The sequence below is a fragment of the Coptis chinensis genome, unplaced genomic scaffold (assembly GCF_015680905.1).
Source record: "Coptis chinensis isolate HL-2020 unplaced genomic scaffold, ASM1568090v1 utg3087_pilon_pilon, whole genome shotgun sequence".
Classification (NCBI taxonomy): Eukaryota; Viridiplantae; Streptophyta; class Magnoliopsida; order Ranunculales; family Ranunculaceae; genus Coptis; species Coptis chinensis.
The window spans coordinates 28845-100933 of NW_028238143.1; the positions used below are offsets into that span (position 1 = coordinate 28845).

General features: G+C 38.7%; 5 protein-coding genes and 2 long non-coding RNA genes across 7 annotated transcripts; 3 read left to right on the forward strand and 4 right to left on the reverse strand.

The window, feature by feature from the left end:
• Positions 1 to 14598: 14598 nt before the first annotated feature.
• On the forward strand, positions 14599 to 16026 carry LOC147473249 (uncharacterized). The gene is made up of 3 exons (XR_015210513.1): positions 14599 to 14936; positions 15029 to 15133; positions 15238 to 16026. It is a non-coding gene; the product is annotated as an uncharacterized LOC147473249 (long non-coding RNA).
• A 692-nt stretch (positions 16027 to 16718) lies between these two features.
• On the reverse strand, positions 16719 to 17375 carry LOC147473250 (putative protein FAR1-RELATED SEQUENCE 10). Its single transcript, XM_086587679.1, has one exon. It carries the CDS (start codon positions 17373 to 17375, stop codon positions 16719 to 16721), a length of 657 nt encoding a protein of 218 aa, XP_086443805.1.
• A 13531-nt stretch (positions 17376 to 30906) lies between these two features.
• Positions 30907 to 31810, reverse strand: LOC147473251 (uncharacterized). The gene is made up of 3 exons (XR_015210510.1): positions 31622 to 31810; positions 31340 to 31523; positions 30907 to 30964 (listed from the first exon to the last, which is right to left on the reverse strand). It is a non-coding gene; the product is annotated as an uncharacterized LOC147473251 (long non-coding RNA).
• Positions 31811 to 36480: 4670 nt separating this feature from the next.
• LOC147473252 (zinc transporter 8-like) lies at positions 36481 to 38925 on the forward strand. Its single transcript, XM_086587678.1, is given in 4 exon segments — positions 36481 to 36971; positions 36974 to 37228; positions 37521 to 37670; positions 38289 to 38925. Coding segments are annotated over 4 exon segments (1080 nt in total). The 5' UTR covers positions 36481 to 36602; the 3' UTR covers positions 38595 to 38925.
• A 5408-nt stretch (positions 38926 to 44333) lies between these two features.
• LOC147473253 (cis-prenyltransferase 4, chloroplastic-like) lies at positions 44334 to 46950 on the reverse strand. The gene is made up of 3 exons (XM_086587676.1): positions 45930 to 46950; positions 45776 to 45843; positions 44334 to 45201 (listed from the first exon to the last, which is right to left on the reverse strand). The coding sequence occupies exons 1-3, from the start codon at positions 46332 to 46334 to the stop codon at positions 45135 to 45137; spliced, it is 540 nt and encodes a 179-aa protein (XP_086443802.1). The 5' UTR covers positions 46335 to 46950; the 3' UTR covers positions 44334 to 45134.
• A 2633-nt stretch (positions 46951 to 49583) lies between these two features.
• On the reverse strand, positions 49584 to 50684 carry XRCC3 (homolog of X-ray repair cross complementing 3 (XRCC3)). Its single transcript, XM_086587674.1, is given in 3 exon segments — positions 49584 to 49939; positions 49942 to 50039; positions 50042 to 50684. Coding segments are annotated over 3 exon segments (879 nt in total). The 5' UTR covers positions 50547 to 50684; the 3' UTR covers positions 49584 to 49663.
• Positions 50685 to 50989: 305 nt separating this feature from the next.
• On the forward strand, positions 50990 to 53048 carry LOC147473255 (uncharacterized). The gene is made up of 3 exons (XM_086587675.1): positions 50990 to 51942; positions 52078 to 52452; positions 52637 to 53048. The coding sequence occupies exons 1-3, from the start codon at positions 51741 to 51743 to the stop codon at positions 52675 to 52677; spliced, it is 618 nt and encodes a 205-aa protein (XP_086443801.1). The 5' UTR covers positions 50990 to 51740; the 3' UTR covers positions 52678 to 53048.
• Positions 53049 to 72089: the final 19041 nt, after the last annotated feature.

Consider the following 72089-nt stretch of genomic DNA (forward strand, 5'->3'; position numbering starts at 1 on the left):
AGTAAAGTGCTGTTTGGGGGTGGTGTGATAAGCACCCAAAACTGTATTATTAGACCCCGTAGAGATATAATATTTCAGTTAATTTTGTGCTTAATAATTATGAAATAATCGCATTTTGGTTGGAGCAACTAACGCAAAAATAATAATAAAATCAGCATTTAAGCACGGAATAGGGAGTATACATAAGCTTTCCAATCAAGCTCATGTGAAGCCCAACAAATCCGGACTAAAGCCCAAAGACTCAAACAGTACAGAATCAAATCAGAACAGGATCACATGCACAGAAGCATCAAACTTCCGGAGCTCATATATCTTGAACCTGGACTCCGATTTCGACAAATAAGTTGTCCAGATGATCAGCACGACTAGCTCTATCTTATGCCAGAAATTGCAGAAACTGACATCCGAGCCCACCAATGGACACAGCAAATGGACCCACCTTCTGGGCCCACAAGAATAGACGAGTCATCAATCATGAAACATGTCAAGACAAAAATGCCAAATTATTGACACAAATAGACACCTTGCATGTGGTTAAATGATGTTTATCCAAAATAGTGAAATTTTGGCATGATTTGGTTTTTTAGATAGGTTTGTAATAAATGTAATAAATGAGGGGAGGTGATTTCACGTGGGAGGAGAGGAGGGGAAGTGAGAAAAGTTAAGTGAGCTGATTTTGGGGAAAAAAGTCCTTAGTCACATTTGGGAGCATTAACTCCACTTGACTCTTTTTTCATTTGCATTGTCTTGTAATTTAGTTTTTAGTCGGAGTTGGAGGTAAGAAAACTTGTAATAGTTTTAATGGTAACAACTCTTGTTTCTCTAAATAAAACCTCAATTTCTTAAGGCAAGCTAGTTCTTATATTATTCTTCTTCTTTTTCCTCTCTCATTAGTATACATAACACATGATCATTGTAATCCTATGATCATGAGTTAAATCCTTCCTTTGTGGAGGGTTAATGATGCTCATGTGAGGAACCACTTTTGTATGGATTTTCTAGTAAGTTGTTTAGGAAAAACAAACTAGACTTTACATCCTATCCCAAAATGGTAGTTGGTGTAGAGTCTAGTTAGGAATCAAGGTGATAACTTAGAGATAAGTCATTGCTTTTGTTCCACATGCTAACAATATGATGTCAGAGATGAATTATATTGTTAGGGATAAAAAATATAATCTTTGTTAGGATTTGTCTATGAATTCTAGGAAAATTAAGAGACAATAAACTAGAGTCAAACAATAGAGGTTTGTTTTCACATGAGGAAAATTAACTCTCCACACCTTTCTATAAATCAATTTTTACTTTGTTTTAGTGTACATGATTACGTAACCTTAAGAATCTAAAAAACAGCTAAGTAATTTTAGTATAACTAATCATAAAATAAAAACTTACTCACTACTTTTCTAAGGAGCATAACAAGGTTATAAGCTGTTCTAGACTTTAGGTTGGTTCGAATTCCTACTCGATCTAAACGCACGAAAATACGTGAGTAAAGACTTGAGTCTACACCGAACGAAGTAGAGAATCCAAATCTTTAGACCACAAAGTGTGGATATCACTTGATAACCAAGAAAGAAAAATAATTTGTTTAGATTCAATCAATAAACCAATTATCAATTATTAAATCTTCGAAACCCTATTATATTTTTCCCCCTAACTTTTACAATTCTTCAAACTTCAATTCTTCTTCTTGATTCCATTATCTCTTTTAAGGATCTTCGCATCCTTTCATCTCTTTCTAGACCCTTGTTCTCCATCAATTGGTATCAGAGCCTCAATTTATAGATTCTTATTTAGAAATCAATCCACCATCCACCATTAAAAATAAATAAAAACGCTTCCACACAACACCAACACAAACAAAAAAAAATGTCATCTTAAAAAATTCACCCAAACCAGTATATTTAGAGTTAGTCATCGTGCCATATATCATTGGAAAACAATCAAAGTTCTTCTATCAAGGATTCTCTGCATGTTAGCCTCATTGCAATAATTTGGTGGGATGCAGGAGGAACATACACGTTATCATGCTTTGCCGCTACTTTCGCTGTAGGGTCCCAGTGATCCATGACACCTCTCGAAAATCCCAAAATTTTCAAAGGGCCTTGTTGGAATTAACGGAGTAGCATACTAGAACCCTAAATGAATCATAATCTGTGTAACAAGAACAGCAAAAGGGGCTGACCTGTTAGTACCATGAGTAATGATTTCACCGAGGAAATGCGTCATGCAGAAATTTTCCTTCCTCTCCTGTAGGATCCATAGCAGGTGCAGGAACATCTTGTTAACGTCTGATGTCTTTGAGGTGTCAATTACATTGTAGGCCACCTATTGAGTGACTGCTAGTTGGTTCTGTCGCAGCGAGTGTTGGTACGCGTATCTCAAGCCATCATTGTATTCTCCCTCTATTAGCATGTTGAGCATTAAATCCAAAGTGGTTGGGTACTCCGATGTCTGCAGTGTCGGAGTATAGTAGTTGATTGGAATACATGTGATATCAGACATCAATTCCAACATGAGTTCACGTTCTAACCCATCCACCGTAATCCAACATAGAGTTAGTAAGTCCAACAATCAATCAGAGCTGCCGGGCTCAGCGAATGCAGCCTTCACTCATTCTTGGGCCTTCGGGCCCTTAGGGATGACTCCAGTCAAGCAATACAAAGAATGACATTGACCAGCCAGTTGAAAGTAAAGCGAAAATTCACTTAATTCCTTGGATAGGAGCAACTACTCAACCATAGCATAGGGCAGAGGTAATATGTCGCGTTATCTATCTGTCATCGGGAATGGGTCTTCTGTCCTCTGGTATCGGGCATCCGGAATCAGTATCGAACATTGGCAATTTCTCTCTTGCCATTAGCGAATCCCCTCTTTCTTTAGAAGAGTCGCCCGGTCATCCCTTGTTGCTTGCTTTGGGCTCATCCCGTGCTTGGTCTCTTTGATATGCGATATCACGTTCGATATGCTCTTTCTTTATGAAAGATCTCTCCTCCCGTTAAGCACTCGGGTACAGGTAGACAGAGGAGTTGAGGTTATGAAATTCGCTATGTGGAATTCCTTTTCTATCAGTACGATTCCCGTCCTTTGTCGTAAGGGGTATCCACTCTTGCAACAGTCGTAATCGGTCTTTCCTGTATTCAGGACTCGGGCTATATGCCCTCTTTTCGATAGTCAAAAGCTTTTGAGAGCTCTCGAATAGGCCGGTACTAAACATGCGGTAAAATGCTCTCTTTGTTGGCCTAGGAGCGAATTCGGTAAGAGCAGCTTGCCCAGTCAGAAAGCTAGGCTCCGTCGAAGGAGAAAGATCGAATCTCAGGCCAATAAGCTACGAAACGAATTAGACAATGGGTGATGCAATTGCGAATCCTTCTCAATAGAAATTCTATATGAATTGGTCCGGTCAAGTAAAGAAATGAAATGCTCAAGTCAAGCGGGAAAGGGAATGCTTTAGTTAAGGAAAGCTTCTACGCCAGAAATGCATTCTTCATCGACAGTGGAGTGGGCACGAGTCTAGTCAGCGAAGGAGAAGGGGAGGAACGCGACAAAGCAGATCTGGACTTGAGTTCAGAAGTTCCGTCGATGTAGGCGGCAAAGAGCAAGAAAGAAAAACACATTTCTAATAAAATACGTAATTAGAAAGGTGAAGCCGCTAAAGGGGTGTGAAAAGGAATGAGAGATGTTAGGCGGGGCGAGAAAGATAGATTATCCATCGATGAGTCAAGCTCAAGATCTCATTAAGGGGGTGGAGGGGGGAGGAGGAAGACTTACATGCTGTCGTCGACACACGCTCCAACATCAGTCAAGACGATATCGTCCACGTATAAGAGGAGAATAAGGCAACCACGTGAGTCACGTCGGATGAACATAGAGGAGTCTGCCCAACTGCACCGAAAGCCGGACTGCAAAAGGAAGTTGCTGAAGGGGTTCACCTTATCGACGCTCTTGGGGCTTGCTTGAGCTTAAGCTTGAGTGTCTATAAAGATAAAGATAAAGCTTTGTGAAGTTTACAAACATGGTTTGGGAATCGAGGATCCTGAAAACCAGGCGGCTGACGCATGAAAAGCGTCTCAGAAAGGGTACCCTGAAGAAATGCGTTCTTGACGTCAAGTTGACGGATCGGCCAAGAACGAGTAACGGCAACGGCGAGGATCGTTCGAATGGTAGTGGGCTTCACGACTGGGCTAAATGTATCATCAAAGTCCTCTCCAGCCTTGCAGATGAAAGCCCTTCGCTACGAGCTTTATAGCGAAAGATTGAGCCGTCAGACTTCTCCTTAACCTTGAACACCCATTTACAACCAATGATGTTCATGGATGGAGAAGAAGGAAGAAGAGACCACGTGCCGTTCTTTAGGAGAGCATTTAATTCGTCGTCCATGGCAGCACGCCTGTGAGGATGCTTTACAGCTTCCGTGTAAAAAAAAAAAGAAGAAAAAAAAGGGACCTTTCCTCCGATATGGGAGATTAGTCACCGGAAGACTTGCTCCTTCAAAAGAAGGTGGCTAAGACGAGTGGCCTATTCCAATAGCTGGTAGACGGGCTATTATGCCTATTCAACATATTCCGATTGTGATACAATTCCATTGCCAAAAGGAATGATATGATTCGGAAGCAGGGGAGAGAGCGAAATATGAGTTAGTTATTTTAAACAATAACCAACCGAATGGAAAATACATAGATAAAAGCTCATAGGGTAGGAGGCTATTCAACCAACTAGAAGTAAGAGCTTTAGTTGCCTCACCAAACACAAGCCCTGCTAAGAAGCAACAAGGCTCAGCTAGGGCACAGGAGAACTAAGCAATGGAACCTGTTTGAGCGGAAATAACCTTGTCGAAAGATGTCTATCCTTCCTTGCGGATTCCCGGTTTCTTTTGGTGTGTCTCCGGCTATGGGAGAACTTGACCTATAGCTAACCTAGAGAGCAAAGAGTTGGGTATCGAAGGCTCTCGAGCAAAGTCTAGGAAGAACAAAGAAGAAAGCGGCGATAGCAATTGCCTCATATTGTGCCTTGTGGTTTTCAGATTTGAAGTTCTCCTGTTTATGTAGTTTCTTACTTGATTTAAGATTTTTCGTTGTCCTGTTTATGTAGTTTCTTACTTTCTAAGGTCAGTTATGAATTCTAGTTCTCTCCGGATTGCCCTAATGACATGGCATCTTATCGAGAGAGGTGCCCTTCAAAAAGGGTACCGAACGGGGAGTCATTAGTCAATCTATTGTTAGAGAGTGAGTGAACAGACTCCAAGTATACCCTGCCATAGCCCCAAAAAGGCGAAGGCAGGAGTATACATTGAGAGGAAGTGAGCGAGGGAAACAATGTCCGTAGCTTCGAAGGAACAGGTCACGGTTGTAGCTCAAAGGTTAAGAAGTCCGCTCTTCCTGATTCCAGTCTTTCGCAATACTTCCGGTTTACTTCTTTTCTTAGGTCTCGACTTTTACGCTATGATCTTCCCAGGAGTGAGGTAGCCTTGCGACTAAGGCAACCGAACGCTCTCGATAGGTTCAGTCACAAACAAGGATAGGAAGGATAGAGCTCAGAGTTCAAAAGGGTGCAACGTTGTCTTTTTGGGGAGTATTACGTATCTTGTGAGAACATTATTATATAGGGCAAAAATGGGGGTAAAATACTTAGGAGTGAATTGAAATGAAATTGGAATTCAAATTGAATGTTCTAAGGGATAGTCTTCGAGCTAACAGGTTAATGGATTTCGTCAGAATGCAGTGGCATGCCAAGAAGTGGCACAATACTTTGCTTGATAGGGAGCAGGGTGTTAACAAGGGTAAGAAATTGTTACGAAGGTATTCTATTCTACCAAAGAGGTGGAAACCTGGTAATATAATGAGTAGCTTAATAATTCCCAGGTTACGTAAATCGAGGTACTGTCAGAGGGATCCAAACGGGGGTCTATCGGATATTATTTACTTTCATGTAATAGATATCATGAACTCAAACCCCAAGTACTCTTTCGAAGTGTTTCTTAATCTATCATTTGTGATGGGTTTCATTGCTTTCTGGGAAATAGCCCCGACGATTCTCCTAGAAGTTGACCCCACTCTGATCTTACAACCTGAGAAAATCAAAATACTCAAGATGGTGATAGAGCATTATGGGATGAATCCGCTAAATACGATGGATGGTATCATATGTAATGAAAATCCGGTGCATAATCAAATCTTTGAGGATTTCCAGCAAAAAAGCTTGGAGTTGGGGGGATCAGAAGAAGCTAAAGTCAAGGGGAGATCCAAGGCTTTAGCCATAGCAATGATAGCTACCCTGATTGTTATTATGATGAATTCGGTTGTCACACATCAAATAGATATATAAGGGGTGGATGAGGTATGAGACTACTTGTCCGCCGGTCGTTCGATCCCGTGTATATGTCTGAGGTCAGGTTATAAGGTAATTCCCAGCAAGAATGTGAGGCTTGCGTGTTAGCAATCTTAAGATCTTATTCAACACTACTACATCTTTGAAAATACAATCATGAATTGTTAGAAATACAACCTAACGCAAAGGAGAGAAGAAAAAGATATGATGGAAGGGTAAGTGGGTTGGCATAAAAAAGGGCTAATCTAAAGGAAAGGAAAGGAATGAGTAGATTTGGGATTCGGGATTCGGAAGCAAAGGTATCGTAATAGAACATCGCTTCTTTCTAGAAGTCCTAACATCATTCCTGTAGCTAAGCTTGAAGTCATACATTGAGAGGAAGTGAGCGAGGGAAACAACCAATGTGTAGCTTCTGGAGTGAGGTAGCCTTGCGACTAAGGCAACCGAACGATCTCGATAGGTGAAAGAAAAAATAAGGATAGGAAGGATCCTTTGCAGAAACCTCCACAACGTTGTCTTTGATGGGAGTCTCACGTATCTTGTAAGAACATTATTATATAGGGCATAAAATGGGGGTAAAATACTTAGGAGTTCATTATGATATACATTTTTCTAAGAGTACGAAAAGAAGTGAAATTAATGCTTTGGATATATGGAATTCTGAAAACTGCTATTGGTAACTATGATAATAGTGCCTCTACTCTTTTGAGAGTGAAGTATTCGTTCAAAGCATGCAAGGCAGCTTTTCACCTTTATCTCTTTTTTAGGAAAATGCAGCAATGGTGAAGAGAAAAGCAAAAGTAGAATTCGTTGATTTCATAGGATTTGTTTCTAACATCATATCGCATTAGTTGATTTCATAGGATTTGTTTCTAACATCATATCGCATTAGTTTCTTGAATCATATCGCATTAGTTTCTAGTTGAATTAGTTGATTTAATCATAAGTAGCCGATAAGCTTTTGTTTTCTTTTATCGTATATAAAGTGATAGTAAAAATCTCTTTTTCTTTCTTTTTTGTTTCACGAATAGGATCGAACAATCTCGCCCAAAGTGCCTTACGTGGGCCGGTCACCGATTTCTAGTAGAGCCGTTCTGTAACTCATATTGAAATATTGAAATTTTGATTCCCCAATTCTTTCTCGGGAAAACCTCGAGCATAATTAGAATAGTGCTATATGTTGACAACGTTCTTAATAAGCCGGTTCATGACTTCAAACTATTCATTATCTATTATCATGTCTCTTTCTTTATTCAAAGCTCGTATGTCTCCACTGCTAGGTTCGCGTCGTCCACAGTCTCCATCTTCTAGCGTCTCACCCTCGTCTCTTTCTTACAACCCACAAAGGTCTACCTTACCTTTTAATTCCAACCCTGTTATAGCTTGGTTAAAAACAAATAAGACTCAGCCAATAGATGCGGCGTTAAAGGCACCCCAACTACCTTTCGGCTTGCAAGGTATAAAGCTTGACGTGGGGCATCCAACCCTACAACCACCAGCCCATCGGCAAAGCCCTATCCCTATTGATGCACCTATCGGATCCCATCACTTAAGTGAGATGATAAATGTAATGTTTAATAAAATACAGCAAGAAGGTTATAAAGAATTTGATCCTCTAAATAGACCGAGTTATAGCACAAAAATACCATTAGTCCATGCACCCACCACAATTCCTCTTCTGAATTATACCACCTTTCAACAGGCTCTTTTACTATCTCTGTTAACTGGGTTTTCAGTATGGTGGATGTTAGTACCAGAGATACAACTTGCAATTCCTAGGAATTCATTCAATCCGGAATATGCTCGTCTGTTCAAGGACGCTGCAGAGGGGAGGGTAAGAACATTCGGCTTTCCTTATAACAATGGAGGGTTTCACGACAGACTTAAACAAACCTTTGACAGAGAGAAGCATCTAACGGAGCTGATCCGCGAGTTAACTATAATTATGAACGATGCTCGCGTTGAAATGGGGGAAGAACCTGATCCTGTTCCTCCTACTGTAAGAACTCTCGCATTGGCTACTATGGTAGGTGCATTCATTATTGCTGTTTTATTGTGTAACAATGTACTATCCGATGGTAATTAAAGAATTCTAGGATAATGCTATCAAATATGATATTGAGAAACTAGTGGTGATAATGAGTGGAAGACAGATAGATTACGTATGTTATCGTTGTATTATCGCTGCATCTTTGTTGTTGCTTTTCGACTATTACAAAATTGGGTGCTGTTATGTCGGCGTAGTTGAGGGCTTATAGAGATATAAATGTAATGAACCTATCATGAGGCCCCGGTTAACACTATGGTTATGGTACTGGGGGAGAGGAAAGTGGGAAAGTGGGTTCCTCTCTCAATTTTCTAGTAAGGCCTTTATTTACGCTCTAAAGAGTGATTAGTAATCAAAGTTCTTAGTAATCAAAGAGTGATTAGTTCAACGTTGAAATCTTGCTTCATTGTCCTTATGCTTAAAACAATTCCACGAATGATTGATTGAAAGAAAGACGAAGAGTTAATCCCATAAAGAGACAATTCATACCTATCGGAAATAGTGCCTATATTGCTATCACCGGACGAGAGGAAAGAACAAAGAAGAAAGAGGCCATAGCAATTGCCTCAATATCGAGAGAGGGAATAAGGCGAATAAGGTAACCGAACGAGCTCTGCGCCTGCCGGAGAATATTGACCTTCCGGAACTAACAACAACAGCTAAGCGAGTGAAGGTGACCTTGCGAATAAGGTCACCGAAACGGGTAGCTAACCAACGGAGAATCATTCCGAATTCCTCTTTTTAGTGAGGAAAGATCGGGTTCTAATGACAGCCTTAATTAGCACAGGGAAGAGATGCTAGAAATCGCGGATTTGGTTGTTTTATCGGTAAAGCAGTTGTAAGACTGCTGAGAGTGCATCGGTTAGTAACATCCGATGGAAACTAACCTACTTTTTAAGAGGCCTTCGGGGAAAAATGGCCATTGAATTGAGAGCCTCCCACTCATAACATCAGAGCTGACTTGATTTCTCGTAAATAAAGTGAATTCAGTAAGTTCTGGGACTGGCGTTAGTTAAACAAGGTAGCCGTGGGGAGATAACCTATGGGCTGGATTGAATCTTTCTTTTGGAGAGCTAATGCTTGAAAGGAGAGTTCATTCTATCACTCAAAAGTGAAAGACTGCTTTGAATTCACGCTAGTGGAATTTGAGAAAGGAAGGAAACTCGTACTTGTGGGGAGAAGGTGGTGGGCACGGCTGCCCTCGTAGTCACACGCAGGAGATTCCGTTTCTGTTCCGTGGGTGGGGGCTGGCTATGCATAATAAATAGCAGAGCTCTAAGAGTGACAATCCAGTAGAGCCCAAAGAAAGGCTTTTCTCGAAGGTTATAAGCTCATAAAGTAGTTTACTACTATATGTATGTTGAAATAAGAAACTGTTTCACTCAGAAAGTCAGGATGGTTAACTATGACTTCTTTCCTGCCTTGGATGAGTGTAGTAAGGGTATCTTAGAGTGTCGAGGAAAGCACTAACCATCTCCTTTTCAAGCATTGGGGTTTCACCTGTGCCGCCAATTCTTTCCATCGCTGGGCGTAGGCTCTTTAATTAGAAATTCTTCCTTTTTTGCATTCGCTGAAGTTCGCAGCGATCTGATGCCATTTCAGTGTTGAACTTATATTGCGCAAGGAAAGCGTTGGCCAAATCCGACCAGGTGCGGATTTTGTGAGGGTCTAACTGCACAAACCAAGACAGAGCGCGGGGTGAGGCTTTTCTGGAATTACTGAATCAGTAGCCGCTCATTGTTACCATATAAGCACAGTCAATCTTCGAGTGAAAGGACAGAACCATCATATCAAGCGTTCGGAAGAGATTGAACAGCAGCCACGGTGTGGAACCAGTGATCGACTTAGCGAACCAACCTTGCTATAGCGATGCGGGAGTTATGCTTTAAAGGGCATAGGCCGCGTTTGAACTCTAAAAGCTCAGATAGCAAGAACTCCCTTCAGATAAGGAGAGAGAGTTCCCTAACCCAATTTCAAAAGAAAGACTGGACAGTCCTCGGGGTAATTCCCACATTGCCCTTATACGACGAACCCGTTTAGACTCACTATGATTTAAGCGAGCAATCACCTTATATCCCATTCCACCTATTCTCAAAAGAGTTTATAACCGACGGGTAGGATACTAGGCCTAGGGAGAGCATTCTTATCTGTCTTTGCCTTGCCTCAATATCGAGAGAGGGAATAAGGCGAATAAGGTAACCGAACGGGCTAACAACCATGATAGCCGGCTTGAAAGTAAGGAATAAGAGCCGAATTCAAGGTAAGCCTCCTAGGGCTCTGTGCTAGGACTAGTGTTGCGGGCTAGAATTCCTTACTTTCCGGCTTCCATGCTTCCGGGGCTAAAGAGGCGAGTAGCCGAACGAGCTCTGCGCCTGCCGGAGAAAACCTATTACCCTTATTTGATGCCATCACTCTATTTAGTAATTTGTAGAAACAGATTCTGAAAGCCAAGGCTTCAAGCCGTTATTCACTATCCTATGCTCTCAATCAAGGAACTAACGAGCGAAAGCTGCGACAGAGTTAGGAATCAATCCTATTAGGACGTTGAGCTATAGGCCAAAAGAAAGTAGCGACCGTCGGGCTAATGAGCCCCATCTTCCTCGTGTAGCAGCATCCTGAAATCGGAAGTGCACGCTCCGCCTGAAGGAGCGCACTTCGACTCTATATCTATAAGATCAGAGCCCTCCATACTTTGGCGCATCACCAGCCTTGGTTCTCTTCCGTCAGCCAATACTTTCACAACTTCCTCTATCCCGGGACTTGTTCTCTCTAGTAAACTTTCACCAGTGGTTTTCTTTCTTATTTTCTCTTCTTCTTAGGATTATGATTCATTCATAGTGTGTAGTGGTTCATTCAATATCTCATATTCACCCTCTAGCTGGGCATGCATCTATACGATACGATGGGTTGCGACGGTACTTCTTTCTCTCTAGTCTAGTCTTAAGAACGCTTCTTATCCATCTAACTGAGACTCATGGACCACTCTTTCTGAATCCCCGCTCTCACTGTCCCTATTTACGAAAAAGCTAGCGGAACAGCTCGGCACTCAAGATCTGATATCGAGAAAGGAATTGGATCGGTTTCACGTCTCACCTAAGTGAGTGCACCAAGAGATAACCAGCAAACGTAGGTAGGACAGGGGACATAAGACAAGATAGATGGAGGTCTAGTCCGGGAATGGGAAGTGAGATGGGCCAAGGCTGGTCGATCAATGGGCGGGTCAGAGAAAGGATACTTATTCTACGATGCAACTAGATCTGACTATCTATAATAAGAGCTTCGAGAGACTACTCCATATAAGATGCTAGTTCTAGCTGACCTTTTTTCGTGCCCAATCGTAGCTTGTCTTATGGGAAACTACCATGGCATTGATAACCCCTCCTACACTTGCATTTCAAGAGGACAGAACAAAGAGTATTGCTTATTCTCGATCAATAGTTCGCGGGACGGCGCTAGTCTCGATGCGGATGCCACCAAACCTCATGCCCCGAGAGCTTTCTAAGTCTGCCTCTCTGTATCTCTTTCTTTCCCTATGGACCAAGAGTCTCCGTCCCGTCTAGCCCATGCCCCGCCGAACCTACCTCTGAAGCTGGTATCCTCCAATTCCTACGAGTAGCGGCCTGCTTCCTGCCTCCAACTCCCAGTGTTATCAAACCGACGACCTATAGGTTAGGTTTTTGACATGAACAAGGGGTCCTATTCATTCCCCGCTTTCTGTTATATCATATGGGTAGGTGGTTCGTCTTGCTTAATCGATATGTGGTTGCTGTGAAGTGATTTGAAGTGAGGGCTACTGTACGTAGCCCGATCAGTAGAGGTGATAAGGCTACTTTTTTCCATTGCAAAGAGCCCGAAGGAGGGCCTCTTATAATGTTAATGTGGATGAAGCGCTTTTTCCGCTGTGGAGCAGGCTGCTCTACTAAAGGAATTTCGCTTTCTATGTTTTTTTCCACATCAAATCAAAGAGATGGACTATTTTCCAATCTACCTGGGTGGCAAGTTGGATGCCTGAAGCGGATAGCTCAATTGCTTCAGATCCGGAAAAGACGACTTGGCCTTAACCGCCCCCTATTGGCAGTGAGGGTGACCTTATTCGCAAGGTCACCGAAACGGGTAGCTAACCAACGGAGAATCATTCCTTTAGCTCGGAGTAAAGCGTAGCCGAACGGGCTAACTCTGCAGCTGACTCGAACTCAAAAAGTAACAGCCCCTGGATTTCCCCCTGCACCTGGAGCTAAAACCGCTACAAGGCCGGTAGAGCGCGTTTTAACAGCAGTTTCGCATCCCTACGCAACAATCGTATAAAGAGTCTTCAAACGTAAGATTTCTCGTTGTATAAATTCTAGCTCGTTTCATGGGCAAGTTAGAAGTCTTATCCTCTACCTTCTTTCAGGCTATCCAATCTATCAAGAAGTGCATCTTTTCTTCTTTTAGACAAGTCTAGTAGGTAAGGGTATTATTATAGCAAGCATAGGCTAGCAAGCATGAGCGGGAATGAGCAATGACTTGAGTTTAGTTCTGGAGTTCGAGCGGGGGTAGCATTCCGGTCTTAAGCAAAGCCGTCCTGCCCGGCCATATATCCTGTTTAGTCAGTTGCATATCGGTAAGCATAATTGTAGCAATACAAATAGGCGCGGTAGACGAAGGAGCTGTTTTCAACAAATCAATATATGGGTGCCTGGCTGATGAAATACATCCTCAGAATGCCTAAAAGGTTAGTTCAAGGGCTTTGATAGGGAAATGCTCTTTTGAACGAATCCTAAGAACAATTAGAATGCTTTCGCGGATCATCAACCGAATCCACTGCTTCATCGACTGGATCTTTTATGCAATTTCATCTGGGTGGAGGTCATCACTGATGAACCTTTCGAAAGAGTGTTGCAACGGCCTTTTATCCCTTAAATAACGAGGGGATAGTTGCTAGTTGATACATTAGCCGCTTTCTACGGCGAGCAACAGGAAGGCGTGCTGGAAGGTGAGCGTGCGATCCTTTTTATCTTTCTTTCTATGAAATTAGAATATGGGAATGGGTGTAGGTCATGACCGATGAACCTTTCAGAACGAATTGTCTTGCGGGATGGTCGATAGGTTTGAGAAGGCTTTTTCCCTCACTCTGACAGAATTCACCGAACTCTGACAGAATTTAGAACTCTGACAGAATTCACCGAACTCTGACAGAGTTCAAAACTCTGACAGAATTAACCGAACTCTGACAGAGTTCATCAAATATGCTAACACCTAATTAAACACATTTAGCTCCTTGAACTGGACTTGCACCAACACCTAATTAAACACATTTAGCTCCTTGAACTGCTAAGCATAAGAGTAGCTGCACAGTTGCAGCAGTTAAAACGACTCTAAAGCTAATACAAATAGGGGTGGTGTCGAGTATTCAAGGATATTGGATAGGTTAGTTGTTGCTTCTAGTCATATTGCATTTGGATCTTCCAAATAATACAGTAAGCAAAATGCTCGAATCCAATATTTCTATCAGTTATTAGTTGTTGCTTCTAGTCATATGACATAGATGCAAGTTAAATCACATCCACTTCATAAGCAAATTTACATTCTTAAAACAAAAAAGAATATTACTGGTTTAATTTTATTACGAATAAGGTTCAGTTTAATATAAGTTAAAGATATATGAAATGCTATCGAAAAAGAAGTATCGATCGCTTCTATCCTTTTTGATTTCAACGCTGAAATTAACCGAGCCACCAAATATACCGCTGCAACAAAAAATAACCTTTTTAGAACCTAACAACATAAACGGAAAACATTTCTTAAATTAGATGTGGTGAATTAGACCAGTAAGTTCACATACCGCAGCAAAAGAAGAGTCGCACGAGATGGAAATCAAATCTGACAAAGCAATATATGGTTGTTTTTGTAGATCCCTCAGATTAGTCGATCCCTCTCTTTTTTTGGTTAGATCGGTCTCTTTTTTTGGTGAAGATCGGTTTTTTTTTTTCTTTTTTATAGAGAAGATGATGAGGAAAATACATATTTACCCTCATTGAGATCTTCAGATCTAGAGGTCGGATCCGACGGCTCAAGAGGAGAGTGAGATAAGGGTGGCACTCTAAGAGTGGCACCCTATATATATATATATATATATATAGACAGCAACATTTCGGACAGCATCTAAACAGCAAAAACTCGTCCGTTGGATCATAATCAGATCAATATCAAGATGGAAATGTGATCTTTCAAAATTTTGGTGAAAACAGCGATATTTCGAAATTTGGGTGGTTTCGAAATTCTCCCCCTACGAAGGGTTTGGGTTTCCAATTTCTAAACAACAAAATCAAACCCAAAATCATCAACAACAAAATCATCAACAACAAAATCAGACTACCAAAATCATCATCAACAAAATCAAACCACCGAAAAACCCAAAATCAATACCCAAAAATCCAAAATTCAAAACCCCTTATTTTTTAAGTTCATGGGCGAAGTAGTATATGGTATTTTTTGCTCGATTGGAAGTGCTTAACATCTCTGGAAACCGTCTTACTGACGCATGTGGATCTTATTTCTACTATTTTGGTAAATTGCAAAGGTACAGTACTATTATTATATAACAAGAAAAAAATACTTGTTTTTAAGTTTCTTATAAAATCCTCTGTGTTCATATACTGTTTCCATCATCAGCCCTTTATAGCTTGAACATAGAACGTTGTTCTATTACATCCAGAACAATTCAAAAGATTGCTGACGCCATGGATCCCGGGTTTGTACTTGCACAACTTTGTTTAGGTACTTAGTCTCTAATCGCTGATTTAAGCATGCTTTATAGAAATTTGGGCTTTTAGGTTTTCTAAAATGTTTATGAAACATGACATAACAAGTCTATGTCTCAGATGTGGTAGGGCGGGACACCTCAAGGAAGACTGCCCCCAAGAAGAAAGACGGAGTGAAGGTATCTCAATCAGAGAAAACAGTGACAGTGCCAGGCCAGAGCAGCAGAAAGTAGAAGACAAAGGCAAAGGAAAAAAAATTCTAGTAGAGGTCGATTCCGGTGGTGAGACTGTTGCACATGTTGTAAAATTTGGAAATGAGTGTAGTCAATTTGTTTGTAGTGTGTTACTTGGTTTCTATGTTGGGTGTAGATGTGTGAACTGATTTTGTGGACTTCGATGATACGTGCTTATGTTTGCGCAAATTGTCCAAGAGAAGGTTTGGGTGTTTTTAGGAAAACGAGGGAAGCGGGTATAATGCCTGACTCAGTAGCATTGGCAACTATTGCTTCTGCTTGTGCACAGTTAGGGAATTTGGACATTGCAAAGACAATGCATGGATTTATTAGCAAGGCAGATATTAGCAAGGCAGGTATTTTGTGGACTCTGGTAGTTTTGATTGTGCGCGACGTCTGTTTTTGAGGTGTCTCCCAGAAATGTTGTAGTCTGGAACACCATGATTCATCAGTGTGTCAAGCATGAGAACTTGGGTGAGGCCCAAAACTTATTCAAGACGATGCCAGATAAAGATGTGGTATCATGGAATATGATGATTGGAGGATTGTCTCAAATGGGTCAAAGTAAGGAAGTGATAGTGTTTCTTTTCTGTTTCTGGAATGACTCTGACATTTCTGTTTTTGTAAAGTTGTGGTATCATGGAATAAGATAAAATGACTCTGACATTTCTGTTTCTTTTCTTGCTTTAGTGTACCATTTTGGATTACTAGATTTGAGACAAACTTAAACTCAACAATGTCAGGCATGAGAAATAGGTGCTTCTAGCCATCACAGATTCATTGAAGTTCAAAATAAACTCTGACAGGAATAACCAAAATTCGATATACACCAAAAACCAATATGGGCAGTTCGAAACATCTGACAGAAATTGCTTCTCATATGTCCAGTTCGAAACTCAACTCTGACAGAAGTTGTTAAGGAACTTAAGGCTGCTCTGACAGAACTAAAGGCTACTCTAACTTGTTATGATCAGTTCAAAATAAACTCTGACAGAACTAAACCAATATCAATCAATATGCAATATCAATTTTCTCTGACAGAACTAATCAATATGCAATATCAGTTTTAGCTAATCAATATTCTAAACCAATATTCGAAACCAATATTCTAAACCAACAGCCAAAACTTGCACCAAAACTTTGACAGCCAATACAAAATACAAAATACCAAATTCAATAGTATGGTCATCAATACAAAATTCGAAATTAGATTAGCTATTACACACCCCTAACTCTGACAGAACTGAAACTAAAAACTCTGACAGAACACACCCTAACTCTGACAGAACTGAAAACTCTGACAGAATACACCCTAACTCTGACAGAACTGAAAACTTTGATAGAACACACCCTTAACTTTGACAGAACTCAGCTTGCATCAATAACCAATCTTTCACAACACCAGCTACATTCATTGTAAGTGCCGAAGTCTTCCCAACAAGTCAAAACACCGCGTAGTAAAACTGGGGATCCGCGTGCACTCTTCTCCTCGCGATAAAAATATTTAAGCACGGCAATTGCATCACCTTCTTTAGGCATCTTCCTAGTCAAACCATAATAGTGGTTCCAACAATCCTTCTTTGTAAACCCAACTTCTTCCCCACTAAAAACAGTTGCAACTTTACCGACAGGTAAACCACTTTCACCAAAAATCTCAGTCAACTTCTTCGCTGCTTCAGGCATATTTTTATTCGATCTCATGAGAATTCTCTTTGCTGGACTAACCAAACCGTGGCTATGGTCATTTTCAACGCAGCTTACATAGTATATATCATCGTGTTTTCTTTTTGTAACACGCATTCTAGCGGGGCAACTACACTTGACAGTGCTAGTATTTCTAGAAACACTCACTTCGCCCACTTCTTTCTTGTTATGGATCCCTTCACGTGAACAAACTATTAAACAACCCCTAGCCAAATCCACACCGGTTTTCCAATCTGTCGACCGAACACGAATCTCAAATCCCTCTTGTTGACCATATTGTCTGTAGTATGTCTTTGCGTTGTCAACACTACTAAAAACCATACCTTCAAACGGAGCAACTATTCTATCCGGAGATTTATTCGACGAAGACCCAACAACTTACGTCATTGTCGATACCGGTTGTTACATTATCTCCCATTGACTCCATTTATAAATTTTGGGTTTGAAATACTAGCTAACAAGTTAAAAAACAAAGCTAACAACTGAAATTCAACATACCATATACTACTTCGCCCATGAACTTCGAAAATAAGGGGTTTTGAATTTTGGATTTTTGGGTATTGATTTTGGGTTTTTCTGTGGTTTGATTTTGTTGATGATGATTTCGGTAGTTTGATTTTGTTGTTGATGATTTCGTTGTTGATGATTTTGGGTTTGATTTTGTTGTTTAGAAATTGGAAACCCAAACCCTTCGTAGGGGGAGAATTTCGAAACCACCCAAATTTCGAAATATCGCTGTTTTCACCAAAATTTTGAAAGATCGCATTTCCATCTTGATATTGATCTGATTATGATCCAACGGACGAGTTTTTGCTGTTTAGATGCTGTCCGAAATGTTGCTGTCTCTCTAGCCTGCCCGATATATATATATATATATATATATATATATATATATATATATATATATATATATATATATATATATATATATATATATATCGGGTTTGTCTAGGGTGCCACTCTTAGAGTGCCACCCTTATCTCACTCTTCATTTGAGCCGTCCGATCGAGCCCTCTCTAGATCTTGGATCTAATTCACCAAATTCTTCGATATTTACCGATATTTCGATATTTCATCATCTTCTCTTAAAAAAAAAAAAACCGATCTTCTCTTAAAAAAAAAAAAAATCTTCACCAAAGAGTTCAAACCGATCTAACAAAAACCGAAATTCAAAACCGATCTAACCAAAAATTAAGACCAAGAGACCGATCTAACCAAAAAGAGACCGATCTAACCAAAAAGAGAGGGATCGACTAATCCGGCGATCTACAAAAACAACCATATATTGCTTTGTCGATTTGATTTCCATCTCTTCTTTTCTTTGCGGTATGTGAACTTCTTGGTCTAATTCACCACATCTAATTTAGATCTGTTTTCCGTTTATGTTGTTAGGTTCTAAAAAGGTTATTTTTTGTTGTATGGTATATTTTTGGTGGCTCGATGCGCTTCGCGTTGAAATCAAAAAGGTTAGAAGCGGCATGATACTTCCTTTTTCTCGATAGCATTTCATATATCTTTAACTTATATTAAACTGAACCTTATTAAGTAATAAAATTAAACCCGGTAATATTCTTTTTGTTTTAAGAATGTAAATTTACTTATGAAGTGGATGTGATTTAACTTGCATCTATGTCACATGACTAGAAGCAACAACTAATAACTGATAGAAATATTGGATTCGAGCATTTTGCTTACTGTATTATTTGGAAGATCCAAATGCAATATGACTAGAAGCAACAACTAACCTATCCAATATCCTTGAATACTCGACACCACCCCTATTTGTATTAGCTTTAGAGTCGTTTTAAGCTGCTTTGAATCGTGTCTTACTCTCATGCTTAGCAGTTCAAGGAGCTAAATGTGTTTAATTAGGTGTTAGCATATTTGATGAACTCTGTCAGAGTTCGGTGAATTCTGTCAGAGTTCTAAATTCTGTCAGAGTTCGGTGAATTCTGTCAGAGTTTTGAATTCTGTCAGAGTTTTGAACTCTGTCAGAGTTCTAAATTCTGTCAGAGTTCGGTGAACTCTGTCAGAGTTTTGAACTCTGTCAGAGTTCTAAATTCTGTCAGAGTTCGGTGAACTCTGTCAGAGTTTTGAACTCTGTCAGAGTTTTGAACTCTGTCAGAGTTTTGAACTCTGTCAGAGTTCTAAATTCTAAGTTCGATGAATTACATCGTCGAGTTTTGAACTTTGAACTCTGTCAGAGTTCGGTGAATTCTGTCAGAGTTCTAAATTCTGTCAGAGTTTGGTGAATTCTGTCAGAGTTTTGAATTATGTCAGAGTTTTGAACTCTATCAGAGTTCTGAATTCTGTCAGAGTTTTGAATTCTGTCAGAGTTTTGAACTCTGACAGAGTTCGGTGAAGTAGCATATTTGGTTAACTCTGTCAGAGTTTCGATGTTTAAGTTATTTACACTGTTTATGTACATTGGGATTTTTGACTGTTTAAGTTATTTATATTTTTAATTTTTTCGATTTATAGAAATGGAGACATAGACATCAATGTTATGTTTATCCAAGTTCAAAATAAATAAATCATTAAATCAAACAATGAAGTTATGAACTTATTGTCTCTCCTGTTGATATCACTAGATTTTTATTTGAGGCCATATCGACCGGAGATCTTGCTTGATTCAAAATAAATATATAGCTCTGTTTCGAATAAAGGTTACTGTTCTATCTTTCTATCTTTTTTTTTATATATATATAATGTTATGTTTGATTCAATTCTTTTGAATTCTAGACACCCATTTTGTACTTTCCCTGTTGATGAATTACATGACAAGATACAAAAGAGTAAACACACGGTTTAGCTAAAATAGATGTTGAGTTAAGTTACTATTAGAGAGAATAAATCATGCTTATTTTCATTATTGATTTTGAATTAATAATTTAGCGTAACGGAAGAAGTTATGCGAGAGGATTTTGCATTGTAAACTCCTCGGCTACTAAGACAAATTTTAAAATGAAAGTATATTATGAATGCATTTTTATTTTCTTCCTTTGCTTTTGGATTTTTTGTTTTGTTCGGTGAAAGAGAAAGAAAAAATGTTAAGGTTTGTACGTTTCATCACTCGTCACTAATGCTATACTCATCTTCACATTATCTATTATAAATTGATAATTATGGCTAAGCCTTAACTCTGCCATCCAACAGACATTTCTGTTTCAATATTAAGAATACATCCTCCAATCGAATTCCATACATAGGACCTACAGTTAGTAGTTGGTACTACTCAACAAACTACACAATCCTACTGTGGAAGAATTCGGGAAAACAATGATTAGTTAAAATCAAGGTATTAAGATGATTGATATTTTTTTGGTAAAGAAGTAGATGGATAAGTTTAACTGCATGTTTAAGCCCATACAATTAATAATAATACAATTCTTAGGACTTTGTTGAGGTTTCTGTCAGAGTTCGGTGAACTCTGTCAGAGTTCGGTGAACTCTGTCAGAGTTTTGAACTCTGTCAGAGTTTTAAATTCTGTCAGAGTTCTAAATTCTGTCAGAGTTCCAATGCCTTTCCTTTAGCGTCCGCGGTTCGCTGTTGGACAGAAGAGTATAATTCATTCTTTAATCTTTTCTATGATTCATTCATTATATTACTGATCATGTAAACGGAGACCTTTCTAAGGTTCCCTAGATCTTATCCCACCAAGGTAAAGGTGTTGGATCAATGCCATCGCCGGTTCGATCGATGGTAGTCTGGGGTCATTTATCCTATATATGCAAATGGAGGGAGGATCTTTACCCTTCCCGCCCGGCCGACCCATTCCTTCCTAAAGTCGAGGAATAGCGGGATGAGGAAATAGTATGTAAATATAGCAACAGAAGACTAAGGGTGGTAGAACCTACTCCTTTCTTTCTTCTCTTATGATATAATGATCTTGCACGATCTCACCGGGGGGTTTAAAAAACGCTTGAATTGACTCAAGTAAAAATAGCAATCGCTATACAAGAATCTGTTTCTACTTTAGGAGTCTTTGTGGCATAAAAAGAAGCTTGGGAAGAGGGGAAGGGACTCGATACCGTGCAATAGGCAAAGAAGGCATAAGAGGGAAGCAAACAGGGCTTTGAAGCCGCCCTACACCTAGAAAACTACTGGATGGGATCTTTGACCTGCATCGCAAACCAACCTAATATAGATTCGAGAAAAGAAACTACACTAGCCCAAACAAACGAGGCTTAGAAAACAATAGGGGCGAGTAAGGGGGCCATTACAAACAAACGGAGTCGGTGTGGAACCTATTAAGAAGCTAATGGCGTCTTGAGTTTACTAGGTTCGGGGAGATAAATAAGTAGGCTTCAAAGCCATAGTTGGCCAAGAGCCGACCAAAAAAGCTAGAGGGAGCTAAAGGAAGCGGTACTTTTGAGTCTTGACCAGTCCACCTGTCTGAGAGGGAATGAACCTTTAGGGGGTCGAGGGGGTAGGAAGGATATCGTGTTTTGATGCGGGATGTTTTCTAGTTGAATATGCATTTCATTCCGTAGAGGACTAGACTATCGATTCCGTTGAGCCGACTTTAGAGAAGGGGGCCTAGTGGTGTGAGCTTGGCTGTGAGCTTGAAGTAGGCGGGGTCCCTTCCATTGCTTCTTCAGTAGTGCACTTTCTCATTTCGAAGGCTTGAAGTGGCCTCTACTAGTCTGAAGGAGGAAACTACGGATCTTTGCCGAACGGAATGATAATGATAATGGTCAGAAAGAAGCATGAGCCACGAGCTATCGGCTTAGGCTTGCTCACAATCCGTTAGTTTTGAGGAGTAGTTTTACTTCTAGTTTTGAGATACCTTGGCACGAAGCATAGGACTTGTGAAGCTCATGGCTGGCTTCCCGCATCCGATTGTACTCACTCGAGTCTTCCCGCCATGTAGTACCGTCAACCGGACTGGACTTCATTTCCTTGGGCAGTCTAGTTCCCAACCCGAATCTGAAAGTGCCAAGTCGACTCCCTCATCTGCAAGTCAAAGTGTCTAATTCAATTGCAAACCGGAGTACTAAAAGGAAGGACCTACCGCTTGAAGGCTGCTATAGGATAGGTCGCTAGCTCAAGAAAGCAAAGTGGTGACCTTAAGCTTAGCCGGATAGGCAAAAGGACTTACTATGTGTGAGGCTACTTTGAGATCTTAAGCGAGGAGCTAGTTCAATAGTTTGAATAGCTTCTAATCACGCTTTGAGAAGTAGTGGAGTGGCAAACAACAAATGAGAATGAGGGCGGTGAGTGGGGTCGGTTAAAGTAAGCAACAAGGCATGATGAGATCTGAACCCTACCTTGGCGTGCACGAGAATGGGCTTTTGCATTTTGTCTTCGGTTGAGGCCTATCCATCCTATGCCCCGTATGTTTTATCAATCGAACTTCAAACTCAACCTCGGATCGAGGCCTTCTTCGCCGGAAATTTGTTTGATTCATTCCCTTTGCTATTCATTCTAAACCCAACCCAGCTACAAATCGTAAAACACGGCATAGCAACAATGACTAGCTACTCCTTCCGCTAGGAAGCAGAGCTCGACATTACCTCCCACCCGGGCGTGGGGACCAAGCAAGCGATAAGGCCCGATAGCTCATTCGAAGCAAGCCCTAATTAATTGAATTATTTGATTAATTCAATCAATCGATCTCACCTTTGTTGATATCGTCTTTCTTAGGGATACCCGAAGCAAGCAAGGCAAGGACTCTACTAAGCACTTTATGCAAGTAGATCTGAGTTGAGTTCGTTGAATTTGTCCGAGTTTTGAATTCTTCTAAATCACCATGCAAAAAGGTTCTAAATTCTAAGTCCCAATCAAATCATTCCAATTGATCGCACCCTTTATTAGAATTAAAGTGCTTAATTGCACTAAGCTTTTCAGAATATCTTCCGATGACCGGGTGTATTGATCCTAATTTCTTCCATACATAATGCTCCCCTTTCGTCATAAAAGGCGTGGTTTCTCCGCGCTATAATGATGATCAAATCACGATCATGGGATAGCCCGGTTCTAATTCTATATCGCGGATTAGAATTGAAATTAAGACCCGAAGCTTATTTAGTTCCGGATGATGTAGAGCCAATTGAATTTATTTCCTTAGGTTCCTAGCTCTCCTCTCGGGTGGGTTGGAAAACTTTCATATCAAAGGGGTTAGCTCTATCGAGCGAAGGTTAGGTTTTCAAAGTGGTAGGCTTAGAGCCCGACAATAAAGCTAGAAAAGTCTACCCGCGGCGAGTAGTCTTTGCCAAAGCAAAAAAGTAAATGCTTATTTCATCTTTCTTGAGATGAAATGCAAACGGCGGTGGTCTTTGGGGTCCAACTTCTTTCTTTTTGTCTGCGTATTGGACTTGCCGACATATCCAAAACGTAAGTGAGTCGAATCAAGCTCTTGTCGTTACGTCCATTCAAACGATGCTATAACTTAAGAAAGAGGCGGCCCCTCTTATAATAATAGTAGATCATTTTTCGGCATGCTATCCATTTGAATTGTTTTCTCCTCCCTTTCCAGCCATCATTTCGATCATTTTTGCATTATAGTCCTCCTCAACTAAACAAAAAACACCTAAGATTAACAGAAGAAGGTCTATCCCTTCAATCCATTTTGAAAGCCAAGCAAGCTCGGGTAAATGGCCTAGAAATACATGCACACCTTAGATATAGATTGGCATGCACACCGCCTTATTTCGTTATTTGTTTTTTCACGTTGGTATTGCAACAATTTGAATTAGTTGAATGTCTTATTTTTAACTCCTATTTATTTTGTAGCAATGCCTCGAACAAAGAATCTGAATGTGAAGAATGCAGCAAAAAGTGTTTTCACGGGTGCTAAGAAGTTGTTAGGTGGGGGGAGTAGTAGTTCGGGTCGCGAGGAGCCTGAGAAAAAGAGAGAAAGGGCAACAACTACCTCGGCATCAGTCCGTAGAGGGGATCGGAAAGCGGATGATCCCAGTAATGTAGTAAGTGGTGTAGAGTTAGGAAATCAAAAGAGAAGAAAGCAAACAATTATGAGTGATGTAGATTTAGATGTAGATGTAGATGTAGATTTAGATTTAGATTTAGATGAAGATGAAGATGTAGATGTAGATGATGTAAATATGGATCGTGGGAAGAGTGTAGCTGTAGGTGATGATGAAGAAGATGACGAAGAGGGTGTTGATGACGCTGAGGAGGAGGGGACGGAGGAGGATGAGGAGGAGGAGGAGGAGGAGGAGGAGGGAGGAGGAGGAGGAGGGAAGTCCACGAGTCCACATGCACAGCACCTCCGGTGAATATTGTGAGAAAGTCCAACAATGACTTGGAGTTCGAGAGAGGTGTTTATGGAGGTGGCCCTCGTGTGTCACATCTATTGTATGACTATCTATCAGTGCACGTGGCTCGCGATGTTTGGGAGGGGCAGGTAATATTATCATATAGTGTCTATTAGTATTTAAATTTTGTATTCTGAAACTTGTGCATACATTAATACTAAGTTTTTGTTGTTTTAAGGGGGCGAGGGGTGTTGAAGTGCCATGGGCACCTCAACAAGTTAGTCTGATGGGATATCGAGGAGAGTGTTGGTTGTTCTACTTTTCACGTGGAGCTTCAAAGGACCGGCTTATGTGCTCTCGGTCTTAGGTGTATCTGAGGCATCGGGATCTGTGTTGGTCTCTGCGTTTGTGGAGAGGTGGCATCGAGAGACCAACCGTTTCATATCTTGTGGGGGCGAGATGACAATCCGTTGGGCGATGTTTCCCAACTCTTAGGAGTTCGATCGAGAGGCAAAGCGGTGGTAGGGACACGATTTGACCTTGAAACAGAACAAAAAGACTTCTCCACAAAAATCTTGGCATACCCATGGATAAGATAGATCTGGAGATGAAATCCAATAAGTTCACTTCAAAGTTAGGATGGATTTCTTGATGAAGCGGTTTCTTTGGGAAGGTAAGAGATGAAGATTTCACGTGATGAAAATGGGGTTGTTGTGAAGAAGCGTCAACCCAAAAAAGAGGTCTGCGGTTTCTTTGTGAGAGCTTATCATTATTTTTCTTTGGATGTACCGCCTTTACCGACACCGTCACGGAACTAGGTTCCCGTTTGTTATCTGAGGCTGCTTTGAAATTTGCGAGATCGAGAGACTACGGCGTGGGGTGCGACCTTCTTGGCTTACTTATGCGAGGGTCTTGGGACTGCCACAAGTGCCAAGGTGAAGGGTGTTTCGGGCTATTTCACTCTCCTACGGTATTAGTTTTTTGTTTTTCTTTTCAATGTCAATTTTATCTATCTATTACAATATTAACTTCGGTGTCTATATTAATGTAGGCATGGATTTATGAGTACTTCCGGTGTTAGGGCCATACCCAAATGAGGGACTATCATTTGAGCATGTCCCGTGCTAATAGGTACTTTCGATTACTCAATCTTTTATGCTAGCACAACAATTTTGCATTGAAGTATACCGAGCCACCATTGATAATATGACTTGTACCGATGTAAGTATTTTTGTATGTAAATAGTTTTATTTATTAATTAATATTATTAGTATGTGATTAATGATTAATTTCCTCGATCATATGCTATTTGGCGGGTTGAATGGTATCCACATGTTGAAGTCCGAGCTACGGCGGTGGATGAAATAGCATTTTTCGAGGGATTTATATGCTTTCTTGATAATGTCGAAGCGATTACAATGTTCTGCGAGGGTTGTCGTCGTCGGTTAGGTCATATGCAGTTTGTACCCTCGGATCCCCAAAACCAAAAGAGCTCGGCGAACTACTTCGGACCTTGGGTATGATGTAAAATTTAATATTCGTCTTCTTCTTTGGAGTAATTGGCGAGAATCACTTGATTCAACTTGAACAATCGCGGACCCATTCCGTCTTATCCATGGGAGTGTGTTAGTAGATACATGAGTTGATGCGAAAACAATAGTCATATGAGAATGATAAACCACGATCATCTTAGTCACTACTCCCTACAGAGTCTTCCATATCATAATCTGGTGAGTTAATATCTTACAACGTTAATTTTTGTTTTGTTTTGTTTTGTTTTGGTATTTTATAAATGTAAATGTATATACTAATGTAGTTTTGTGTTTTAATTTTGACAGCACCCCGTCGTCGATGAAATTTCTAAACTTTTCAATCAAGGCCTGCAATTGGGTGGGACTGCGATTCGAGAGGATGCACAAAACGAGTTCATGGAGGCATACAATTTGACCCGGTGCAAGTTCATTGGCGGACGATATCGTGAAGGAGCATAGGATTTAGGTATGTTGAGTTTGGTTAGTTTAGGGTTTAGGGTTTAGTGGCCATATATCTTGTTTTGGTGTGTTGAGCATAGGATTGCGGCTTGTGGCCATATATCTTGTTTTGGTGTGTCCACCACCACTTTTGAGTTTGAAATAGACACCCGGCTGTTCAATGGCATCAACAATAGTGTTTTATGCTTAAAAAAGGAGGAACTTAGCACCTTTTCACATTAGTTGGATCTTTTCTTAGTAGACATATAACGACAAAGTTTGAGGACTTGCTAGGGTCTTAGAAAACATAGCTAGTTTGGCAAATTGTCCATTCTGATCCACTTAAATATGATAGTGTTAAGTCTTGATTAGGTCATGTAGCGATTGGTGTTTCTCATGATCACGGCAATTACTTAATGTATTTACGGGGTCTAGAGTGTAGTTAGTCTACTCGATGTGAAACTGCCACTTCTCATGGCGATAATTTCCCAAACTATGAGTTTGATATTTTTGGACAATGGCATATATATGAAAATCTTAGAAATCATGATTTTGCATTTGAAATTTGAATTTTATGTTATCTTTGTTTGTAGCTTTCGAAATGGAGGGCGGTGATGAAATTGATCGCGATGTTGCACCCGTTTGGGGGTGCTCTCGGCGGTATAATAATAGCATGATGAAAGCCGTAAAATTTGGTAGGGAAAAGGTTATTAATGATAGAGTCTTTGTCGAAGTCTGTTATTTTCGGTTTTGTCAAAGATTATCTTTAGGTGTAAAATTACCAAAGAAAGGGTTAAGACATTTGTAACCGATACCTCCATATGGTTTTATGTTCTTGATCAATATGTAAAAATATGATAATCCGGCTTTTACTTGGTTTGTGGACTCATGTTTTACTTTGAAATAATGGAAGTACAATTCTTCCTTACGTTTTGTAATCACAATCGGATTCGATGGTCTTATAACTGAATTATTTCTCGTGGATGTATGTTTCCATATATGCTTTCTGCCCCCAATCTACGGGTGATTAAACCCCGTAGTGGCGGTGATGTATAGGGATTACGGGGCATTATCAACCTTGTTCATGTGATGAATTCATTAATAAGATTGGCAAGGAATAAGAGTAAGACCTTGATAGTATACGATCACCATCTTGAAATTATGATCCGGAAAGCTTGGCATTCTCACTCGGGCTTATTTAGTATATTGAAGAGGTAATTTTCAAAGAGAAAATGTGTCCTATCTGCTATCTGGCTATACGAGTAAATTAGCTACAATTATATTAAATGTTCTAGCCATCTGATTGGTTGTATACAAGCATTATAACAAAGTAATGCTTGTATACAAATTGGTTGTCTAATTTCGTATCTTAGCGAGCATGAGCCATACATTGCTTGATCGGTTGAAATGCTTACATTGCTTGATCGGTTGAACTTGCGTCATGGCGTGTCGTGTCTGTTTGGACTTCGAACTTGCATTAGAAAACGGCATGGCGTGTCTGTTTGGACTTCGAACTTGCGTAAAAAATGGCGTGTCTGTTTGGACTTCGAACTTGCGTCAAAAATGGCGTGTCTGTTTGGACTTTGTCCCAAACGGCATGGCCAGACCGTTTGGACTTTGTCCAAAACGGCATGGCCACACCGTTTGGCCTTAGTTCCAAACGGTGTGGCCAGCCGTTTTGGACAAAGTCAAAACGATGCAGCCATGCCGTTTAATACAAAGTCAAAACGGACACCATTTTTTTTGCAGTTCAAAGTCAAAGCGGCATGGCCACACCGTTTGTCCTTAGTACCAAAGCGGTGTGGCCATGCCGTTTGAGACTAAAACCAAACGGTGCCCATGTCGTTTGGACTTTGAACTTGCAAAAAAAAGGCGTGTCTGTTTGGACTTTGTCCCCAAAAGGCATGGCCACCGTTTGGACTTTGTCCCCAAAACGGCATAGCCACCCGTTTGGTACTAAGGACAAAGCGGTGTGGCCATTACCGTTTGGGACAAAGTCAAAACGGTGTGGCCATGCCGTTTGGACTTTGAACTTGCAAAAAATGGTTTTTGGACTTGAACTTGGAAAAATGGCTTTTGGACTTGCGTCAAAATGGCGTTAATGCGTTTGGACTTGAACTTGCGTCAAAATGGCGTGTTCGTTTGGACTTTGAACTTGCGTCAAAAATGGCGTGTCTGTTTGGACTTGAACTTGCGTCAAAAATGGCGTGTTAATGTTTGGACTTGAACTTGCGTCAAAAATGGCGGCGTGGCGTGTTTGGACTTGAACTTGCGTCATGGCGTTGGACTTGAACTTGTCATGCCGTTTTTGGACTTGAACTTGCATTAAAATGGCATGGCCATGTTTTTGGACTTGAACTTGCGTCAAAAATGGTTTTGGACTTGAACTTGCGTCAAAATGGCGTGTTTGGACTTGAACTTGCGTCAAAAATGAACTTTGGACTTGAACTTGCGTCAAAATGGCGTGTCTGTTTGGACTTGAACTTGCGTCAAAATGGCGTGTTTGGACTGTTTGGACTTTGTCCCCGGCGGCATGGCGAACCGTTTGGACTTTGTCCAAAAGCGGCATAATTTGGACCGTTTGGACTTTAGTTCAAAGCGGTGTGGCGGCCGTTTTGGACAAAGTCCAAAACGGTGTGCAGCCATGCCGTTTGGTACAAAGTCAAAAGTCGGACACAACCATTTTTTTGCAAGTTCAAAGTCAACGGCATAAATTTACCACCGTTTGTCCTTAGTACCAAAGCGGTGTGGCCATGCCGTTTGAGACTAAGGCCAAACGGTGCAGGCCATGTCGTTTGGACTTTGAACTTGCAAAAAAAGCGTGTCGTTTTGGACTTTGTCCCCAAAAGCGGCATGGCCACACCGTTTGGACTTTGTGTGGCCATGCCGGCAAAAAAATCAAACGGCAATACCCGTTTGGACTTTGAACTTGCAAAAAAATGGTTTGTGCGTTTGGACTTGAACTTGCGTCAAAAATGGCGTTAATTTGGGACTTTGAACTTGCGTCAAAAATGGCGTGTCTGTTTGGACTTGAACTTGCGTCATGGCGTGTACGGCTTTTGGACTTTGAACTTGCATTAAAATTTGCAAACTAATGGCGGTTTTTGGACTTTGTCCGAACTTGCGTCAAAATGGACGGTGTAACCATGTTTTGACTTTGAACTTGCGTCATGGCGTGTTTTTGTGGTTTGGACTTGAACTTGCATTAAAAATGGGTAAAAATGTCTGTTTGGACTTGAACTTGCGTCAAAAATGGCGTGTGTCTGTTTGGACTTGAACTTGCGTCATGGCGTGTAGTAATGCGTGTTTGGACTTGAACTTGCAAAAAACTTGCATTAATGCGGACTTGAACTTGCGTCAAAAAAAATAGCGTGTCTGTTTGGACTTGAACTTGCGTCAAAAATGGCGTGTCTGTTTGGACTTGAACTTGCGTCAAAAAAAATGCGTTAATGCTGTTTGGACTTGAACTTGCGTCATGGCGTGTCGTGTAATGCGTTTGGACTTGAACTTGCATTAAAAACGGCATGGCGTGTCGTTTGGACTTGAACTTGCGTCAAAAATGGCGTGTAATGTTTGGACTTGAACTTGCGTTAAAAATGGTGTGTCTTTTGGACTTTGTCCCCAAAAGCGGCATGGCGAAACGTTTGGACTTTGTCCAAAACGCGGCATAACCACCGTTTAACCTTAGTTCCAAGCGGTGTGGCGGGCCGTTTTGGACAAAGTCCAAACGGTTCAGCCATGCCGTTTGGGTAAAAAGTCAAACGATTACACCATTTTTTTTTGCAGTTCAAAGTCAACGGCATCCACACCGTTTGGCCTTAATTCCAAACGGTGTGGCCATGCCGTTGAACTAAGGCCAACGGTGCGGCCATGTCGTTTGGACTTTGAACTTGCAAAAATAGAGTAATCTGTTTGGACTTTGTCCAAAGCGGCATAACCACACCGTTTGGTACTAAGGCCAAGCGGTGTGGCCATACCGTTTGGGACAAAGTCAAAACAGATTCTGCTCATTTTTTATCAAATTCAAATCAAAACGATATCGCCGTACTAAGTCCATATCGTTGATGTTGATGTTTTGGCAATTTATCGGTTTGGTTTGTTTGTGTTGATGTTCATTGATGATCATATGAGTTGAGGTAAAATTTGTTGTTGACAAGCGTTGGCATTATCTTGGTGGTATAGTATGCGCATCAATACATCATATCAACTTACGGAACAAAATTGCAAGTGGAGCGCCAGTGTAACAACAAGTAACATTTATAATAAGCACATCAAAATGCTTTATGCAATCCCAAATATTATTGTTACGTATTACAACATTTAAGCACATCGAGAATGAATTAGCAACAAGTATAGCTGCTGCACCTAGCTTTGGCTTGTTCAAGCCTTTCACTCCAAGTTTCAGCTCTCTTCAACTTCTCCACCTTCTTTCAACATTCGCTTCTTCTCTGCAAAGCTCTTTTCGACAATTTCTCCGTTATAGCTAATAACTCAATTTTGGCACTTTCTTGAATGGTGCATAGTCAAGGTGGCGGTGATCTTGTGGCATCTTGTGGAACTATAGCGATGAAAAACATAACCCATGAGAATGATGAAAAGGCTGAAGATCGATTGATGCAAAGTCGAGGGGCTGGAAGCGAGCGGATGAGAAGGCGATATTTTTACCTAAAAGCAAAGCTTTGCCTCCAGTTCTCCATTTCTCCTTGAGCCATACTTCTCTTTTCTACAATATCAATGAGATTAGAACTCAGTCTAATTAAACTCCCCAAATGTAACCTAAACCAGCAATATTAAAATTTGAAAATAAAAAAGGAGAAAGAAGTTATCAAAAAAAGCACCGGTCTATCATTATGATGTTTCATATCTAGAGCCTAACAGACAACATTAGATACTATCCAATGGACATAATGATGCAATAGAACACAACCCTCGACACAGTTCAACTTAACAACACTTGATAAAACTCTAACAAGGCTGCCATATCTAAACCACTATTAACAAGTCCAGACATCAATGAAGTCCATGACGCGCAGATAAAAATATCATTAGAACTAGTGAACATTTAGAATCAAAGAGTTTTGAATAAATCTATACTTACAATCGACAGATTACGTATTATTTTTCTCCGGACAATTTCTCGAGTCATGGTTAGCAATCTGTCCACATCTGTGACACTTTCTTCCTGAATTGTTTAGGGCTATCTCTTTGGGGGATTTCCATCTATCCGCTTTCTTCTTCCCCCTCCCTTTTGTTTGAGAAATGTTGGGATTCAAAATCAATAGCTGAAATAAAGACCGAATTAAAATAAATATTTATATCAAATTAAACACCGAATTAAACACTAAATTTATATCAAATTAAACATTCAAATAAAAAAAACCTGTGATGTATTAACCGAAGGTATCGAAGGCTCTGCAACTGGAGGCTCTGCAACTGGAGGCTTTGCAACTGGAGGCTCTGCAACTGGAGGCTCTGCAACTTCTGCGTCTCCTTTGTAGGAAGTCTCATTAAACTTTGAAATTTCAATAGCCATTTCACCAATCTTTTCAATAAAATATGAATAACCCTCAAAAGTATCGGCGCGAGCGTAGAAGCCACTTGAGAAGCAACCTTGATAGAATGAGCCACTCTCAAAGGTTCATTTGAGACATTCCCGACCACAAATCCAGTATCAAACTCCGCTCTATAAGTGTTAGACTTTTGCATCCACCGCGTCAATCTAAAATGGTTTGGAATCTCTTCAATCTCGTATCGCATAAAAACCTTTAAGATATGACCACAAAGCAAACCCATAAACTGAAAGTACTTGCATTCGCAGTCTCCCTCTAAGGTTCCTCTATCGAAACTCACTCTCCAAACTGAATTCTTGAGCGGGTCTCTCCATTTCACCATGTAGCTTCGGTTCCATACACATCAATTTGTTCCCCATCAATTTTGTACTCCATCTTTGCCTTTTCTAGTTGCTCTTTAAATTTATTGAATATTGAGATCATTATAGACCTTGGCGGCATGCATAAGGATGAAAGCATCGTTAGGCACAATCCGTGAACTATGCTTTCGTCTTGATGTCGGAATCTCTTTCTTTCCTAGCAAGCAAAGTCAAAGACTTCTCATTACCATGTACAAACTGCATAAAAGCGTGGTCGTCGAATTGACAAACCGGTCATAATGAGCATTCATCGATTCACGACCCCGGTCGTGTGCATACCGACAAAAAGGTGCCAGCGATAACAAGGAACCCATTTCTCCGCGTTGAATATATCTCTGTCAACCAAGGATTTTCAGACAACTCATACTTCTCAATGATTGTACACCATCTTCTCTCAAAATCAACAATCCTATCTGAAAAAAAAATAGTGTTCTTCAACTCGGTTTACCAATGTCTCAAATTTGGTAAATGACATCTTCTCTTGGAATTTCTGCATAATATGCCAAAGGCGATGCGATGGCGAGTATTAGGAAACACTTTGGCAATGGCTGCTGTCATCATCGCTCTATCACAGTGGGTGATGATTGCGGTTGGCGCCGACCACCCATGGCTGCAAGCCGGGCTTTAAATAGCCATATGAATGTATCTTACGTCTCATCAAGCAACAATCGCCAACCAAACTGAATCGTGATAATGATGGTTGACTCGATAAAAGGGGCAAAAGGCATGGAATATGCATTGAGTGCGATATGTGGTATCAAAAGACCACAACATCTCCGAAATATTCATCGCGGCATCGAGACCTCCCATGAACCCGAGAAAAAGTTCACCGATCCCATTTTCATCTAAATCAATAAGCGTAATAGAGGCAGGGATCCTCGGCCTCTCTTACGCATAAAATATTGCGGCCGGCGGGTTGCATCACCTTCTTTAGGCATCTTTACGGTCAAACCATAATAATGGTTCCAACAATCTTTACGTGTAAACCCACTTCCTCTCCATGGAAAACGGATGCCACTTTCCCAATGAGGATAAAGCTGTTATCACTAAATATCTCGGTCAAGCGCCCGGCGCCCGGGCATATGTTTGTTAGTTTTCATGCAAATTCTCTTCGATGGGGTCACCGGACCGTGACTATGGTCATTATGAGCAACCTGACCTCATATATCTCTTCATGCATTCTTTTCTTATCTGAAATTCTAGCTTGGCAACCACACGGATAGTTGATGTATTTCTTGATCGGACTTCATCTCTCTTAGGAGTCTTAACCCCTTCCGTGAGCAAACCGGTAAACAACCACTAACCAAATCCACCTGATTTTGTTGCTTAGAAGTCGTCGAACCACGAGTCTCAAATCCCTCTTGTTGACCATACTCTTTGTAATAAGTCTTTGCCTCGTCAATACTTGTAAAAGTCATTCCTATATAAGGAGCGACTAATGTTTGCGTGCCTTGAGCGGGGGCTTTAGTAGGCGAAGACCCAACTCGTCTTCTTCGATATTGATTGATGTCTCTGTCTCCATTTCTATAAATCGAAAAAATAAAAATATAAATAACTTAAAATATCAAAATCCCAATGTACATAAGCGGTGTAAATAACTTAAACATCGAAACTTCGGCGAGTTAACCAAATATGCTACTTCACGAACTTCTGTCGAGTTCAAAACTCTGACGAGTTCACCGAATATGCTAGTTCACGAACTCGGAGTTCAAAACTTCGACAAAGTTCACGAATATGTTAGTTCACGAACTCGGCGAGAATCTGGCATGAAGAATATGGCGAGTTCAAAACTTCGGCGGCGTCAAAGTTCACGAATATGATACTTCACGAACTCGGCGAGTTCAAAACTCTGACGAATCGACATGAAGAATACGGCGGCGTTCACGAACTCGGCGGCGACGAGTTCAAAACTTTGATAGAGTTCACGAACTCGGCGAGTTCAAAACTCGATAGAATTTTGAAGAATACGGCTTCACGAACTCGAAAGAGTTTTGAACTCGGCGAATCGACGAGTTCAAAACTCGGCGAGTTCACGAATATGCTACTTCAACGAACTCGGCGAGTTCAAAACTCTGAAAAAGAGTTCAAAACTTCGATAGAGTTCACGAACTCGGCGAGTTCAAAACTCGATAGAATACGGCATGAAGAATCGGCGAGTTCACGAACTCTGAAAGAGTTTTGAACTCGGCCGAATCGACGAGTTCAAAACTTCGGCGAGTTCACCGAATATGCTACTTCAACGAACTCGGCCGAGTTCAAAACTTCTGAAAAGAGTTCAAAACTTTGATAGAGTTCACGAACTTCGGCCGTTCAAAACTCGATAGAATCACGGCATGAAGAATAATCTGGCGAGTTCACGAACTTCGAAAAGAGTTTTGAACTTCGGCGAATCTGACGAGTTCAAAACTTCGGCGAGTTCACCGAATATGCTACTTCACTCGAACTCGGCGAGTTCAAAACTTCTGAAAGAGTTCAAAACTTCGATAGAGTTCACGAACTTCGGCGAGTTCAAAACTCGATAGAATACGGCATGAAGAATCTGACGAGTTCACGAACTTCGAAAGAGTTTTGAACTCGGCGAAATCGACGAGTTCAAAACTTCGGCGGCGAGTTCACCGAATATGCTACTTCAGCGAACTCGGCGAGTTCAAAACTCTGAAAGAGTTCAAAACTTTGATAGAGTTCACGAACTCGGCGAGTTCAAAACTCGATAGAATACGGCATGAAGAATCGGCGAGTTCACGAACTCGAAAAGTTTTGAACTCGGGCCAGAATCTGACGAGTTCAAAACTTCGGCGAGTTCACCGAATATGCTACTTCAACGAACTTCGGCGAGTTCAAAACTTCTGAAAGAGTTCAAAACTTTGATAGAGTTCACGAACTCGGCGAGTTCAAAACTCGACGAATCGGCATGAAGAATCACGACGAGTTCACGAACTCGAAGAGTTCAAAACTTCGAATCTTCGCATGAAGAATCGACGCCGAGTTCACGAACTCGAAAGAGTTCAAAACTCGGCGAATCAGAGTTCAAAACACGAATATGCTACTTCAACGAACTCGGCGAGTTCAAAACTCGAAAAGAGTTCAAAACTTCGATAGAGTTCAAACTCGGCGAGTTCAAAACTCGGCGAGAATTCGACATGAAGAATCTGACTTCACGAACTCGGCGAGTTCAAAACTTCGAAATGAAGAATCAAAACCCGAGTTCACCGAACTCGAAGAGAGTTTTCGAACTCGAATCTGAAAAACCACGGCGAGTTCACGAATATATTCAAAACTCGACTTCGAGTTCAAAAACTCACGAAAGAGTTCAAAACTCGAAAGAGTTCAAAACTTCGATAGAGTTCACGAACTTCGGCGAGTTCAAAACTCTGGCGAGAATCGACATGAAGAATACGACGAGTTCACGAACTCGGCGAGTTCAAAACTCGGCGAATCATCGGCATGAAGAATTCAACTTCGAGTTCGAATCGGCGAGTTCAAAACTTCGACGAGTTCACCGAACTCGGCGAGTTTCATCGACGAAATCGGCGAGTTCAAAACTTCGGCGAGTTCACCGAACTTCGACGCGAGTTTCATCCGCGAATCGACGAGTTCAAAACTCGGCGGAGTTCACCGAACTCGGCGAGTTTCATCCTGAAATCTGACGAGTTCAAAACTTCGGCGAGTTCACCGAACTCGGCGAGTTCAAAACTCGACGAATAATCTGGCATGAAGAATACGGCGAGTTCACGAACTCGGCCGGCGACGAGTCCAGTCCACGAAATTATGCGTCTCTTTAAACGAGGGTATTAATCATAACTATAATCATAGCAACCTAAATTAAATCAAAATTCAAGGTTTTATGGTATAATGACAATCCAAGTGTCAATTAAAGCATTATTAATAGGCAAGCACCATAACCAAATGTGGACTATAGTTGAAGTGCCAAATGATACCTGTCAGAGAAGAAGAAACCAAGTGAAGAAACCTAATTGCCAAATGATGAGAAGAAGAAGCCGAGAGAGCCGAGCCGTCGAGAGAGAGAAATTTAATTTCGGTTTTTTTTTTTGGTTAGATCGGTTTGAACTCTTTGGTGAAGATCGGTTTGAACTCTTTGGTGAAGATCGGTTTTTTTTTTTTTTTTTAGAGAAGAGGATGAAATATCAAAATATCGGTAAATATCGGTAAATTTGGTGAATTAGATCTTGAGATCTAGAGGGCTCGATCGGACGGCTCAAATGAAGAGTGAGATAAGGGTGGCACTCTAAGAGTGGCATTTATTTGAAAGTGATGACAAGAATTCTGTTATTTTATATTTTATAGACCACTCAGCCATTGATGATTCTCTATTTATAACTCACAAATTGAACACTGATAGTGTATACAGATATTTGCTTCATTGATTCACAATATCCTGTCCTTACTTTTGTTCCAAGCTTTTTCTAGCACCATGAACAAGCTATTTCAGCCTCATTCATCTAAGCTCTTTGTAACATTCTCTTTGTTGTTGCTTCTAATACTTCCTCTACTAGCCCATGGGGATTGTACATGTGATCCTAAAGAGAGTGATGGAGCAGGCAAAACGAAGGCGCTTAAGTTTAAGGTTGGCGCAATTGCTTCAATCTTAATTTTTGGTTCTATAGGAGTGTGCATCCCTGCATTATCAAAAATCTTTCCTGCCTGTCAACCAGGAACTGATTTATTTTTCATGATCAAAGCCTTCGCTGCTGGTGTGATTTTAGCGACCGGATTCATTCACGTATTACCAGATGCGTTCGACCATTTATCATCGCCGTGTTTGAAGGAAAATCCATGGGGATTTTTCCTTTTACTGGATTTATAGCGATGACTGCTGCGATAGGAACTTTGATGGTAGATACTGTTGCAACAAGTTATTATCAAAGGTTACATTTTAGTAAAACTAAACCAGTGAGTATAGATGTAGAAAAGAGTGGAGAACATGCTAGTCATGTTCATGTACATAGTCATGCCACACATGGTCATTCTCATGGGTCTGCAGTTGAATCTAGTGAATTGGATGGAGGTGATCTTATTCGATACCGTGTAATATCACAGGTAATTATGTTAATTGAGTTTACTTTGTCTTTCTTGTTATTTTATTTCTGTATTTCTTTAGAGTTTTAAGATTTTCAGCATTTCCTTACTGGCATCTCATATAATTTTGCTTATTTTATTTAAGATCTTTTTCCTTTTCATTCTTATAAAAAAAAAAAAAAAAACTCTCACAGTAGTTCCTTTTCTAGGAATTTGGTGGTTGCCAAGGGATTTTCATTTTGAATACTATAAGAACATTGTTTTCTAATTTAGTCTTCTGAAATGGGATCTATTATATTGTACGTTGAGGCAGGTTTTGGAGTTGGGAATTGTAGTACATTCAGTGATTATTGGAGTTTCTCTGGGTGCATCTGGAAACCCTTCTACAATAAAGACTCTGCTTATAGCCTTGAGTTTTCATCAGTTTTTTGAAGGAATGGGACTCGGTGGATGCATATCTCAGGTATAAAAGCCACATAATCCTTTGTTTTTTTTTTTGCCTTTTTCAAAGCCTTTAGATTCAAACTAGTAATGCCCCCTATATACACATTACTTCTGAAACTCCTGAGTATACAATCAACAAACGAAATCTTGCTGTGGGTTAAGTAGTACGTTAACGCAGCATCTTTTGTTGACTTTGTTTGGTGGGTTTATATCAACTTCTGAATTCTGATCACTGTTTGGACCATCTAGTGGGTCCAATAGCCAAATTCATAGCAACATAAGTGAAAAACAGTGAAAGTATCATCTCTCCCAAAGTCTGTGTAGAGTGTTACACTGTAGTAGCATGTCAAGGCATTTATATAGAAGTATAATAATATATAGATAGAACAGACAATTGTAGACTTGTAGTTATGGTCCCTGACTTAACTGGTGGACTTTCCCAATGTATATATGTGTAGTGGAGTAATTAGTCCTTCAAAGTTACCATTGCTTGTTTACTACTAAATCAAATTTTGGCTGCATAGATGATAGATTAAACCAAAAAGAAAATGTTTTATTGAATTTGAGGTTTAAATGAATCCTTAAACTCATCATTGATTAGGTAATTATTTACATTTTTTTTATATTAATTTTGCAGGCAAAGTTTAATACTCGAGCGGTTATTGTTATGGCACTTTTTTTTGCCTTCACAACTCCGGTTGGAATTGCAATTGGTATTGGTATTTCAAATGTTTATCAAGAAAATAGCCCAAGCGCTCTTATTGTTGAAGGTGTTCTAAATTCTGCTTCAGCTGGCATACTAATATATATGGCATTAGTAGATCTATTGGCAGCTGATTTCATGAGTGCCAAAATTCAAAATAGCGGAAAACTTCAGCTGCAAGTAAATGTTTGTCTATTAGTTGGGGCAGGCTTGATGTCCCTTTTAGCAAAGTGGGCTTGAAGCTATTTAAAATAGATCAGTCATCAATATATAGTTCGTCAACGATGCTATAAAAATATAGTAATTACAATGAGTACATCAGTGAGCTCGAACACATTTGTTTTCCTCATGAGATCAAGCTTTTTCAGAGATGAACAGGTGTGGATATGGAATAAATTTACAAATCGATTTTCTTTAGAAATGTTCTATTAAGTTTACAACATGATACGGTCTTCAGAATGTAATATGTAATGTAAGTTAAGAAAATGTAATGGTTGCTCTGTTCCTACATTAGTACATATTTGTATATATATGTACTCAATATCAAACAGAAGCAGAATTTGGTTTACTACTACAGGAGTACAGGTTCTTTTACAAAAGTTTTTAGCAGATAAGTACACTACTTACAAAGTTACAAGTCTGTAAATCTTTTATTTTTATATCATTGTCACCAAGCATGCACGGTGCGGGTTTAAAATGGTGTCTTGAAAAAAAAAAAAGTTTGTGTTTTAAACGGAACGCCTTGGGAAAAAAAAAAAGCGGAAAAAAAAATAATATAAAAAAGTGGGGCATAAAAAATGCGGGTTTAAAATTTCATAAAATAAAGTTTAAAACGAGTCATAATAATATTTATATAATATGTAAAAAAAGCGGTAAAACCGATGATAAATAATATAATAGATAAGGAGTTTGATTTTTATAAGAGTGGAAAAAAGAATACACACATAAAATAAAAATAAAAATAATACAAAATGAAAATAAAATTCAAATAATACGAAAGTATCGATTATCATTACTCATCCAAATACTATAAGTTTTAGATTCAGTGCCAAAACACGACTCAAAATAAGATACTACTAATTACCAACCATAATGGCATAATTAAGTACTACAAATAAATTAATAACTTTAAAATTTTCAATTAATTATTAATAGTCCAAAGCAAAATAGAACGGTCTCAATAAGTCAATCTAACGCCCACTCTTCAAAAAACTCCAAAACTCTTTTCTTTTCTAGCGTTTTCTTTTAAAAAAAAAAAACGGGAGATTTTCAAAATCTCGAATTTGAAACGTTTTTTAAGTTTAAAACGCGTTTTTTTTTAAAACTTGGATTTTAAACTGGAACCAGACGTCTTGCCAATATCTCGGGTTTTAAATGAGTTTTTTTCAAAAAAACGCCGTATTTGATCACAATGTTTTATATATGTTTAGATAAAATCTCCCATTTTAATGCTTGTTTTTCGTGTTGGATGACCTAATCTTCTTTGTTTATTCTAGATTTGACAAACTTTAAAGTATATATGGCGCGCAATAAAAAAACAAATTATTTATCTACAAGTCAAATAATTCATTATTTCAGCCCTTCAAAGTTGTGTAGTTCAAAATTAAAACTCTGTACTTATGTGGAGCTGCTCTTATAAGTGCATTTGTCCGCTTTTAAAACATAGATAAGGACTACATTGGTTGAAATTGCTGTTCTCCGGTTCTCACTGAGTACTCTCTAAGTCTCAACATAATATTGTTTTTTTCGCTACAATCAACATAATATTGTTTGACTTCTAGGTAAAATAAATAAATGTTTACTTATATGATGTCCAACCAATGTGGGGAACCTTGAATATGATATCTTTAAATATCAACCCCTAATCCAAAGGTATATGAAATTGTGAATGACCAATATCATATATGGAACTCTCTCTCTCTCGTCACTAAACACGAGGAAAGCGTATAGGCATCTTCATCACCAATGAGATAGGCGATTAGCTCCATGTTGTAGTTTGTTCTAAAGAATTCAGGACAGCATCAGAAGGCTTCAGACATTACTTTTACATTTTTTAGAAGACATCATATACTCATTTTTTTTCATATACTCATTGACTGATCCAGGTAGGGAACGGGAAAAGCAATGGTAGTTTGAGACTTATTCCCTTTCTTGTAGTTGGAAAGATCGTGCCATGCAGTAGTCATTCTTATAGATAGCTAGGTACAAAATGCGATATTCTTATATATGCAAAGAACTGTTATACAAAATTGTTCCTATTGAAAAAATATAGGACCGTGCCTAGTATTTTTGTGAAAGATTATCTGTATATAGTAGTTAAAAATGAACAAGAAAGCACCCATTTGGAAAGGGTTGACGGAACTATGTAAAACTCAGCAACTTCACAAAAGCATGGGACAACAGAATAATTTTGTACCTTCGTTGTACCTTGCGCTTAATTATAAATGAAAATTGAAGTTCTCTTATTTCCCCATCCATTGATCCATGTAGACATGTAGTGATTGTCTCGGAATGAGAGTAGTATGAGACAGCAAATCAATTTCGTATAATTATGTATCTTAGTTAAAAGTAAACAAACTTAGACGTTATATCAATTTTTCCAGTTAATTTTTCGATCTACAGAGTTAACTTAAACACTTAAATATTAGGTTATTGCAATTTCTGTTCATTATGTATTTATGCTGTGTAAAATTTCAAAGTGAAGTAATTCTATTTTATCTGTAGAATATGTGCAAGGATCTGTGCAGACTGGACTTTTCACAAAAAACAAAATTATACCCCAATTCAGATCCAAACACCCGCATGGAGTGATATCTTCACCGCATGCGTCTGCATATATTTTTTCATGTTTTCATGTTTTCATTCACAAATTTTACAGAGAATTCCTACATAAGTAAAAGACCTTACTTCTCCCTCCAAACCCAGTACGTTCAGACAGGAACTTCTGTACAAGTTCTTCAAGGATTCCCAATAAAAACTACATCCTACTCTATTGTATGCACTTCCTTCCACATCTCTCTATGCTTTCAACCCGAGCTTACCGTATACTCTTCTCCCAACTCACAAACATCTCTCCACAATTCTAAGTACCAAACCGACTTAGTTGATTTTTGCCAGGGACCAACGACCGTTGTTACTTTTCAATACACCAATATGTTTAAAACTGTGAAGATGAGCCTCTGAAATTCAAATAGTCCTACCTAAGTTTCACTCTCAACTCTGAACTTGTTTGCCTCAAAGTTTCTTACTCTAAGGAGCATAAAACATCAATTAGAACTTACAAAACATATAAACAGGCAGACCAAACTTGATGTGTATCAAATACTTGTCATAAATGTAAACAAACCCGCAAATAGTTCTTGGGTTGATGCCATAATTTCTTCTGAAGGGAACATCCAGCTTTTCCACCTGTAAATTTACTGTCACAAACTCGATATGGTTTGCTACTTTTGATGGGAAAATATTGCTCTAGAAACGTTGACAGGTTACCTGCAAGACTGCGAACAATATTATTCTTCAGGAAAATGCACTAACATGAATCCTTGGTGTTCTGCAAGTCATAGCATCTACCTATCACTACATCAATTTCTCCTGCAGTTCTTTCTCTTGTATCTTTTCCCAAGAGACTTTGTTGTCAGCCAATTCCTTCTTTTGGAACCCTGGTTGACAATTCCAAAATAACTCTTCCTGTTTTCCTCTGCGTCAGTTTTCCAGAGCTCATCTCATCATCTCAGGTTTCCTCCTGCTTGCTCCCAAATTCTTTTCAAAACTAACAAATGATGTTCAATTTATTTTCAATGACTACAAATGTACATATTTCTTGAAAAGACAAATATCCTGACCAATGAATGCCACTGTTTTATTGGATCAAACATTCAGACAGTCAATTTTCTTTGACTACCTGGATTAAGGAGCTCTTGCTTTAGGTACCCAACTTCCTGCCAACAGCAACTCCAAATCTACTAACCTTGCCAATATGTCAGTTTGTTATGTGTTTGAGTCCTTTTTAAGGAATGTGCTCCACCGATTGGCCTTTTCAAGTTTTCATTACAATCATGGGTAAGTAGAACAACTGCTTATCAAGACTGGAGAGACACAGAACAGGTGCACTTCAGCATTGATATATTCATCCATTCAAGATGTGCATGAACTCATGAACAACAGATATTCTTGTTGAACGTAACAAGAGACAAGTTTCTGAATCCCAATTGCTCATCATCCATTTTAACATTTTACCCATATTTCACTCTGTAAAGTTGAAAAATAATAACGACCAATAATGAGTGCACAAAATCAACTAAGTAGGACTCCTAACGATACAACTTTAGTCTTGTTGGAAAATCACCACCACAGCCACCTCCACTAACAACAAAGGATCAGATAAAGGAATTAGAAGATAATTCTAAATGAAAGAGATGGAGCAATGGGAATATGGCAGTTTATATGGATGTGTTGAATAGACCAAAGGGAGCAGTGGAGAATGAACTACGGAACAGTGTAAGTTGACAAGCAACTGCAGAAATGTTTCCGAGAGTTCACTTTGGAGAGGAGTTAAGCAACAGAGTTCTTATACCGCTGAAGACTATTAAGTCTTTGGTGTGAAGACCAAGGAGCTACGACTACTGACCATTTCTCCACACCAATGTATAGCGGGTATACTATTATCCGATGAACTTTGCAAGAAGAAATCTAAGATGGAAAATGAAGGGAACAGAGCACCTATTTAGGCCACCATGGTTTGGTTTGAGGTCTCTCTCTTTTGTTATGACCCTCTAAAACCAGCATAGGTTCAGTGAAATACTCGCGACATACCATATTTCATCTTGCTGCCAAAGTACACTGGAATCTCATTGATGTTCAGTTTTGCGGACACAATAAAAATAGGGGTTTAAAATTTTAGATTACACCTCATTCTCTAGTAGTCATTTAGATGAAGACTTTGGGAGAGATTAGTTCCTGAAGACAGATCAACTGCACCACAGAGGCGGATTTGGAACCCTCTAGCAAAGCATTCTCATGTCTCCATGAGATTTCAGTTTAGTTTGGCAGCAACATGAAACATGGTATGTGGCAAGTATTCCAGTGAAGCTAAACTGACTTAAATGGGTGGGGGAAAGGGAAATCTTAAACCAAACCATCCTGCCCTATAAAAAGATGCTCTGTTCTCCTCAGTCTCCATCTTAGATCCCTTCTTGCAAAGCTGACATCTGATAATTGGTAAACCCATAATACATTGGCGTGGAGCGCAATATCTTCTTTGCATCTCTCCACATTACATAAGAAAGGGAAATGCAACAGAGCTACTCACTTAAAGATGTAGCACCATATTTTTCCTTAACATGAAAGCCCCGCAGCTTCCTCAAGAAAAAGAAAGGAAAATAGAAAAGAAAAAGAAAACATGAAACATGGAACAAAACAATTGATAATATTGATAGTTACAATTAAGAACATGATTTACTTTTATTGACCAGTCAGCAAAAGCCTAGTCAGCATAATCAGTTATGTAACTGTGTATAGTTAAATCTGTTTAGAAACAACTACAGTTAGGGAGTTATAAGTTATAACTGACTCTGTTCTACAGCTGTCAGAGAGTATGAGATTCTATAAGTAGGATACATGTAATATCTTCTACAAGCAATGAAATTATTCCTAAGTTTTTATGCTGTCTCATTTCTCCATTTCATCTTTAGCAAAAGTCTAGTCAGCATAATCAGTTATGCAACTGTATTTAGTTATATCTGTTTTGTAATTACTTCAGTTAGTGAGTTATAACCGACTCTGTTGTACAACTGTAAGAGAGTCTGGGATTCTATAATTTTATAAATAGGGCACAAGTTTTATGATATACAAGAAACCCAATTATTCTAAAGTTTTTCTGTTGTCTCATTTCTCCATTTCATATTTAGTTAAGTTTTCAGTTTAAAGCTTATTACTCAAAAACAATCTTCTAGTTCAACTCTTCAACTATGCAAAACAGACTAATGGAGTAAAATCTTTCAACCTAATATTAGCAAGTAGCCTGAGAGCAGAAAATCTCATGCTGCTAAAACATGTATGACAAACTAACTTCTGGTACAACATATGATCATTTAAGAGTGAAATAAATAATTACAAGAACAAGGTTAATCAGATCAGAGATTGATCATGAATATAAAGAAAATGTACACCATTACCAGGCACAGATGCAACGAATGTCACTGAAGCAACTCTTTTGGTGTGACCTGACCATAAGACATCTTTATTGACAAAGCCAAGCAACTCGAGCTGCAAAAATTTGCCAAATAAGAATAGCTCCAATCAAACCACGGATGCTATGTCAGGGTGCGCGTGATGACTAAGAAAATACTATCTTGGTTGGTTGAAACTATTTTCTGGCTCCGATTCAAACCTATTATCTGTTACAGTCTCGCCTACCATAGCGTCTTTGCCTTCGTTGAAAAGATTGTAGAGCCTCTATGAATTCAGCCTCTCCAAAATCTGGCCAAAGCGATTGTACAAAGCATAGTTCCGTGTAGGCCAACTGCCACAGTAAAAAGTTGCTCACCCTCAGCTCACCACTGGTGCGGATAAGCAAATCTGGGTATGGGAACTTTGTACAGTTTGTTTCTAGTTCCTGTTCAATGAGACACTCATTAATTGATTCTGGTTCGATTGAACCTTCTTTTACTTTATAAGCAATGTTTTGGCATGCTTGTACTATGTCAGATTGCCCACTGTAGCTAACTGCAACGATTAGTTGGAGTCCCAAGTTATTCTTGGTAACTTCTTCTGTGTTAGCTATCAGTTTCTTTTAAGGAGTTTGGGAGCTTTGAGGAATCTCCAATAACAGAAACTTCGTATGTCTTCCCTGATCCAAACAAACAAATGAGACATGTTCTCAATCATAGCTAAACATCCTCCCGAGTTCAGTTAAAAATCTAGAGGATATATCATATATAAAACCACGCAACAAGGATGACATATTCTCATGTTACGCTTTTTTTTTTTTTCGATAATATATTCTCATGCTACGTTTTATGTTTGAAGGACTGGCATGTTCCAATGTTGAACAAGGAAACACATAGATATCTTTTATTTGTTACAACGAAAGCTTCAAATGGAAAGACAGAAAACCGTAATAACATATGATAATGGAAATAATATCTCACAAAGAAGAAAAGAACAAAACTAAAAATTCAGTAATTATCAAAGAACTCATAAATTACACGAAATGACAAATTATTAACACAGCTATGTCAGTCTACTGGAAGAGTATATACAACATGCATTACCAATGATCCTTATAAACTGACAATTTCGTATACATCATGGATTTAAATCACAAATGCCATGTCAATGCTGTATTAATTGTGCAGCAAACACCAACACTTCTCCAATTTTCACAAATGGCAGTATAACTACGATAATTTCAAAAAAGTTACCTCATGAAATTATCCACTTCTGCCTGTATCCCTCTTTCAAACAAGCTCATCAAGAACTCAACCTCCATCTGCAACACATAAATCAAACTCAATACTCAACAACCAAAACCACTAAAAAAAAACAACAAAGAACAAAACAGATAAGCGAACTAACTTTGGGCCGGTTCCAATTATCACAAGAGAAGGCGAAAACACTAAGAACTTTAATTCCCCATCTACAACAAAGCTCAATAAGGTTTCTCAAAGCGCGAACACCCGCTTCGTGGCCCGAACTGAAAGCCAAACCATTCTTCCTTGCCCACCTAACATTTCCATCCATTATAACTGCCACATGTTTCGGCATAAACTTTCGTTCAAGACCCACTGGTAATAACTCTTCACTTCTCTCTACTTGTTCATGTTCTAGCTCTTCAATGCCTGAAATCACAGCAGAAATGGGTTTTGGAAGAATGGCTGAAGGGAAAACGCGGGGAAGTTTGTAAGAAATGAGGAATGGTTTGTGAGAGGAGAATTTGAGGATGTGTGGTGTTGGTGATGGGGTTTGTAATAAAGAGAGCATTTCTGCTGTGGGTTTAACAAGTGTGGGTTTAAGACTTCAAAAATAATAAATTGGGTGGATATGATTTATGAACGGGTTAATATTTTGGTCGTTTGTCTTGTCACATTATTGATTATTCGACGTGGAATTTCTTGAATCACAAATATGATTGTGTACAACACATGCCTCTCACTCTCTCACTGTAAACCTCAACTACGGACAAGTCATTTCCTCTGTACAGAATGGAAAATTTTAGTATACATTTTACGCAAACTACCACAGATTGCTCACCCTAAGGTTAGTACTGCTGTTGGTGAGGACATCTACTTACTGGCTTACTGCTTCTGGAAAACACAACAAGTGAAGAGAAAATTATTGTGACACACTGTTGCGACCGCCTGCTTTGTTCAATTCTGGTACAAGTGTGTTTATAATGTACGGACTAATAGCAAGCAGTGATTTATATTCACTTATAGTTAGTTCCCTGTGGACTAAAGCTCGATCCGTTGCTGTTTTCTTCATGGATCAGACCATCTTTTACTTTCTGAGCTATACTTGGCAAACTTGAACAATGTTGAATTGTCCAATATTGCTTAAATCAATCAGTTGGAGGAAGGACTAGTACTTGGTAGCTTCTTCTGTCTTAGGTATCGGTTCTTTTAAAGGATTTTGCAAGCTTTGAGCAGCTCACGTCAGAGATACTCGAATGCCTACTAGATATCAAATCAAAACAAACCAATTATGTCCAGAAACAGCAAAGTTAGATAAAAATACCCTGGTAGACATGAATGCATGGTTACCAATTAATGAAAAAATAACAAAGGAAAAAATTCGAGACCGTTTTCTAGTATATAATATATATTTCAATTGGTAAAACAGAACTTATGTGTGTCATTAGAAATGTGTCGAAGACATAGTCACACTATCACCGGAGTTCAGCGTGTGAAAGCTAAGTTCTGGCAAGTTCAAAGCACATGGTACGCCTCGTCAAATGGCAACAGAGCATACTTAAAGATGAAATAGAAGTAAACGCAATTGAAGAATTTGAAGGAAGAATGACATTGTCGCACCAATCTACTATAAATAAAAAAATGATATGCATTCATTATGCTGTAGAGATGATTCACTCGAAAATTCTACACTGATCTCATATTACTGCATCTTGAAATACTCAATGTATAACCACACACCAAATATAGAGTCTCTTATATAGAATATGTACTCTGATACACCCAGATTCTATAGTATACATCGATTTTTAATTCCTGATTCTAGAAGAAAACAGATGCAAGAAACAGGAGCAGGAAATTATCTCTAAAAGTTCTGAACACTTGGAAATCATCAAGACTAAATAAAAAGGTAACTATGAAAATGCAGCAATATTAGTGTTGGCTTGGAATGTCATTCCATTGGAGTCCTAAAATTACTAGAATTTTCTTGTAGTCTTTAAGATATACAGTGTGTTTACCTAAAAATCCTTTATCTAGTTGCCTTCTATTCAGAATATTCATGTTCCCTTGCCTACTTATCCCTATCATTCTCATATGCCCTTCTTCTTTGCTTTCTTCCCGGACAATTACTTTCACCAAACAATAGACACTAATAGTATAACATACTAGTTTACCTTCATACACGTAGACATAATTGACCCATTCAGAATTTACTCATGTACTTAGTAAAACCATCTGTAATATGTCATAAACTTGTATAGAAATGGTCATAACAAAATAAAAATCAATTAGTCTGATCAAGACTAGGAATCGGAGCAGGGTAAGTGACTAAGTTAAAACTTATTTTTGGTCAACACTAAGACACTAAGTTTCAAAGAGAAAAATTGAAGTTTTGCTTCAGAGATGGACTTGCACGAAAACAGTCCCACGAGCTAACACCTCCAAATGATAATCCCAAAAGCCAAAAAGAACAGTGGCTCAACTTGTAGCCATTATCCACTGTTGCAATCTCAAGATCAGAACACACTCAAATCCGAGGATTAGCAACTCAGTGTTTAACATCTGACAAGATGAACGGTCAAAGTAGCAATAATTCAGTTATTAACATTAAAATGCAAGACAAGCCTAACAATAACTAAGAGATAGGGACTTATGGCGGACAAGAACTCCTGGAAACCAATTTTAGTTATTTTGGTTTATAGCCTTTGCAAGCATGAGTGAAGGATGCAAGGTTTAAATAACCATATTCATTACATGCAAGAGACTAAGATCATAGATTTTACACCAACCTAATGTGAGCTAAACCCGCCTGACTGAGATTAGTACAAATCACTTAAATCAATTCATCTATAATAACATTTATGTTTAACCATTACATGTAAGAGACTAAGATCATAGATTTTAGACCAACCTAATGTGAGCTAAACCCATCTGACTGAGATTAGTACAAATCACTTAAATCAATTCATCCATAATAACATTTATGTTTAACATAACACTTACAGTGTCATGTATTAAAGAAAAGACTTTAATAATGACTTCAGCATAAGAAAATGTTTCTCAAGTATACGCAAGATAAGAATGAAATGAAAAAAATAAAATAAAAATGTTAACCTTCTTCAACGAGAAGTGAAATGTCATATTGAAAGCATATATTTCTCCAGCTGCAAATCTGAAACCACATCCTTCCAATGGTACAATCAGTACATTTTTGTCTTGGAAAACCAAAACCAAATGTTTGAGTTCCAAAATTCTTTGAAGTAATAATAAGCTGCTAAAAGTCATACCATACCAAACAAGCAAACAAACAGCAGAAGTCCTTATTTAGCTCTCAAGCGCTTAAAACTGACAAGAATTTTATACTTACATATGTACAGGACAATCAAGTTGTAAACTTCTACGGACGAAAGTTGCATAGAATAAGGGTGCAGAACTTAACTCTCACTCTTACTTCTACATTACATGAACTCTCATCACCAATCATAAGTTTGAGTGCCAATATGAATATTCCGTAATTCCAATCTATATTATTCACAATTACAAACTTTTCCTTCCTTCCTTTTCTTTTTCTAAAAATGTAAGCTATTTTCCGGATCTAAAGAATTAGTGGCATTTATAACACTACAGCACTGAAAACAAAGTACAATGTTAAGCTTATAAAAGCTTTTTTTTATTGGAATCTATACTTCATAAAGCAATAAACTGAAATTTCAGATCACCGTAAGCATGTTCTTCCATTGAAACAATTTTAGCATATGAGTGATAAATAAAATTCTAGTCCCCAGTCACGTAAAAAAATACATGTGAAAATGCAACTCACCAGTCACGACTATCATCTTTCAAATACAAACAAATGTCCAAACCCAAGTCCCCCATTTCAATCTCGTCTTGTGGAAACAATCACAACGGGGTCAGCCCAAACACCCCTTCTCTCAAAACCACATACTCACAAGATGATTCCGGCAAATGAGGCGCAAAAACAACTTGCAACTTCCTCCTAGTCCTCACAACACCATTATCACCCTCGGAACCCGTCCCTCCACCAACCACCTCCTCATTTCTCGACAAAAACAATCTGGTATTAACACAATTAGCCCAAGACAGACCCAAAGCAGGACAAACCCTTCTCCCAGAACTAAACAAAGACCCGAAATTCCCAATCCTTATTCCATTCCCCCACTCCCAATAACATCCACCACCTGATTGGTAACCAACACGGCCAAATCAAATTTAGTCGCATACATCTTCAACTTGGCCGCAATCCTAAAAAGTACAAGGACCGCCTCTTCAAATCCTTTGAAGTATTATCAAACTCAGAACGAAACAATGCAGCAATAGAATCAATAACAATCAATCTGACCGGTGAAGTTTGAAGAAACGCGTCGAGTCCATCAAGCAATGCAAGTAATTCCTCCACAGAACGTACGCCGCGAACGAATATATGATCAAGTGGATTATAAGAGGAGGAAGAAGAAGGGAAAATGTTTGAATGAGAGGAGAGAAAGAAATGAGAAAGTTGATGAAGACGGCGAAGGGGGAAAGGGAATTCAGTGTGGATGTAGAGTGAAGATGAGGAGAGACCGCCACGTGTAAGTGGGAGTTGTGAAGAGAGTAGTAGTTGGAGAGATAATTGTGTTTTCCCACAGCTACTTTCGGAGACGAGTTCGGTTATTGACTTAGTTGGGATTCCACCGGATAGAATTTTGTCTAGGGCTGGACAATTTGTTGTGCATTTTGACGTCGATAGGTTTACTGGATTTATTGGCTTCATTCTTTTTTTCATCTCATTTGGGGGTGGGTTTTCTTTTTAAGGAAGATTACAGTCGAACCAATTCAAGACAAAACAAGTCAACACAGCGTAACAAACTTGTAACTGTTCATGTTTTAGTATATAAACATGTAAGAACATCAGTTTTTACTTTCAATCATTCTTATATTCAGTTTATTTTAGTAACAGAGCGAGAAAATGGCCCTGCACACATCAATTTCAATTATCAAATTACTAATCCTCATTCTTCATTTTCAATCAATCAATCAAAACCCTGCTTTACCATCAAACACTAATTCAATCACAAATGAAATTGAAAATCAAGCAATTCCTCAAATCAATGGGAACAACGCCTCTGTTGTTCTTCCGGCAATCTCTATTCAGAATCATGATTTTGTCAATAATTTCAGTGTTGTTGCTCAAAATCCAGCACTAGCTTATCAACATCAACAACAAGATCAGAATTTTCAATCCTTCTTTATGCAAAATCAGCATTATCAACAAAGAAAATCAAGATTCTCATAAGTTCAATCAACAGAATCAAGGTTCTTATAATTCAATTCCGATTTTTACAAGTTATAATGCTCCAATGGCTGATCCACCTTCAACTACATCGTATTCTTTTCAAAATATCTCAAATATGGTTCCTCTGAAACTCAAACGTGAGAATTATTTGATGTGGAAGCAGTTATTTCTACCATTATTGATTACTCGTGATCTAATGGGACTCATTGAAGGTACTTTATGTCCTTCTAAATTTCTTATAAATAATAATGGAGTTGTTACAAATATTGTTAATCCGGGTTATATTGCTTGGATCAAAAGAGATCAAATGCTATTAGTATGGATGAATGCTACTTTGTCTGAAGAAATTTTATCTTATGTTGTGGGATTGCCAACTGCAAGAGATTTATGGATTATATTAGAAATTAAAGGAGATTAAGTACTATTTCTGTAGCACATGTTATGCAATGAAAGAATCAATTGCAAGATTTGAAGAAAGGAGAATTGTCTATGGATGATATTTGAAGAAGATCAAGATCATAGCTGACAGTCTTGCAGCATAATGTTCAACTATTATAGATTCTGATTTGATATATCACACATTAAGATGATTACCTGAAGAATACAATTCATTTATAACATCTGTTAGAACTAGATCTAATAATGATCTTGTGCATCCTGAGGAGTTACATGGCTTACTATTGAATGAAGAAATTACTCTTATTCAATGAAATAGAGGAGTTTTCAATTATGAGCAGATTCGATCATCAAGCATTTGCAGCATTTAATCTTGCTGGCAGAGGTTATTCTTATAATTACAACAGAGGAAATGGTAGAAATTTTGGCAGAGGCAATGATAATAGTAGAGGAAACTGGAATAATGGTCGAGGAAATGAATCTTATAGAGGTAGAGGATTTCATAATGGTCGTGGTACTTATTATAATGGTTAAGGATTTTACAATAATAGTGGTGGATACAATCAAGGATATAATAATGGTGGCAGTTATAATCAGAATAACAATTCATTTGGGTCAATTTCAGGATCATCAAGACCACAATGCCAAATTTGTAACAAATTTGGCCATATTGCCTTGGATTGTCATAACAGGATGAATCATAGTTTCATTGGTAGGCTACCACTTGCAAAACTTGCTATGCTGGCAAGTTTCAATGATACAGATCCTCAGTCCAATGATTCTCAGTTTCATGCTCAGCAGAACAATTCTTATCAGTTTCAGGACTCTCATCAAAATGACTTCACACCTTCCTATCAGGTTCTATTTCTCAGCAAAATGACTCTAGCTTGTTGGTATGCTGATACTGGAGCATCAAATCATCTTACTACTGATCTCAACAACTTAGCATCTCATTCAGAATATAAAATAAAGGACACAGTACTTGTTGGCAATGGCCAAGGTTTGCACATTCTTAATACTAGTTCTACTTCTTTTCATATTCCTAATACTAATCATGCTCTACATCTGAAAAATATTTTACATGTTCCTACTATAAAGCATAATCTTCTCAATGTACATAAGTTTGTCTCTGACAATCATTGTATGCTAATTTTCACTTCATTCCTATGCCTTTTTTTGTCAAGGACATGGCATTGAAGAGGATTCTTTTCCAAAGACAAACTAAGAATGGTCTCTATCCTTTGCATCTTTTATCACAATCTAATGAGTTCATTCAATCCCCAACTGCATTCATATCTAATAAAGTACCAAGTGCAACTTGGCACAACAAACTTGGACATCCTGCAACTCCTATCTTTCACAAGCTTCTTCAAACAGGATGCATTTATGTTCAAAGTCAGTCAAAGAAACTTTCTTTTTGTAATGATTGTGTTGTAGGAAAGATTACAAAACTTCCATTTGTCTCTTCAGTTTGTAAATCCACTACACTCTTACAATTGTTACATTTGGATCTTTGTGGTCCATCTCCTGTTGTTTCAATTGGTGGAAATAAATTCTTTGCTACAATTGTGGATGATTTTTCAAAGTATTGTTGGTTTTTCCCATTACAATTTAAATCTCAGTCCTGTTTTGTATTTAAATCCTTTAAATATTTCATTGAGAATTTTTTGTCTCATAAAATCAAAATAGTAAGGTTTGACAATGGTGGTGAGTTTATCAGTGGCACTCTTGAAACTTTTTTGTATACATCTGGTATAGCTCATCAATTCACTTGTCCATACACTCCAAAGCAAAATAGAGTTCTGGAAAGAAAACATCGACACATTTTGGATTTGTCTAGGACTCTCATTTCTCAGTCTTGTATTCCTTCAAAATACTGGGGAGACCTTTTTTCTACTTTAGTATATCTTATAAATAGATTACCATCTTAATCTCTGTTTTTCATCTCACCTTAGGAAAAGCTTTTCAAGAGAAAACCTAACTACTTAACACTCAAAACTTTTGGTTGCACATGTTATCCATGGTTGAAACCTTATACAACAAGTTAGAATGAAGGTCTAAACCTTGTGTCTTTATTGGCTATTCTTTAAATCATAAACGTTATAGATTCCTTCACATTGAGTCTGGTAAAGTTTTCATTTCAAGACATGTCATTTTCAATGAAAATTGTTTTCCCTTCAAAGATTCTAGTTCTAAACCATTTTACAATCTTGATCTTCCTAAACAATTTCTAAAACAAACTTCTACTTCAAATCCGCCTACATCTTCTCAAACTCAATCCAATACAACTCAACCTTCTACCAATCTTGTCAATTGATTTGGACAAATTCTTTGAATATTTAATTACGTCGTCTAAAACTTGTCAATCAAAACAAATTTCAAAAACGGCAAAATAATCAATAAAATATAATTATAATAGTGGTAAGTGAGGTATCGATCCACATCTTGAAATGAATAAATAGGAAAGAAAAGATTTCATAAACCAATAGCTAACTTGGTGATTAATATTAAAATAATTGTTGAGGATTTCTAATTTCTTATCTAAACTAAAAATAAAAGTAACTTGCAGGAAATAATGACTAACTTAAGCAATTAATTTTCAAAGATCAATTTATCAAAACCCTTGGTAGAAAGTTACTAACTCACCAACAATTATTGTATTTCATTTTTATACCTCTTGTTAAATTTCTCCGAAACTTCACTAAATCTTAAACGCTAGTTCTAGAATTAATGGAAATTATAACTTTAAGAACTAGAATAAAACATCTCAATATTAAATTCAATCATCTATTCTCTTTGACTCCAAATGAAGAATTTTTAGGCATTCAATGTCCACAATATGAAGTACAAAAAATCCTAAAAATCCCTTAATAACTAATAAAGTTGAGTCTAAAAATTTTTTAACAAAAAGAATAAACTAACAATGGAAAATACCCCGTATTTTTCACGGTGATAGAACTCATGCACATTTAACCTTAGTGTAAAAATCAATTAAAAAGAGGTATCATTGTATTTCATCAAAAACACATATAGTGGAGATTCTAACAAAAAGGACAAAAACAAAATAACAAGAATTTCATGGAGAGCTTTCACTTTCCACCATGGGGTGGAAGCTTAGCCCTCCATGCTATTAATTAACATGAAATAATAATTAAAGACAAGAGATAGAGTGAACATTGAAACCGCCTTTATTGCTTTGATGTTGATCTTCATAAAATTACACACTCAATAGCACTTTTCCTCACTAATTAAATGAACAAAAACTATAAAACAAAATTTCTATTACTTGGATACTAGAATGGAGATAGAATGGATGTCGAATGGGTGTGTCCTTAATGCCAATTCTCTTATCTATTTATAGCTTCCACAAATAAGATATTGGTGCATATAATATATTCACACAAAATGGAAATAATATTTAGGATATGGGAAGAAAATATAAGATAAAAAAATTTAGGAAATGGAATATAAAAAAGATATTAACAAGGCATTGTGAGGGAATGAACTATAAATTGGTAATCAAATAAAGGATAAAATGGAATGATATGGTTTTGAATTAGGAATGAAGTGATTAGCAAGAATATGGAGGATATAGGGGAATATATATATGGTGACAAAAATATAAGGTATTAAGGAATAATTTTGTATGATGAAATTAAGGGAATAAATGATTAATGGAAATGGGGATATTTAATGGGGTGAAAATGGTAAGGATATATAGTGGTAGTTTTGATTATCGTTTCTTGATTTTCTTCCATAATTATCAATTCTCTAACATTTCTTTCCATTCTTGATAGCAGAATTTATTCCATGAGCTCTCACTTATTGATTCTTGAAATGATCCTCTTTGGCTCATGTGCTCAGACTTTGATTGGGCTTTGACCAATATCTTTATTTCCTACAAAAAAACATTAAACCAAATTAATAAAACATATTTTGCATGAGACTTTTCCAAAGACATGCACATATATGCAAATAAACATTTATGACAAAAAAAATATGCATAATGACATTGAATAAAGCAAATGTATGGTTTTACATTAAAAATATGCAATTAAGTATAAATGATATTATAAAGTGCCTATAAAATTATATATAAAATATACAATTTTAGGCACTTATCAAACATCCCCAAACCTACATTTTGCTAGTCCTTGAGCAAAACAAAACAAAAGAAAATCCTAACTCACTTTCGTAGGAATCGCAATTGCACTTAGCTTGTGCAACAAGCCGTTAAACCTCGCAAGGTTACCCCTAGAGGACGAGTGTTGTCTCGTGAGGGTTTGCAGAGAATATACCTACAAAATTCTGATGTTCTAAATTAGACTATAAAGACTCGATTATCAAGGTTATCACCTTAAGTTATCTTAGCAAAGTCCTTACATCTCTTTTGGTAATAAACTTCAATTTTCGTGATACCAAAGTTAATGAGAATGCAATAAACACAAGCATTAAGCAATATAAGCACTATGCTATGAAAAGATGCAATGCTATGCACAAGTAACTTCACTTCTGGTATCTTTAGAATGAGTATAATCATTAACTTGGGTTCTCACCAGTTGTGTCATAGTCATCATAACTCTCAAGTTGTGGGTTCTCACTAGTTGTGTCATAGACACGTATCACTCATATTATTACACTCCAAGTCAAGGTCTCTCTAGTGTGTGAGGGCACACTTAATCCTTACACTTTTAATGACTAACCAAAGAAGCCGAGGTCGATCATCACATCATCTTCTTACTTAATTTCACACCACACTTAGCCTAGGAAGCTAGAGGTCTTAAATGGGTTGTAATGGGGCTTAGGTAGGGGGTTCACAAGAAAAGGAATGGATATTTCAAAGAGTTATTACTTGAGAGAATAGGGTCTTCACAACTACTTAGAGAAACTTTGAACTTTAATGCCCCTTCAATTCAAATTGTAACTTTCAAGGAGGCCCAAGATTTTGTTTTTTATTTTTATTTATTTTATTTTATTATTTTTTGGAGGTGGGCACATCTTCTTGCCATTTTGATTTTTAATTGACTTGCGGCAAGGTCTTAAAACTCTAACTTTTCTGTTAAGGAAGCAACTGACTTTGAGTACACTTTCTTTATTTTCTTCACAGCCATCCTAACTCTCAAGTGACAACTTAGGTAGACTATATTATGGGTTAAAAGATATGGGTTAAGGAGTTTAGTTCACAAGAAAAAGGCTTAAAGAGCAAGGCTTCAAAAGGGCTTCTAAGGAAATGATATATATAGGTGGGATATATCAGGCTCAAATGGTCAAAGAAGGCCTAAATTCTACCTAGGTGTCCATGTGGTGATCCAGCAAGAAGAAGTGTGTATTTCTCTACTCGGAAAAGCTTCATCCATGGTGTCATCACTCAAGAAAATTCACACATAATGCAGGCTTTTGGCTCAAACTCACAGGTTTTGTCTAGTTAATTCATCTGACACTTAGATTCCAGAAGTTCATTACTCATAAAATGCAATGCAAGATTTGTGCAAAGATACTCAAGGACTAATGCAAGGTTTATTACACTCTAATTAACTCAGATTTCTAAGAATCAAGTCAAAGTATGTAGCCAAATTGAGACTTCTAGACCTATTTCACCATCGAAAGTATATAATATCATTTTGAAAAAAAAAATGGTGTTCTAGGTTTCAACTATGGGATTCTTATGATAATAAAGGTTTGAACACCTTTAGGTCTATTATCATACTTTTGACTTGATTCTTAGAAATCTGAGTGAGAAATTTTTAAATTTCAACACCCCCTAACCTAAATGAAACATTGTCCCCAATGTTGCCACCAAAATAACAATAATGATGTTAAGGATAAAGTGAATGTAAGTTTGGAAAGAGAGAAATTAAAACATTTTACCTTATTTGATGCTTATTTACTAATCACATTTTCTGCCAATAAAATAAGAATGAAAGCACAAGGAAATGCAAGTATACTACAACGACTATATACAAGTGCACCCCCAAACCTAGAGTTTGGAATAATAGGTACAAAACTTTGGGTTGCCTCCCAAAAAGCGCTAAGGTTTATGTAGTCAACCCGACGCAGCGGTGATCAAAGAGATTATCAATCCTGATAGACAAGATCTTCTAGAAGTACTTCCTCCTACTTCTGGGGAACGTAACTCCAAAAATGGTTTCAAACGTTGACCATTTACATTAAAAGTACTACCATCTTTTGGGTTCTCAACTGTGATTGCTCCATAATTAAGGAGTGACATGTGTGACTATGAAAGAACCTGACCAACGAGTTTTTAATTTCCCAGGGAACAAATGAAGGCGGGAATTATAAAGTAAAATTTTTTGACCCACGAAAAATTTCTTCCTCATGATTTGGTTATCATGTACCCTCTTCATATTGGCTTTGTACTCTTCATATGCATCATTCCTAATCTCCTCAAGCTCATTTAATTGCAACTTCCTATGGTCACTAGTCTTGACAAATTCAAAATTAAGGCTTTTTACGGCCTAATAGGCTTTATACTCTAACTCTACAGGCAAATGACAAGGCTTACCAAAGACTAGACGATAAAGTGACATACCAATGGGTGTTTTGAAAGCAGTTTTATAGGCCCAAAGTGAATCAGGGAGTCTTAAACTCCAATCTTTCATATCTTGTCGGACCATCTTTTCAAGGATTTGCTTAATTTTCCTATTAGAGACCTCGGCTTGGCCATTGGTTTGGGGTGGTAAGGTAAGGCAACCTTGTGCGTAACCCCATATTTCTTCACTAAACTTTCAAAAGCTTTGTTGCAAAAGTGTTTTCCCTCATCACTAATAATAGCACGAGGAGTACCAAATCTTGAAAAAATGTGTTCCATTAGAAAATTGACAACAACTCTGTGGTCATTGGTCCTACATGCAATAGCCTCAATCCACTTTGAGACATAGTCAACTGCCACTAAAATATACTCAAAGCCATGGGAGTTAGGAAAAAATCCTATAAAGTTAATACCCCACACATCGAAAACTTCCACAATCAGAATAGGAGTAAGAGGCATCACATGCCTATGAGACATACGCCCTAGGTGTTGACATTTACTACATGCTTGACAGTACGTATGGGCATCATGAAACAATGTAGGCCAATAAAATCCGCAATACAACACTTTTGCAGCGGTCTTTTTGGAGCCAAAATGGCCACCACATGTGTGGTCATGACAAAATGAGAGAATAGCTCTCTGTTCCCACTCAGGAATGCATTTACGTACTATCTGGTCTGGATAACACTTAAAGAGGTAGGGGTCATCCCAAACTAAATATTTGGCAGTGACCAAAAACTTAGATCTATCGTGCTTACTCCAATGATTGGGTAATTGAGTGGTGACAAGGAAGTTCACTATGTCAGCATACCATGGGGTCTGAGCAACAACCATCAAGTGCTCATCAGGAAAACTCTCAGAAATAAGCCAGTTTTCAATGGACTTAGTCACTAGCCTAGACAGATGATCGACAACTACATTTTTAGTTCTTTTTTTATCACGAACCTTAAGATCAAACTCCTACAGCAACAAGATTCATTAGATCAATCATGGTTTGGCATCCTTCTTAGAAAGAAGATGCCTTAAAGCTGCATGATCGGAGTAAACAATCACTTTGGAACCAATCAAATAATGTTGAAACTTATCAAACGCAAAAACAATTGCCAACAACTTTTTCTCGGTGGTTGAGTAGTTAAGTTAGGCATCATTGAGAGTTCTACTAGCATAATAGATGACGTAAGGTAGTTTATCAACCTTTTGACCTAAGACTGCACCAACCGCGTAATCAGAAGCATCACACATCAACTCAAAAGGGAGTGACCAGTTAGGTGGCCGAATGATGGGTGCAGTGGTCAAAGCATTTTTCAAATAGTCAAAAGCTTTAATACAGGCCTCAGTGAAATCAAAAGGAGCATCCTTAGCAAGTAAGTTACTCAGAGGCCTAGCGATTTGACTAAAGTCCTTTATGAACCGACGATAAAACCCGCATGCCCTAAAAATGATCTAACATCTTTAACATACTTGGGAATGGGTATAGTAGAAATCACATCAATCTTAGACTTGTCAACTTAGATACCCTCACTAGAAACAACATGACCCAAGACAATGCCTTTCTTCACCATGAAGTGGCATTTCTTCCAATTGGGACTAAGTTTTTCTCCTCACATCTTTCTAAAATAAGACTCAGATGGTTCAAGCAATCATCAAAAGAAGAACCAAAGATAGAAAAGTCATCCATGAAAACTTCTAAAAACCTCTCTACCATGTTGGAAAAAATACTAACCAAACACATTTGAAAAGTCATAGGTGTATTACAAAGCCCGAAAGGCATGCGTCGATAAGCAAATGTACCGAAAGGACAGGTAAAAGTAGTCTTTTCTTGGTCTTCTGGGGCTATAACAATCTGAAAGTAGCCTGAGAAACCATCTAAGAAACAATAGAAAGCATGGCCTGCTAACCTATTAAACATCTAATCAATAAATGGGAGTGGGAAATGATCTTTTCTTGTTTGTGCATTAAGCTTCCTAAAATCTATGCACATTCTCCATCCGATCTAAACTCTGATTATAACTAACTCATTTTCATCATTTGGGACAACAATTATCCCAGATTTCTTGGGTACAACTTGTACAGGGCTAACTCACTGGCTATCTGAGATGGGGTAGATAATACCTGCATCTAGGAGCTTCAAAACTTCAGCTCAGACTACTTCCTTCATGTGTGGGTTCAATCTCCTCTGAGGTTCTCTAGAAGTTTTAACATTATCTTCTAAGGGAATTTTATGTTGAACTACTAAAGGATTAATATCTTTAATATCACTAAGAGACCAACCAATGACAGACTTACGCTTTTTCAAAACTTCAACTAACAAGATCTCTTGTTCATCTGATAAATCAGAGACAACAATAATAGGGTATGTCTTATTGGGTCCTAAGAAAACATATTTGAGTTCAGCTGGCAAAGATTTAAGTTCTAGGTTTGCTAGTGAAAGAGTAGAATCAACCTTGGGCTCACTGCTAGGCTCAACCTTGGAATCAACATTGTAAATTGTTTTGGGAATAGGAAGGTGGAGCGATTCTGCCTTAGCTTTCCATTTTTCAGTTTCTAGGATAGGTGTAGAGTCTAATAACTCATTCACAACACTAATGGATCCATTTATGTCAAAATCACAAGCAAAATGGGTTAAACAGGCTTCTAATAGGTCATCCACTTATGGAGTAGGGACCAAACTATTGAGGAGAAAAACTTCACCAACATCCTCATCATCATTATGTTTCTTCATAAGGTGGAATACATTCACATCTGCTGACATATTCCCAAAGGACATCTTCATCTCACCATTTCTATAGTTTATCAAGGCATTTGCTGTATCTAGAAATGGTCGGCCTAAAATGATTGGAATTATATTATCTACCAACTCATGAGTGTCCAAAACTATGAAGTCTACAGAGTAGTAGAAGTCAGCTACTTTGACTAAGACATCCTCAACTATACAACGCGGAATCTTAACAGATCGGTCTGCTAATTACAAGGTGACTCTTATGGGCTTTAAATCTTGTAGTCCTAACTCCTGATAAATAGAATAAGATAACAGGTTAACACTAGCACCAAGATCTAACAGAGCATTTCCCTTGAACTTGTCTCCAATGTGGTAAGAGACTATATGGCTCCTAGGGTCCTTAAGCTTAACTGCGGTTTTCTAGTGGATTAAGGATGTGGCCTGAGCAGCAAGAAAGACTTGTTTGGGGACATGGGTGTTCCTCTTAGTGCACAAGTCTTTCACAAATTTTGTGTAGGATGGGATTTGCTGAATTCTTGAAAAGGGAATATTAATGCTCACATTTTTGAAAACCTCTATAATCTCTGAAAATTGTTTATCCTTCTTATTTTGAGCAAGACGCTTTGGAAAAGGGGCTTTTGATACAACAGTTCTAATATGGGATTTTGGCTTAGTCTGAGAGTTATCTGGCTTTTGTTGTGGAGTTTTGGAACTCGGGGTTACAGTTGACTCAGTTTCTTGACTAGGTGGGGCTGGAGTAGTGGACTCACTTGGCATCCTAACCTGATTGTCAATTTGCCTCCCTGATCTTAAGCGTGGTGACTGCTTTCATCTCCCTAGGAAAAGTATTGTCTTGGGAACTTGAAACTTCAAATGCATTTTTCTTGGTGTTCCCCTTTGGGTTAGCCAATGGTTGACTTGGGAACGTTCCTTTCTCTCAAGTGGCTACAAGGTTAATGAGTTGACTGATCTGGTTAGACTGTTAGCTCACTTGTTGTTCAAGCTTCTAGAAGGCTTCTTCCCATGGTTGTCTTTGTGGTTGTTGGGATGGAACATACTGGGAACTAGAAGATGGGTTGTACTGGTTGTACTGGGCTGGGTTCATCTGCTAGTTCATGGGGAATTGGTTATGTTGCCTACCCTGGTTGCTACTAGAAAAACCTAGTGGACCTAATTGTTGGTTTTGAGGCAAATTTTGTCTCCAAGAGAACTTAGGGTGGTTTCTCTAATCCTTGTTGTATGTTGGACTAAAAGCTCCTAGGGGTGTTCTCCTAAAATCATTAAAGACACAGACTTGTTCCATGATGGACTCAGGCTGTTGAACAAAGATGGGACATGAATGGGCAGTGTGGTCTAGACCTAAACAAATTGTGCACGGAAAAGTGTTTGGTTCATTGTGCACACTCATCACGGAACTAGAAGCAGACGACACTTGTTGACTTTAGGCCTTATTGGATATTAAGGCAAAAGCAAAGAAACCGCTTAGTCAAATTGTTCGGACTATCCAACACAGTTTGAGTTAAATCGGGATCTCTTCACACTTCTTACATACCTCCTTTCCTAGGTTCACTAGTCTGTCTCTCGTAGATTGGGATGGTACTAGTACTAATACCCCACTGTTGTGAATCCTCAGCTAAGTCTTGGAGGAATGTGAATGCCTCTGATTCGGTCAAGTAAGTGAACTTGCCTTTGTGAATGGATTGGATCATTTGGCGTTGATCTTGCAAAAGTCCTTTAGTGAAAAATTGGACTAATTGCCCCTTTTCATAACCATGGTGGGGACATTTCAAAAGGAGAGTGTAAAAGCAGTCCCAACACTCATAGTAATGCTCGTTCGATCTCAGATTCCTTAAAATCCATTACCGTTGCTCTCATCGTACTAGTTTTCGAAATGGGATAAAATTGTCACATGAACTTTTTCAACAATTCATCCCAAGTGCTAATGGGCTTGTCCGGGAAAGAATTAAGCCACAAAAGGGCTTTGTCTGAAAGGGAGAACGGAAAAAGCCTCAACTTCACATTGTTCTCATCCAAATTTTGATTTTTAAAAGTACCACAAATGTTGAGAAATTTAATTATATGGGCATATGGATCTTCATTATCCAAGCCATGAAACTAGCGCTGATCGAGCAAGCATATTAATGATGGGCGGTCTAATCTCAAATTGAGCTGCCTCCATGGGTGGGTAATTGATGCTTGAGGGTGGGTTTGAAGCAATAGGGGCAAAGTAGTCCCTTAGTTGCTTTTCAGTTGGTTGATTATTTGCAGCCATGGTGAATGGTCTTGGGCTAACTGGTGGTGAGAAACTTACGATTGTGGGAGAAAGGGGTGGTTTTCGCTCAGACTTACCATATGGAGTCCAAGATCGAGTTAGCCGTTTGTTAACTCGTTTCTAACGGGGTATAAACGAATGCAAAATCAAACCTGGATGCACACACACTTCCTAAACATTCACCTATCAAATAATTTTTTTTATTTTTTTTTAAGATGCACAAAACAAATGCCAAACAAAATGCAATAAATCCTAAAGTCTGACTTAAAGGGTCTACACTTTAATCTCCATAAAGGGAGTTTGTGTTCCTCCTAAGAGCAGGGGTGTCGCCTGGGCTTTACCACTATGAATAACTGCTCACATCCACAAGGCAGTTATTGGTAACTCCAGTGGGGCTATGCGTACTCAAAGTTCATTGAACTTTCCGCATTCCACTGAAATTCTCTGACGGTTGCACCAGTAGTCACCGAAGTGAAACCATGTGTTCCAAGAACTTGAAAAATGTTTACAGTCAACAATGGGTTGTTCCCAGCACTCTACCCTTTAGTTGGGGTCCTATGAACACCGATCTAATTATTTGGATCTAATCTTGGTCAAATTTTAAGTCCAGGTGCAAAACTCAAACAAGTCAGAATTAGGTGATCACTTGTAGGCTGGGTCTGCCTTTAATTAGATTTGAAATGTAAATTGGTATGTGGAATTTAAAACACCCAGCACACAATATGCATTTGAACACACAAAGAACTCCTCTGGCAGGGGATTCGAGGAGGGCTTAAAAATTGTACCTCCTTTGCTTAAATCCTTATGCTTTCCTTCCCTGTATTTTTTATTTTTTATTTTTTTATTTATTTTTACCTAATTTGCAACTGGAAAATCAACATTTTCACCTCTTTTTCTTCACACTTTAACCCGACAGCGGCGCTATTTGATTTGCACAAATTCTTTAGAATATTTAATTCTGTCGTCTAGAACTTATCAATCAACAAAAATATCAAAAACTACAAAATAATCAATAAAATATAATTAGAATAGTAGTAAGTGAGGTATCGATCCACATCTTGAAGTGAATAAATAGGGAAGAAAAGATTTCATAAACCAATAGCTAACTTGGTGATTAATATTAAAACAATTGTTGAGGATTTCTAATTTCTTATCTAAACTAAAAATAAAAGTAACTTGCAGGAAATAATGACCAACTTAAGCAATTAATTTTCAAAGATCAATTTATCAAAACCCTTGGTAGAAAGTTACTAACTTACCAACAATTATTGTATTTCATTTTTATACCTCTTGTTAAATTTCTCCGAAACTTCACTAAATCTTAAACGCTAGTTCTAGAATTAGTGGAAAATATAACTTTAAGAACATAATAAAACATCTCAATATTAAATTCAATCATCTATTCTCTTTGACTCCAAATGAGAAATTTTTAGGCATTCAATGTCCACAGTATGAAGTACAAAAAATCCTAAAATTAATAACTAATAAAGTTGAGTCTAAAAGATTTTTAATAAAAAGAATAAACTAACAATGGAAAATACCCCGTATTTTTCACGGTGATAGAACCCATGCACATTTAACTTTAGTGCAAAAATCAATTAAAAAGAGATATAATTGGATTTTATCAAAAACACATATAGTGGAGATTCTAACAAAAAGGACAAAAACAAAATAACAAGAATTTCATGACGAGCTTTTACTTTCCACCATGGGGTGGAAGCTTAGCCCTCCATGCTATTAATTAACATGAAAGAATAATTAAAGACAAGAGATAGAGTGAACATTGAAACCGCTTTTATTGCTTGATGTTGATCTTCAGAAAATTACACACTCAAATGCACTCTTCCTCACTAATTAAATGAACTAAAACTACAAAATAAAATTTCTACTATTTGGATACTAGAATGGAGATAGAATGGATGTCGAATGGGTATGTCCTTAATGCCAATTCTCATATCTATTTATAGCTTCCACAAAGAAGATATTGGTGCATATAATATCTTCATACAAAATAGAAATAATCTTTCGGATATGGGAAGAAAATATAAGATAAAAGAATTTAGGAAATGGAATATATAAGAGATATTATCAAGGCATGATGAGGGAAGGAAATATAAATTGGTAATCAAATAAAGGATAAAATGGAATGATATGGTTTTGAATTAAGAATGAAGTGATTGGCAAGAATATGGAGGATATGGAGGAATATATATATGGTGGCAAAAAAATAAGGTATTAAGGAATAATTTGGTATGATAAAATCAAGGGAATAAATTATTAATGGAAATGAGGATATTTAATGGGGTGAAAATGGTAAGGATATATAGTGGTAGTTGTGATTATCGTTTCTTGATTTCCTTCAATAATTATCAATTCTCTAACATTTCCTTCCATTCTTAATAGCATAATTTATTCCATGAGCTCTCACTTATTGATTCTTTAAATGATCCTCTTTAGTTCATGGGCTTGGGCTTTGACCAACATCTTTATTTCCTACAAAAAAATATTAAACCAAATTAATAAAACATATTTTGCATGAGACTTTTCCAAAGACATGCACTATATGCAAATAAACCTTTATGACTAAAAAAATATGCATAATGCCATGAAATAAAGCAAATAATGTATGGTTTTATGTTAAAAATACGCAATTAAGCATAAATGATATTATAAAGTGCCTATAAAACTATATATAAAATATACAATTTTAGGCACTTATCATCAATCCTCCCACATCAATCATTTCTCAGATTCTTCCTAGTTCATCAAATGCAAACCACAGCTAAACAAGGAATATTTAAACCAAAAGCCTTTCACACAACTAAACCCTCTACCTCATGTTTTACATATTGTTCTTTCTGACACTCCATCAACGCTAACTTGTTTCACTCAAACCATCAAGAGCTCTGCATGGAAAGATGTCATGGTTTCTGAATTCAATGCTTTATTAAAGAATGGAACCTGGATTCTAGTACCTCTTTCCTCATCTCAGAATGTAGTTGATAATGGGTATTTAGGTTGAAGCAAAAATGTTGATGGCTCCATTGATAAACATAAAGCAAGGTTAGTTGCCAAAGGTTTCAATCAACAATATGGATTTGATTACTTAGAAACATTTAGTCCAGTGGTGAAGCTTACTACTATCAGACTCATCTTATCAATTGCAGTAAGTTTCAACTGGGAAATAAGGCAGTTGGATGTTTCCAATGCTTTTCTACATGGTCACTTAAAAGAGCAAGTGTTTATGAAGCAACCACAAGGGTTCACTGATCCTATGACACCACATCATGTTTGTTAACTTCTCAAATCCATATATGGACTTAAACAAGCACCTCGTGCTTGGTATGAGGAGTTGTTTCAAGCCTTACTAGTTATTGGATTCACCACATCTGAAGCAGACCACTCCTTATTTATTAAAAGAAGTCAAAAGGCAATCACTTATATTTTAGTCTATGTGGATGACATTCTCATTACAGGAATATCCAAAGTAAAGTATTTACAAGTTATCAGTCAGTTGAGTTCTAAGTTTGTTATGAAGTACCTAGGGCTACTTCATTATTTCATCAATATGGTATGTCGGTTCATGCATTCTCCAAGGTCTACTCATTTGGCAGCAGTTACGTGAATCATAAAATACTTGAAAGGTACTATTGACTATGGAGTTTGGTTTCAAAAGAGTCCTTTTAATGTTCAAGCATACACTGATGTTGATTGGGCTAGCGCCGGTTGCCCTATGGATAAAAGATCTATAATAGGTCTCTATGTATTTTTGGGAAGTAATCTACTTTCTTGGTCAGCTAAAAAGTAGCATATATACTATAGCAAAATCAAGCACTGAAGCTGAATATAGATCTCTAGCTCACATAGCTGCAAAGATCTATTGGATTTGTTTACTACTAAAAGACTTACATATTCCTTTACTGAAACCTCCTCTTATACTTTGTGATAATATAAGTGCTATAGTCTTAGCTAATAATCCTATTTTTCATACTAGGACAAAGCATGTAGAGATAGATTATCATTATATAATAGAGTTAGTTGTAAATAAAGTTGTTGATATTTAGTATCTATGTACAAAAGATCAAATATCAGATTTGTTTACAAAAGGTCTATCTATCTCAGAGATTTCTTTTGCTACTATCCAAGCTTTTTCAGTGACTACAAGTCCCTTCCGCTTGAAAGGGGGTATTAAGGAAGATTACAATCGAACCAATTCAAGACAAAAGAAGTCAATGCCAGCTCAACAGAATGAAGATCAAATCAGAATGTGACATCTCATCACCTTGTAACTGTCGCACCACAATACCGCGACCTCCTAATTTACTCGTACTCTCGCTCTCTTTTAGATCGGCTGCACCAATTAGGTTGCCTACGTACCCTTTCGGGATCAAGCCGCCGTAGTTCACCTCTCACTCCTCACCCCTCTCTGCCTCCATTCTCAGCCCCCCTTTCTATCTCCCCTCCTCTTCCTTTTTATATCCCTCTCTTAGGGTTACTCATCGGACATAGTTTGGTCCTGGGCCTATTTTCTGGGCCCAATGCACACTATGGTCTGGGCCTTATCTCTTGGCCCAGTACTTATGTGATACATCCCTCAATATGGCTACTACAATTGCCCCTTCGGGTTCGGTTGGGCGATGACGACGGCGGATCCGAGAAGTCCTCAAACTTCCTTGTCTCTTCCTCTGAACTCTAGATATCCACATTGTCCTGTGACTGTACGTAGTCTTCTTCTCCTCAGGACATCTCATATCCATGTACTCTGCTACTGGACCGTATGTCTGTGAAGTGTCTCACTCTATCGGTTCTCATTCATATAACTCATTAGCGTATCCACGAAGGGTCTCATCCCCTTCGCTCTCACTCTTCAAACTCAATCCTCATGCTTGCGAAAAGTCTCACCCCAGCTATCCACTCTCATCTACAAAATTCACTACCGTACCCGCGGAGTGTCTTGTCCCGGCCATAAACTCTCCTCCACATAACTTACTACTATGTGCACGGAGTGTCTCACCCTTTCACAGAACTCAACATTGTATCCGCCAAAGGGCTCATCCCCTTTGCCCTTACTCATGGACCTCAATATCCCGTCCGCAAAGGGACTCGCCCCTTCCAATTGCAGTTTGAACTCCGGCTTCATGGAAGACTCATCATCACCCCTTGTCTCGTTTTGGAAAGAAGCCTGATGAGGGCCAACCCAGCTTGCCCCCATGTTTGATTCGGATCTCATGTCCGCATATCTCTTGTAACTCCGACCTGCGGCTCAACCAGGCTCTGGGTCTACTCTCTTTGACCTGCCTGTCTCTTGCCTTTCTGTCCCGTGAAGGGCTCATCCCACTCCGCGGGCTTGACCGGGTTGTCGCCAGTTGGGGCTCTCTCATTGCCCCATGTATCTCTAACATCTCGATCCATCCGGAGGGGCTCATCCCATTCCACGGCTCGACCGGGTTATCGCCGGGTTAGCTCTCTCTCGTTGCCCCATGTATCTCTAGCATCTCTAATCCAGCGGAGGGCTCATCCCACTCCAGCGGTCTCGACCGGGTTGTCGCCCGGTTAGGGGCTCTCTCATTGCCCCATGTATCTCTAGCGCCTCTCGATCCACGGAGGGCTCATCCCACTCCGCGGGTCTCGACCGGGTTGTTGCCGCCAGTTGGGGCTCTCCCATTGCCCCATGTATCTCTAACATCTCGATCCGAGCGGAGGGGCTCATCCCATTCACCGGCCTCGACCGGGATGTCGCCGGTTGGGGCTCTCTCATTGCCCCATGTATCTCTAGACATCTCTAATCCGCGGGGGCTCATCCCACTCCGCCGGTCTCGACCGGTTGTCGCCGGTTAGGGCTCTCTCATTGCCCCATGTATCTCTAGCGTCCTCGATCCGCGGAGGGCTCATCCCACTTCGCGGTCTCGATCGGGTTGCCGGTTGGGGCTCCCCATTGCCCCATGTATCTCTAGCGTCTCGATTTGCGGAGGGCTCATCCCACTCCACCTGCCTCGACCGGGTTGTCGCCGGTTGGGGCTCTCTCATTGCCCCATGTATCTCTAGCATCACCGATCCGCGGAGGGGCTCATCCCACTCAATCTTTTCAATTATATCTCCGAATGAAAAAAATGCTCGTGCAATTCTATTTGTTCCAAAACCTCCTCAATCCTCTCAAGAACGTAATCTTTAAGAAGAAACGAATCTCGTAATGCAGATTGGCCGAGTTCGAATGTATGAAAGCTCGATTCCAAAGCTTCAACAAGTTCACCGCCTCTGAATAGGCTTTTAGTTTGGTTTCAACATCCCGGGTCTAGTGTCTTTAAAGTGCACCTCCCGCGGAGCACCTCTCAAGTTCGATGACATCTCCGAGAGACCGCTTTAGATTATCTCCTTGCACAACCAAGCCTTTTCCTTTCGCAAACAATGAATGCTAAGCTTCTCCCCGACAAGATACCTCTTCTCGCATTGCTCAAGTTCAACTCCTTTGGCCTCAGAACTCGTAACGAAGAGCTTCTACAAAAGATGCTCCATCTTTCCCAAACTTTCTCTCAAGATGTGATTTCCGGCTTCTGTTGAGAACTCAAGGAACTTAACCGGTGCACCTTCGCTTGTAATTCACTATTTTCCATCTCCTTCACCCAAACTCTTCCCTACAAAAAGCTGACTTGTTCACTAGCTTCGTGTATTTCTGAACAAGAGAAGCAATCAAAGATTCCGGATATAAGATCGACGGATTATCGGAGTCGACGTCCATGTCATTCAACCGCATTTCACAACCCCGACATCTTCCACCAACTTAAGGAAGGATTTTGAATCAACACTATTCTTCCTCGCTTCTACAACATCTTGTGTTATATCAATCAACTTGAACTCCATTTCAAAGATTTGCCGACTTAATTAGCAAGCTCTCGCCAAGCAGCTCTCTCATTCGATTCAAGAGGTATATGAAGTTACCGGGATGTAGGAGATCAAACAAATTTTCTTCTTTTCGCATCCAACCCATTCACTTGGGCATCTTCACATACGCTAAATGTTAACCGTTTAAGCTCACTATAAATCAGTCCCAATATTTCCAAAGCTAGTCCATTCCTTACATGCATGCAATTTCTCAATCAATTTCTCATTTAGTGATTTGAAAGAACTGTGCATCTTCATGAGACCTTTGGACGCTGTTCCAAGTTTCTCGCTGCAGATCCTCAATCATTTTGGTTAAACATTAACTGAATCGATAACACGGCTGCCCACATTTATGGCATCAGATTGGACCGGTTGAATTGCGGGTGTCGGCGATCTTCCAACAGATGCATCAAGGTTCAAACCATCTCCATAACTTCGCAAGAGTGAAGCTCCCCTTTTTCTCCAACATAGATAATTTTTCCCCACATCCTTTTGCAAAACTTCTACTTGGAGAAGTGCTCCTTGCTCAAGAAGCCGAAATGAAAGACTCTCATTCTCACAAACAAAATGCATTTTCTCCTCCTCGACCGGTTTCTTCTCATCAATTTTGCGGTCCAGATTCTCGTAAGTTGACATTTTCAGTTTCTAAAGCCTCCTTTGAACCCCTCAAAAACTAGCTACTTCCGCCAAAAAGGTTTTCCAACTCCTCACCTGACCTTTGTAGTTGAGTTTGCAACTCGAAGGCCCTGGCTGTAATTTCTCCAGTCTCTTCTGTAGCACGAGCAAACCGTGTTTCAAGCTCCTCCCTCCCATCAGCCATGTCTTGGAGATCAGATTTACACTTTGCAAGCTCTTCCGTAGCAATAGCAAAATGTGTTTCAAGCTCGTCTCTCCCGATGGCCATGGCTTGGAGATCAGACTTACAAAGCGCGAGCTCTTCCCTAGCACCAGTAAACTATCTTTCAATCTCTTCCCTCCCAAAGCAGCCATGTTTTGGAGATCATACCGCAATGTGTGCAAGCTCCACAATCGAGACTAGTATTGCAGTCTTTGGTTTCTTGAGTATAGAATTTAGCTTAGATATTTCATTCAAAGAACCGACTATCACGATAATCAAAATCCTCCTCGTTCAACTGTTCCGCAAGTTGCAAATGGAAGAAATCTTTTGCAACAACCGTGGAGTAGAGCTGTTGTTTGAGACTCTCTAAGACAAAGACAAACACCATTTTCTTGTATCTTGCGTAGTTTCTCGCTCGCTTAGAACTAACTTCTTCTTCCCCGATGCCCCCGCATAAATTCTGCCCTTTGATTAATATTAACGGACCCATTTCTTCCATTTCTTTCTTAGAGGACATATCCGACAATAATTCTTGTGAAAGTGAAACAAGTGAATCCTTTTCTTCATTTCGATCCTCCCCGCAATATTGTAACATGCGAGGTCAATGAATCAACAGATGCCAACTTCGGCACCATCCACAGATTCGCCTCGACTAGAACCGACTTATCCGAAGGTCCCAATGAACTATCCGCTACCTCCTCATGCTCAACACTCACATTGCTTTCTCCTTCGACATTCCCAACATCCCCAAAACAAACAAATCAACACCGTTTTGCCCATCCGCTAAAGGCAGCTTCCTCCATCACAACTTCTTGTACCGGGTAACGCTTTCCAATGGGCTCGAGAACGATCAATGGTCACCGATTCAGAGTTATTGCCACCCTCACTACCCTTGGCGATGCAAGTGTCGTCTTGACAGAAGATGCCGCCAGTCGGCCAGTAGCATCACCTCCTCCTTATTTACGGACTTGGCATTTTACTAGAGGATGATTTGGCTTTGGTGTTCGGTTCTTCCTAAACTGTTGCAACTTTCTTCATCCAAATGCAATAAGATCAATCTTATTATCGTTCTTATTCTTATCCTTATCCATCGATTGATCTCGCCTTATTTTATTTTCAATAACAATTACTTCTATTCACCATTTAATCACAAAGATGCAAAAAAACTGAACCCGGGTGTAAACCTAGGTTGTTATTTGGTATGGTATCCCATTTGTTAACAAAGATTACAAACCTTTCCTTTCCTCTCTCTCGATTCTTTTCGCAATCTTGTAATCCCCGCCCGTTATACAAGCCGAGCCTCAATAACAAGAACAACGACATCCGCATCGACGAATAGCCCGCCCGATTCAATCGATAATGCCTCTGCTGGGCTACCG

Bases quoted from the DNA above. Each gene is read 5' to 3' on its own strand.
- LOC147473253 (XM_086587676.1), bottom strand. From the start codon at position 46,334: ATGCTCTCTTTATTACAAACCCCATCACCAACACCACACATCCTCAAA. The intron at 45,844-45,929 runs GTTAGTTCGCTT...TATGTGTTGCAG, and splicing joins ATAATTGGAACCGGCCCAAA to ATGGAGGTTGAGTTCTTGAT. The intron at 45,202-45,775 runs GTAACTTTTTTG...TGTTTGGATCAG, and splicing joins GAAGTGGATAATTTCATGAG to GGAAGACATACGAAGTTTCT.
- LOC147473250 (XM_086587679.1), bottom strand. From the start codon at position 17,375: ATGGTTTTTAGTAGTGTTGACAACGCAAAGACATACTACAGACAATAT.
- LOC147473255 (XM_086587675.1), top strand. From the start codon at position 51,741: ATGAAGAAATTACTCTTATTCAATGAAATAGAGGAGTTTTCAATTATG. The intron at 51,943-52,077 runs GTAGAGGATTTC...GGTCAATTTCAG, and splicing joins AGGAAATGAATCTTATAGAG to GATCATCAAGACCACAATGC. The intron at 52,453-52,636 runs GTTTGCACATTC...TTTTTTGTCAAG, and splicing joins ACTTGTTGGCAATGGCCAAG to GACATGGCATTGAAGAGGAT.